Source organism: Homarus americanus, unplaced genomic scaffold (assembly GCF_018991925.1).
Source record: "Homarus americanus isolate GMGI-L3 unplaced genomic scaffold, GMGI_Hamer_2.0 scaffold45562, whole genome shotgun sequence".
NCBI classification, from domain to species: domain Eukaryota; kingdom Metazoa; phylum Arthropoda; class Malacostraca; order Decapoda; family Nephropidae; genus Homarus; species Homarus americanus.
This window is the reverse complement of record NW_024744839.1, coordinates 4,410,778-4,462,934: the sequence shown is the minus strand read 5'-3', so window position 1 is coordinate 4,462,934 and position 52,157 is coordinate 4,410,778. Positions and strand designations below refer to the sequence as shown.

At 38.7% G+C, this 52,157-nt stretch overlaps 1 protein-coding gene and 1 non-coding gene across 2 annotated transcripts; one reads left to right on the top strand and one right to left on the bottom strand.

Moving 5' to 3' along the window:
- Positions 1-2,998: 2,998 nt before the first annotated feature.
- Positions 2,999-16,698, bottom strand: LOC121878168 (abasic site processing protein HMCES-like; the record flags this gene model as incomplete). The annotated part of the gene is given in 4 exon segments (XM_042384204.1): positions 2,999-3,099; positions 5,957-6,062; positions 10,341-10,505; positions 16,546-16,698. Coding segments are annotated over 4 exon segments (392 nt in total), but the record flags the coding sequence as incomplete, so codon positions are not given.
- Positions 16,699-24,768: 8,070 nt separating this feature from the next.
- Positions 24,769-24,841, top strand: Trnak-cuu. Its single transcript has one exon. It is a non-coding gene; the product is annotated as a tRNA-Lys (tRNA).
- Positions 24,842-52,157: the final 27,316 nt, after the last annotated feature.

Sequence of the window (52,157 nt, the reverse complement as noted above, 5' to 3'; positions counted from 1 at the left end):
GTAGAATTGAGGTTGTCTTCGACTCCACAGCCCTGCTTAACACCAGGGTGAAGGTCGTCCAGGTGTGGTGGGTGTCCTGGAGCATTATCTAAAATTAATAAAATCTTGAAGGCAACCCCTTGTTGCAGACAATACTCCTTGGCTATTGGAATGAAACTCAGGAACCAATCCTCAAACAGTGCTAGGGTCATCCATGCTTTCTTTTTACTGCGATAAAACACTGGCAGTGTGTGCTTGCTGACATTTTTAAAAGCCCTTGGGTTCTCTGAATGATATATCATGAAGGGTTTTACCTTGAAACCAGCTACGATCCCCCCCAACACTAGTGTGATTCGGTCCTTGAATCCCGGCATGGTTTTCGCCTCTTTGTGGATGTATGTCCGTTCTGGCATGAGCTTTCAGAATAAGCTAGTTTCAGCCACATTAAATATTTGCTCAGGCAAATAATTTCCCTCCATGATGACACGATCTAGCTCCTCCTTAAAAGCTTCGGCAGCAGCCACATCAGCACTTGCTGTCTCTCCACTCAACTTTACACTGTGCAAATTGTAACGTTTCTTAAACCTTTCGAACCACCCAAGACTTGCTGTGAAGTTTTGGTCGCACTCATCTCCTGCCTGCTCTTTCAGGCTTTTGAAAAGGCTTCATGCCTTAGTGTGTATGGTTAGAAGGCTTAAGGGTACAAGCTTTTGCAGCTGATCTTCCATCCACATCACAAGTAATTTTTCCATCTCATGAAAAGGACCTTGTTTTTTTCGTTATCATTGTTCCCTTCATAGGTGCTGATCCTTTCACTACCTCACGAATTCGTTCCTTTTCCTTCAAAATTTTTGATATCGTCGAGTGAGAGAAGCCAAGGTCGCGTGAAATGGTTGCTCCCGGTTTTCCATTTTCATATTGCATTATTATTTTCATTTTCATCTCAAAAGTAATTGACTGTCTCTTTTTCTTCTCAGCACCACGAGAACTCTCACTTTTACGCTTGCCAGCCATTTCAAAGGGAATTACAAACGAAAATTTTGTCAGTAAACAGCGCGATCACTAACCACAACGACAGCCAAACAACAGCTGAGCAGGCTACAGTGTGGATGCTGTACACCACGAGGCAGCCCATGCTGTCGTATAGGGTCACATTACGACCAAATGTTTCAGGACTCGAAAATATGTAATGAGAAAAATATTTTATACGACCATGGCGGTCGTATGTCCAGGTTGTCGTAAGTCGAGGAGAGACTGTATATGATGACAGACAAAAAATAGATTGCACATCAAACAGTGACAGTGTATCCACTTCCTATTCAGTAGCTAGGAGATTCATACAAATACAAAACTTTGTAAGCTTTTCCTGCTAGGCCTTCATACCACATAGAGGTGTTGCTCTAATAAAGTAGATCGTCGATGTAACGTGAGATACATTCCAAGAGAGGTAGCTTTAAACCCAATTTGCACTAAATCGAAGTGTTATTTCAATGGAATAATTTAGTTTGGTACTTGAGAGAAATAAAAAATACTAAAAAGACTGACAGTCTACCCAGATGCACCTCAGCCCATCTCCTAGAACAAGCAAAACATTGTTTTTTGTAGTGTTATGTTAAAAGAAACACTCATAAATCAACAACGCTAAAATTAAGGGATGCGAAATGATTTGTTTACTGGTTGGGAAGATGGGGGGAGGGAAGGAGGTGAGGTGATATGTTTGACAGTTGATGCCAAGGTCTATTGCTTATTTATTTATCTGTCCTTAAGAGTGACTTTAAATTTTTCTCTTATAAATTGTCACTGAACTGATCTGGGAGAATATAATTAACATTGCTGGAATTCTTATAAGATAGTGATTAGTTTGAATATACATTATACATGCTATAGTTTGCATTAGACATACAAATTCTAGTTTTAATGAATTCTATTACAAAGGGCAAAATTTTTTATCTTTTGCATTGCAAGAATTCTAGGAATGCAAATTATATTCTCCTAACTTTCGTCTGTGGTATTATATAAGATAAAAACTGTAAGCCTATAACTACCCTACCCTGGCTGGGAAGTTGGGGGGGGGGGGTTGACAGTGACACGTTTGACAGTTGGAGGCCGAAGGTCTAGCAAAGTATTTATTTGTTTATTTATGTCCTTTAGATTGAGTTTTTGTTTTTTGTTTATAAAATGTCACAGAAGTGACCGGGGAGAATATATTTACATTGCTGGAATTCTTATAAGATAGTGATTAATTTGAATATAATCATGCTATAGTTTGCACTTGACAACAATTTTAGTAATCATTTAGTACATTATTTTGAGTACATGTACAGTACAACTTCGCCCTTAGGACAGAATAGCGTGCCCAGAGAATCATTAGGCGTGAATTTTAAAATATGATGCGCCAGATTGACTCACGCAAAATAGGAAAGTTTCACTTTAAATTAAAACATTGTTCTTAATTGTGGGTGTCGCTTTAAATCAATAATCATAAATTGAATCGCTTTAAATGGACATTCTACTGTACCATATTGATGACTCAACTTGAGGGCACTCCCATGGTAAGACACTTCATAATTTCCATTTCCTGCTGCATTTAACACTACTGTACTCACATCCTCTTTAGTTGACAGTGAACTTCAGAGAATAATGAAGAGAGGCAATTATCAGAAGACATGATAATTAAGTAACATGATGCACTTTGATAAAATTATCAAAATGCATGCAGACAACTGCCTGTTTATTTTGCCTGTTGAGTCACAGATTTGATTCCCAGCTTAAAAGGAGGAATGGTTTACCACCTTCCATACTAACACTTGCACACTCAGTACTAAACTGAATACAGTACACTAATGGTTGCAATTTCTGAAGCAGGAGCAATCCTACAGGGGACTAGCATCATGGTAAGGGGAAGGGGTAAACTGATTGCTTCTGAATGCTAAGAATCAGGGGACTTCAAAGAAGAAAAGTATCAAAAATGTTTATACATCCACAAATGACACACTTAATCATGTAGTTAAGACGTTACCTTTGTCCCTTAGTAAGAGAAGGTTTATATGTTTTCTTCTCCTCAATGCCTTCATATCTACAGTTGGTGGTGCTGTAGCCATGACCAGTGCGAGATGATCCCTAAAAATATGAATAAAGAATTGAAGACATATATGAATAAAAAGTATTTCATACACAAAGTTATTATTTTAAACATCAATACATACAAAACACAGTAGCAGACCGTCTTCTCAGTTAAGTCATCCAAGGTAAGGCAACTGTGAGTGAAGTGGCATAACAAGAGTGTAAATTGATACTAGTTCACTCACACAAGGCTAGTAAAGTTGTTTGAGTTATTAGTCCAGTAGCATAGTATGATTTAATCCATTATTTTCATGTAAAAATAACATTATACCTTAAAAATTACAATTTTCAGGGTTTCAAAAACTTATCAATGTCTTTCCTAGGGTTTTGTTCCCCCACATGGATCTGATTTGTTTCAGTGTAATTTAGCTGATAGTGCATGTTATATATGAACATTCTAATTAAATTCCAGTGCAAAGGCTGGTTTACGCGTAGGAAGTGGCTACTTGGCCGGGAATTCCCGGCTGGAGGCTATTTGCCAGGTAACCACTTGTGACAAGCTGGTGTGCTCAGCAATCGTATTCTCGGCTAATTCACGTGCCATTCTAATATTACACTTAATAAGAATTTTCTTTATTAAAAGTACAGTACAGGTACTCCTCGACTTATGACCGCCGCAGTCGTACAATTTTTTTTCAAATTACATATTTTCGAGTCTCAACGTTAGTGATAACGCTGTGTATTTAGAAATTTTTTGTTTGTAATCCCCTTTAAAATGGCTGGCAAGCGTAAGAGTGAGAGTTTTGTGGTGTTGAGAAGAAAAAGAGACACCCACTTTAGATTTTCTATGTATTATTTTCGCATTTTCGACTTACGACAAATTCGACTTACGAACTGGTTGTCGGTCCCTAACTCCGCCGTAAGTCGGGGACTGACTGTACAGGCACCCCCCGGGTTACGGAAACTCTGGCTACGGAAATTGGTGTCTACGGAATTGGGAAATTATAGCCAATAAATTTGGCATACACCCAAAAAATTCACCCTTACAGAATTGTGGTAAATTTTTTAGTTTTTCAAACATAAAAATCATGATAGATAACCAAAAAATTCACCAAAATTATTAAATTTATTTTGTGTGGATTCTTGGCGGTTACTAGAATATGGTGGAGGCTGGCGTGCATACACATGCCAATGGTGCTGTTCAGTTTGATTTTAAACCCCAGCTTGTTCAGTTTTGCATCTGTGTTTCTGTTATTGTGTATCCTTATTCAAGACGAATGAAAAAAAGCCATCAAATTCAAGTGAAAGCAGTGGTGCTAAAAGATCCTGTAAAGGAATTACATTGGACATTAAACTTGATGTTTTTAGGAAGTTTGATGAGGGAGAAAAACTTAGCTACAACACCCAAAAAATTAGGCTTTGTTACGTCTACAGTGGGTACAATACGTGATAATATAGATAAAATTGTGTCAAGTGCTCAAGCAGCTACTTTCATAGAAGTACTGTAATGTGATGCATAATATGGAACAACTCCAAAGTGTGTGGCTCGCAGACCAAAGCAAACGAAATGTGCTGATAAACACGATGATCATCCAGGAGAAAGCAGAAAGTTTGTATAATGATTTGCCAAAAGAACAAGGTGTAAGTTTGATGCAAAATCTTTTCTGTCTAGTAAAGATTGGTTTGAAAGGATTAAAAAGCACCTGCAGCTGCATAACTTTAAGATGGTCAGTGAAGTTGCCAGTGCTGATACAGAAGCTGCCTGTAAATATCCAAAAGTACTGAAGGCAATTATTGCTGCAGAAGGCTACACACTAAAACTATTGTATAATGTGGATGAACTGGACTTTTTGGGAAAAGCATGCCTGCTAGGACATTCATTTTCAAAGAAGAAAAGTCAGCACCAAGTTTTAAGGCTTCAAAAGATTGTCTAATACTTCTTTTTGGGAGGAAATGCTGCCGGTGATACGAAATTAAAGCACCTACTTGTGTACCACTCTGAAAATCCAAGGGCTTTCAAGGGCTACACCAAGTCTAAACTACCAGTGATTTGGAGATCAAACAAGAAAGCTTGGATGACTATGAGCCTTTTTCAAGATTGGTTCACAAATTATTTTTGCCCTGCTGTTGAAAAGTACAGTAACAGGCAAAATACATCCAACAAGACTCTGCTCATCTTAGATAATGCACCCAGCCACCCAATTAACCTGCATTATCTTTCTGAATATGTGTGAGTGGAATATATGCCCAAGTTCACAAACTTTAAGGCCCATTATCTTAAAAGAACATTTACACAACTCATAGCTTCAATTGATGAGGAGGACAAACCAATAGTCAGGTTCTTCTGGAAGAATTTCATCATGAACGCCATGGAAAAGGAGTCGTGGGATGAACTGAAAACAGCAACCATGAATGGAGTGTGGAAAAACATATGGCCAGAGTGTATAAACATTTTTCAAGGTTTTCCCTCAGTAGAAACAATAAATGAAGTTCACCAAGAAATTGTAACACTGGCAAATGGTGTACGGGTAGGCTTTAAAGAAGTTATACCGTGGCCTCAGGGAAAAATAAAGCAAAAAAGAACACAACCTAAGTCCACGATGTAACAAAGCTCACTTTATTACTGTACTTGTGCAACATTATTCTAGTATTTTCACTTATTGCTTCCAGTGCTTACCCTGTTAAACTGTAAATTTTAACATTTATAAGGGGTACTGCACAGGAAGGCACATAAAACACTTGGAATCTTTAGAAAATCACATATTCTGACCTTACCATGATTAGTCCAAAGCATTGATATTCTATTGCGCACACATTACAAAATATGAAAGACAAAATTTACAGACAATTATCCAAAAAACTGGGGTTAAACATAAAAAAAATTTCTATTACATAAACACAGATACTTTGTTACCTTATAGTATGGAGGAATAAGCCCCCACATCATGGGATGTATGACATATTGCGGTGACAGTCCTTCACCTTCTATTGCTCTCTTTGTTCCACGCACATGATGCTCACTGAGGATAAAGAAAATGTGTTACCTAACTGTTAGAGAAGGATTGTTAAAAGATGGAAGTGAATGAGAAAAACTGACAAAAGCAACGAGGGACTTCTTTCATGAACCCAACACACTTGTAATAATGGACTGAACTGTAGTTCATGATTGAAGTTTTATTTACTGTTTCTTTATGCCCTTTGCCCCTGTCTACCCAGCACTAATTGAAACATGGATGTTAATAAATTTGTGGATTGTGTTCTGGGGTAGTGGTTAGCCAGTGCATTTGGCAAATTGTCTGGTCTTCTTGGATTATACCTCGAAACTGTGTCACACAGCTCATTAACTTTAGGTGTGGTTGTTGCATTGGCGACAGCTTCTACACCTTAAACAAATTCACGACTATGTGGCCCTAGGGCCAACCATCTTCGAACACATGGGGCAACCATTATTATAATACTGTACATGTTACTGGTCATCAACTACAGGGAGTTTCAACATAATGTCAGCATTTATGTGCAGTACTGTACTGTATATTTACAAAGAATATCCTGTAGATAGGTATGCCATATTATGACAATACTCTGCCAATGCGAAGAATTCCAGCAAGGTGAAAATTAAAGTTATCGCAGCGTATCACTGAAAACAAACTTCAGAGGTTATAAATAAGATATGTGTGATAATTCCCCAATTTAAAGCATAAATTCAGATGATAGCTTTGCCAGGCAGTATTGATCAATATAAAAAAACCCTGATCAAATACTGTATTAATAAAGATCTTGTGTTGTCCAAAATACTTCATAACATACTGAGTAACACCTGCAATTTTGGTTTGGTGCCTTTAAACTTTACAGCCAACTAATTTATCTATAAATCATGTGCGCTTGCCACGCACACCAATTGTGTTTGCATAACTCCTTCACTTTTATTTGACTAACACCAGACAATTTTATTTAGCACAGAGGGACCCAATGCACAAGGGGTTAATGGCCTTGGCAATCATCAGGGAAATGAAGTACAGTCTCTCCTCGACTTATGATATATTCGACTTATGACAACCCGGACATATGACGGCCATGGTCGTAAAAATATTTTTCACATTACGTATTTTCAAGTCCCGACGTTAGTGATCGCGCTGTGTACTGACAAAATTTTTGTTTGTAATTCCCTTTAAAATGACTGGCAAGCGTAAAAGTGAGAGTTCTCATGGTGCTGAGAAGAAAAAGAGACACCCATTTTAAAATTTCTATGTATTATTTTCGCCTTTTTAACTTACGACCTGGTCGTCGGGACGGAACCCCATCGTCAGTCGAGGAGAGACTGTATTTCATATTGATTTCAGCATTTTGTAATCTTCACCGGCTGTGTCCTGCTTACATTTACTTTCTTCTTACAGTGTCAACTTGTACCCATGGTCTAACTAAACCATGCTCGTACCAAGACCATCTCGGCCCCTACCCAGTTGTACATAATATTCCTAGCTAGTGGTATAAAAGTGTACCAGAATTAGTGACCTAAGCCAGGTGTGCACCTGCCTCTGGTTAGTCGGTGTCAAGTTGTCAACATTTCAAAGGAAATTATGTTATGTGATCACAGGTGCTGGCTCTGATGCAGATTCGCTGCACCCACAAAGGAATTCAATCAATCAATCAGAGTACCTTCCTCAAATCTGAGGGTTGGCAACCACAGACCTCCACTCTAAATGTTCTTGGGCTGTTTTACCAATCCTCTAAGGTCTTGTATCTCTATGGAGACCCAGTTTTTAATTTCATTCATCCATCCCAGTCTCTGCCTTTACCTAGCCCTCCTAACCTCAACTTTGCCCATTAATATTTCTGTTATTATCCCCTCATCCCAAATTATATAATTATACGACCAAAGTATCTACATTTTCTTTTTCTGTACATTTCAAGTACAGGGGGTATTTCTCTTCATGTTTTGGCTAATCTTAGAACTGTACCTCTTCATTTGTTTTCCTGTCGAGTAGCTTATTATTAGCATTTGCCTATAACACCACATTTCAAAGGCCTCCAACCTCTTTCTGGTGTCGACTGAAAGTGTCCACACTTCTGACCCATACAATAGCCCTTACCATATAAAGTCTTTCATGAGCCTTTTTCCCAAATTGAAGTTAATGTCCCCTTTCATTAAGTATTTTAGAATATTAAATGCCATTTTTGCTTGCCCTATTTTTGTTTTGATTTCTTCCGTACATGTACCATCACAGCTAAAGTTACTTCTCAAATACAGGTACATAAAATTTTCCAATTGTTTAAGTTCCCTGTTGCCTACCATAATTTCTATTTTAAGATTTATTTATAATTTAGAAATGACTATTACATTAGTCTTTACAGTATTAACTTTTAAACCATATTTTTTCTCCTTTTTCCAATAATTTGTTAACAAGTTTTAGTAGTGATTCTTCTCTATCTGTGATAAGAGCAGTATCATCTGCATAGAGTATACACTATACAGGTGTATTTGATACAATATTACAAAGGAATTCGATATCAGCAAAATCATGGAAAAGGGTCATATAAGGTCTTAAAAAGTCCATCCTCATAACGCTCTTCAAAAGTGAAGTGCTTCTCCAATTAGAGTACTGTCACCCCATCCGGTAACTGAGATATGCTAGAGACTGTCAGTTGATTGAAAATGTCCAAGGAGGGCCACCACACTGGTGACTGCAATACAGCACCTTAGTTACCAATTAACCAATCCAACACACTAACTTGGACTGTAGGAAGGTTAGTAACCAATGTGAAGAAAACTCTACAAAATGATATAAGCAACAAAATTTGTATCTTCAGTCATTCCCCCACCATTTTTGTTATTTTCTCTATATTCAAGCATAAAGTTTTCACAGCTACCATTGAAATTTGATGATAAAATTCTAGATTGGTAAATAGTTTTTAGCTAGCTAATTAAAATGGAGACACCAGTAATTAAGAAGGTTAAAATACAGAATTTTCTGATTATGTATAAACTGCCATCCATATTTTAGGTGGAAATTTACAAATAAACTTACTTGTTAGGCAATGGAAAAAAGTCGATTACAGCCATCTAGGCAAAATAAAATGGCAGAAAAAAGTAAATTATGACGACTGAAGGATTAATGATACAATCCAATTTACAGTATCCCCTGATAAAGATCCTCTAAGCATCACAAAGTAGCTAAATAAATATTTCACTAAAAGTTGTGGTCGTAAATTCAAGATGGCAGAGAGTAGCTTTGGCATTATGTGCAAGTCTCCTATCTTCAGAAGGCAACTTTACACCTGATCTCCTTCATTTGAGAGCAATGTTTGTGATGATGGTGCCAACTGAAGATAAGATCAGATGGCTTAGAAACCCCAGCAGAGTATGTGGAGTAACAGGAGCCACCTCGTTCAGGAGCACGCGAGAAAACTGTTGAAATTTGAGAAACATAGTTAACCAATCTTCCTGATACACTGAACTGCCAAGGGGATTGAACAGTTCTGCCTACTGAGCAAAACATATACTGTACTATATATACATTTTTTTTATCCTTTAAATGAGGGAAATGCAGTCTTAATTTCTTTTTTTTTAGATTGTCTAGAATTCATTAGGTTTTCAAACTCACACCCTCTTTACCAAGATTCAAAGTAAAGTACATTTAATGCTCTAGCCATTAGGTGTGATTTATAAAGTACAGTATTATATCCGTTAGTCAGAATCCCTCTTAACTGCAACTCAACGATAGCTGGAATTTAAATTTTCCGAAGGGCATATTTTCTGAAAAATTCTGAGAAAATTTTCTCGGCACCTGGAAAATTCCAGGAATGGGATATTTTTCTGGGTTTGAGAGATGAAAACCAGGCGCATTTGCCAGAAATTCTGAGAAAATTTTTCTGGAAAATTCAAAGGATGAGGATTTTTTTTCAAGCTTTGAGAAATGAAATAATGCATCATTCTGGAAATTCCCAAGAAAATTCCGGTACCGGTACCCAAAAAATTCTGGGGATGGGGAATTTCTTTCTCGGGTTCAAGAGGTGTTGCACAGGTAATGCGCAATTTCTTGAACTTCCGAGAAAATTTTCCCTAGTACAGTGCCCAGAATATTCCGGGGATGAGGGATTTTTCCCCTTCGTTGAGAGTCATCTAGTTACCCAAAAACCTCTCATTCGCGGAAGTGCTTTGCATCACTGTTCTGGCTAACAGAGATAACACTGTGCTAAGGGTAAATTAAAAAAAAAAAAAAAGTAAAATAAAATAATAATAATTATAACTGAATAATGCATTTGAAACAAGTGTAAAAATTACAAACGAACTTTGCTACCTTATCATAACAGGTGTGAAGCGTGATGGAGCCATATTGCATGATGGTGTATAAGAATAATTTCCAGGGTGGTCCTGCCATTGAGGAGCTTGATACTGCTTCTTGCCATCACTGGTCACTATTTGTGTGCTACAAGCTTTGCAAAGCTCATCTGGTCCTAGAGTGCTGAAAAATTCCAAGTTATGAAAACTTTGATTAGGTTAAGATGAAAACTTAATTTTCCGATAATAGTGTGACAATCAACTACATTACCTGTCAAAAGAATTTATTTTTATAACCTAAGTATTATTACTACAGGTTGTACCTCTCTAGTCCGGCATTCTGTGGTCCGGAAACTCCCGTGGTCCGGAACGATTTTAGTTTGTCCAATAGGTAGATAAGCAGCTTTTTTTTTTCTTTTGTTTTTCTGAATTATTATTATTATTATTACTGGAGTATTGCATTTTCGCCCTTCAGGCTCCAATGTGGGTCAGTGACCTGTGCCCGGGTGGGCTAATCCCCGTAAAAAAAATAACAACAAAGCCGCGAGAAATTATGGTTTGTTTACATCTGGCAGTTCGGCTCTCTCTCTCTCTGTTTGTCTATACAGTACAGAGTACAACATTTAACCCTTCAATATATATGAACAGTAAATAAGTGTTGCTTTCATATTCTTATGTAGAGTAATGACGATATGTTTTTCACATGTGCGCACTTACATACTCGCAGTCTCACTATTTTTTCTTTAACATTAATGGTTTGCTACTTTTATTGTTCTATTTATTAACATTATATAACATTACTTAAAACAACCATATTAATTTTTTACGTTAATTTTACTACAGCTACAACCAGGGTCTTATTTTCTTGTTTTATATGTAGAACCACTCAGTCACTGGTTTTGTTATTATCAACGAAAACAATGCTGTCTCATTTCCTCGTGTGTGTTAATATTCTACGTATTATTAATGAATTGTATTGCTCATTTTGCACATATAAACATTAATTCAATAAAAAAGACATTCAGTAATAAACAATAATGAATCTTTTGTACATAAGAGAAATGATGCTGTTTAGATGATTGTGCACGTCGTCTGAACGTTGGCGAGCCGTTCAAACCCGTCGAAATTCGAGTTTCCGCCGTAAAAATTTTAAATTATGTAGTGTTTTTTTTGTGTGTGTGTGTGTGTGTCCAAATAAAAAACGGTGAATTAAAAACTTGTGAAATTTGAGAAGCTACTGTACGACATTTAACCCTTCAATATGTCTTCAAAGAGACCGCGAAGCAGTGAAAGTGGTGCTAACTTAAGCACAAGTCACTATCTGTCCAGGAAAAGGGTGAATTTCCGTGGTCCGGCACCGGTCAGGTCCCGAGGTTGCCGGACTAGAGAGGTACAACCTGTACCATAAAAATCTTTCAGCAAAGTATCTTTTTTTTCTTTCTTTTTTTACGGGGATTAGCCCACCCAGGCACAGGTCAACGATCCACAATGGGGTCTAGGGGGAGAATAATAAGAATAGAAAGAAATTATAAATAGAAAAGGAAAAGGTTATACAGTAGTAATCTACACAGCAAAGATGCCAGAAAACCAGCTTTTTAAAGTGAGACAGATTATATGAGTATGGAAACACAGGAGGCAGAGCATTCCACAGTTTTGCTGTGTGAGGAAAGAAGGATGCACTATAATGGGTTATTCTAGTGTGAACAAACATCCACAGAGAAACGATGGGCACCGCGGGCAAGACTTGTGTCACGAGCCCACGGCCTTGCCAACGGTACACAGGATGCCAAATCCACCGAACATTGCCTGTTAAAGTACCTGTAAAAGAGAGAGAGTGAAGTAACATTGTAGCGAAGAGAAAGGGAAGAAAGATTGTCAACTAAAGGAGGGGATTTAATAAGACGAAATGCCTTTGATTCCACCCTATCTAACAGTTGGACACAAGAAGAACCACCCCAGATATGAGAGCAGTACTCCAAGTTAGGACAAATAAATCCGTCATATACTTGAAGCAACTGCTCAGGAGTGAAGTAACTATGATACTTTTGAATACTACTGGTTGATTAGCAAAGGCCTAAAGTAGAGAATACAGTACAGAGAATAAAGTTAAGTGTAGTGAATTTAAATTAATTAAATTTTATTTTTATCATAATTTTTGTCTTTAGATAATGTAGAGAACTGATCATTGGCGTGTTGATTGTAAATGGGGTAGATACAAAATCTGTTAACTTGCTTAAGTTCTTGTGCAGGGGGCCTCCAATATTGGAATACAATACAGTATTTATCTTTGGAATGACCTTCCCCCTATAAGTCTGCCATGTAAGAATATACTGTACCAGTACTGACTATATTTTACCCACGTTAACTTGAGTACTGTACTGTATGTTAAAGTTTCAGATAAAGTTTGTGTTTATTTTTCCCCTATAATCATGAAAATTTTGTGCACATTATTGCCTTCACAGATAAAAGACATTTTGTGACAAATTCTTCAGTATTTGATACTGCAAATTGAGTGATAATAAAACAGTACCTATGTTAATGCAATTTTGAAACCCTAACATGGTTTTTGAAATACTTTATAAAGATTGCAAAATCAGACCCATATCATAAATCATGAATGTAAAGTATTCCTATTGGTGCTACTATAAGTCTGCGGTCTAGTGACCTGGAGTTGGTCTACTGGGATATTTACACCTAACCTAGGTTAAGTTAATGGATGTTACAGTATAAATATCCGGGTAGACACAATTCCAGCTTGGTAGACCGCACAATAGAATACAGTAGCTTCAGCTAGGTAGATCCCATACTATATACGTACAGTCGTAGCTTCAGCTTGGTAGACTGTATACGATAGTAGCTTCAGCTCGGTAGACCGCATACTACTGTACAGTATAGTAGCACCCCAAGTTTTAATTAATACTGTATTCTTACATTATATTATCTTTATTTCTAACTCACTGGATTATAATGAATTTTCCACAACTTTCATTGCATTACTGTTGACTTTTAGTGGTTGTAGAACATATCCCAATTTTACCCATAAGATTAAGATTAACTATATGCGGATTCCCATTGTGCCGTGTTGTCACAGAATGCAACCATAGCATAAAGCGAGGGTCAGGTGTATTTACAGAATCACAACATATATCAGTACAGTATAAAGTGCAATCTTAACTGTTTAACAGAAAACTAAATTATTTCACATAGGGACTTGTTATCCCTATATGCTCAGGTCAAGATATTAAAGACAATAGCTTTATTAAAACCATATCTGAAACCACAACTGGGTAGATATTTTGTGGTGTGACTTATGGTAAAGGTGAAGGAGACGGTTAGCACCAGGACTTTATGGAATTGCACCAAATTTTTGGATGGTGTTTGGATGATACGGAGCAATAAAATTGAAACAACAACATTGTAGTATTTTTTCCTTCTTTTTAGCCCATCCTCTGATAAAAAATTACTTGTTAGTGGGGAGGGCAAGAAAGATGGAAATAACAAACAGCGTAAGAACACTGCAAACACTGATCATATGGCACCAATTTCATGTTGTTTGAATGATCGTAAGAAAATCTGGTAAATTTTTACTTTAGGACATGAGTCCTTAGGGGTTGACCAATATGTTTTTAAAGTGTATTTTGGTGTGTTTTAAACGAATCTGAAATTCATTTTTGGCAGAAATCGATCGTTTTTGCCCCAATAATGGGGGAGAACCTGGAAAATCGGGGTTTTTGGGAGGGGAAGAAAATGAAAACGAGTCATCTAACTTAACAAAACCTAACCTAACCCCGGGAATCCCCCCCTGAATTCCTGGTAGGCCTAGCTTAAACTTACCTAAATGTTTCAGTAGTTAGAAACTTTGGGGCGCGCCATGTCCGAAAGTACAATAACTTACTTAGAAGTGGAAGGACCAGAGATACATAAGAATTGGATAGAATGATCGTCATTCTCGTAAAACTCAGCAATAAACTTAAAATAATCGTAGGAGCACAAATGACAACCAACCTCCACCACAGCCATTGTGAAACTGATCAATGAAATTAAAATCATACCCAGGCTGCTTCCTTTGAAAAAAATAGATAAAAATCAAAAATCAAATGTAGTTGGTCGAAAAAATTCACGTGATATCGATACCTCATTGGTCACGACTGGATGATGTCAGTAAACATTGCGCATGCGTGATGTGCCGATAGCATCATCTCAGAGAAGACTGAAAACTACTTAAAATCAATTAAATTCAATTGTGTCGCTATTATCCATTTCGGCCCGTATATATGGGGTTCAAAATGCTCAGAATAGCGAGATCTAAATGTTTCAGTAGTTTATAACTTTCAGGGGTGCTATGTTCTAAAGTAAAATAATACCGAAAATCTAAACGTCACGGCACAGGTTAGAAAGTTAAGGCAAAATTATGGTAAATTTTTACTTATGTACCGGTCTTTGTTTGGATATTAAAAATATGTTTTTCCGATGAAATTTTAAGAGTTTTGAGTGAATTTGATATTCATATCTGCTGGAAATCGCTAGTTTTTGCTTCTCCCCCCTTCAACAATTATTGGAAGGAGGAGAGGGGGAGTGGAGCCTGGGAAATTGAGGTTTTTGGGTGGGGAAGAAAATGAAAATGAATCATCTAACCCAACAAAACCTAACCTAACCTAACCCCTAGCCGGGGGCTCTGCCCCCGGACCCCCGGTAGGCCTAGCTTAAACTCACCTAAATGTCTCGGTAGTTTAAAACTTTGGGGCGCGCCATGTCCGAAAGTACAATACCTTAGTTAGACGTGGAAGGACCAGGGATACATAAGAATTGGATAGAATGGTCGTCTTTCTCGTAAAACTCAGCAATAAACTTAAAATAATCGTAGGAGCACAAACGACAACCAACCTCCACCATGGCTATTGTGAGACTGGTCAATGAAACTACCCAGGGTGCTTCCTTTGAAAAAATCAAATGTAATTGGCCGAAAAAAAATTCACGTGATATTTATACATCATTGGTCATGACTGGATGACGTCAGTCAATATTGTGCATGAGTGATACGCAGATAATATCTCCTGAAGTTCTTGAGCCATTGTGAGAAGAAGGTAAAGAAGGCAAATAAATTATTGGGTCTTATAAGAAGGTCGTTCAGATATCTAGACGGTCAGTCCCTTATAACGATATTCAAGAGTGAAGTGCTTCCCCATTTGGAGTACTGTCACCCCGTCTGGTCCCCGAGATATGCTAGGGGCTGTCAGTTGGTTGAAAATGTTCAAAGGAGGGCCACCAGACTGGTGCCTGCACTTCGGCACCACAACTACCCTGAGAGATTGGAGCGCCTGAACTTGCCTAGCTTATACTACAGATGGGCAAGGGGCGACCTAAATGAGGTGCACAAGCATCTCAAGGGGCACTACTCAGTAGAGTATCCTTACTTGGAGCTGGCGGACGCTCGCCCCACAAGGGGTCCCAGCTCAAGATAGAAGAAGCCGCAGGTCCAGAAAACTGTGAGGGCAAACTTTTTCGGAGTGACAGTTGTGAGCTTTTGGAACAATCTATCAGAAAGTGTTGTGACGGCACCGAGTGTAAGCTCTTTCAAAAACAGACTTGACCAACACTGGAGCAGGTTCAGGTACATTCAAGAACCGGAGATTAACTCAGATTAAATTAAGTTAACCAATTTTTTGTGACTTCGTGACACCAAATACCAGTCGAGAAGTGATTGGCAGTCCGATTTATTCATGTAGGACCATTATTCGACTTCATTGCAGCTACATTTGGGTAATTACTCGCTCCCTCGGTACATGCACACGATCTATTAACTCAAATTAAATTACGTTTTCCAATTTTTTTTTACTTTGTGACACCAAATACTAGTCGAGAAGTGATTGGCAATACGATTTATTCATGTAGGACCATTACTTGACTTCATTGCGGCTACATTTTGGTAATTAGTCGGACCCGTCTCATCCACTTTTACACAACGGCACCAAGTGTGAGCTTACAGTACTCCAGACTTGACCAACACAGGCGCAGAGACATTCTGGAGCCAGTACATACTCAGTACTTGCCAATAGTGCCTAAGTGATGTGACCGACCGCCAAGTAGGTAATAAGCCGATCAGTGGCGAATAGGATAAAGTAATGTCAAGTAAAACGAACATGAACTTACAGCTCGAACCCTAGCTAATTGACATATCCCTTTACAAAACCAAAATTTCCCTTAACAACACTGGCAGCACTTACCAAGCTGTTCTACCACACATTGTTTAGACAAGGGTAAGGTATGGGATCCTTCAGCGCACAAAAAATATCTCCCAATTGAAGTATACGAGTTACAGAAAGCATATACAAGTGTCAACTTGAACTGTGTACGCTCCTCAGTGTTGCCATCTACAAATCTACATTCCCGCTATATGAGACTCCAAAACCCGCTAGATTTGACCCCTAACCCGGAAGATTGTAACTGTTCAGATAATAGCAAGTATTACCCTCTTTATATCTACCGTATATAGATATATAGACAATTAAACTGATTAATATATATAAATAAATAGAATGATATAGAAAGTATGGTACATAGAAGTATAGCTAATTAACACACCGATGGGCATAATGTCACAAAAGTAATATGGATGTATAATCAACATCAAAGGATATGCATGGCCTACCTTTAAAGCAGGAAGAGAGGAATTATCAAATTCCTCTACCTCTGTTTCCTCTCAAGATGTACTTGCTCTTGGTGTTGATTTCAGCATTGGTTCACTGACGTATGCATTGCTAGTTCCAATCAATTTCAAGATATAAGCCGATATTTCATATTCAAAACAAGACTTTTCATTTCTTTTCAAACCTGCTCGCATTGCAAGAAGAGCATTAGCCATTTTTCCCCATTCTGTTTCGAAGTTATTTTTCACTATATCTAACTGGCCGAATATCCTTTCTACTTCAGCCTTAGAGTGGGGTAAGACGAGAACTGATAAAGCAAACTATGCCAACTTTTTTTTTTTACGGGGATTAGCCCACCCGGACACAGGTCACTGACCCACATCGGGGCCTGGGGGGCGAAAATGTAATAATAATAATAATAATAATAATAATAATAATAATAATAATAATAATAATAATATATAATAGTCATAATAATTCATAATGAATAAATTTTATGATAAAACAAACAAAAATAAAATAATAAAATAATGATAATAATACAGTAAATGTAATAATAATAATAATTTTATTAATAAAGAACTATAAATACAAAAATGAAAAAAAGATCAAAAGTGAGAAACGATATATGCATGTTGTATTGTCAATGATAAGAGAAACAATTGAGACCCTGCAATTGTGTGTACATGAGGCAGAAAGTCAGATGAGCAACCTGGTACTTGGTCACAATTTTCGTGATGCTATATGGCAGCAGGGTCTACCATTAGACAATATATTATGCTTCCAATATCTTCCCAGGCGGTAGTACCTCCCTGTTTGGTAGCTGCCTACTACCTTGAATGGATTACAATGTAGATGCGTCCATGTAGTTATGTACTTCATTCAAAAAACAGGACAGTTTGTGAAACTTCATTCCACTTCACTGATTGTCTATACTTATGCAAGTATAATTATATAACTAAAGCCGCTAGAAATCCGCTAAGAAACCCGCTAGCAGCTAGACAGCAAATTTATCCGCTAGATGGTGGGTCAAAACGTCAAGATTTAGCGGGAAAACCGCTAAAATGACAAGCGTTTGTGTGACTGTATGTGTGTGTGTGTTTTTTTTTTATTATTTATTGGGCACCCCCCTACATCCTTGTGTAAGGTGAAGCGCAGAAGCGTTTACAGCTTGCCTTTATGTCTCATGAGTTAAGGGCGTAGAAGCCTGAAGAGTCAGTGGTTTATGTCATCAAGTTATTGGAAGCTCCAACAACTCCCTGAATACGACTTCGCAACTTTCGACTTACAACAGGTACCTACTTTACTGCTAGGTGAACAGGGACTAATGGGGGCTAGGAAGTAAGTCCAAACAACTTCCACCGGCCCGGGAATCGAACCCGTTGGAACAGGGCCGGATTCAGGAGAGGGCAAAGTAGGCAGCTGCCCAGGGGCCTCCACATGTGCGGTAGTAGCCATATCAGGGTTGTTTGTTTAAAAATAAATGAGGTTTAATGGTACTGTTCGTAAAAACCTCAAACATTCACCATATTGAAATTATTTATTTAGCCCTGAAGCGGCTGGGAAATTGTTGCGGTAAATAAATTATGAGCTGTGCTTCAGTTATTCATTATAGCTTCAAATACTATTTCATTCATTATTATCTAAGATATGTTAATATGACTGTTGGCAAAATTTAGGTGGAGAAAATTTCAATGGTTATAAAGTAGTGGTACAGCGGTAACGCGCATAACTCTCACTTACAAGGGTTCGAGCCTCGGCCGGAAACACGTGAAAAGGGTGTTATCCAGTGTGACCCTACCAAGGTCAATATAGGTACACCTTTCAATGACAGAGAGCTGGTAGTAGAACTCTATATAACTAATCAATGTTTCAAAGACTTGGATATTGGCAATGAAGTAGAAAAAAAGTTAAGTGGTGAGTTTAATGAAAACCTAGGAGAGTGTATAAACCCTGACAAAAATGACGGTAAAGCAATGGATTTAGTCATAGAAGAGGAAGCTCTTAGGTACGTTGGTGGCTATATTGTAAGAAGGTTTAGCGTGAAATACCCTCACTTAGGCCAGAAAGTCACTCAGTGCACATCCATGACCAAAACATGGACAGAAGAAATAAACAGAGGTGAACTGTATGTTCCTTCTGACACTATTTTCTCAATTAACCATTATGAGAGACGTATTTAAGGCTGTACATGGGGATAGTCTTATGGAGGGGAAAGACTGTTTCAAAACAACTGTGTCTAAGATAGAGAGTTGAAGTTTATGTACCCCAGGATGTTTTATCCTTCTTTGCCAAAATATCTGTGTTCTTTAGAATTCGGAAACGGAACAGTGGTATTAAGATAAGTAAAAAAAAAAGTAAGAATTGCAGAAGAGAAAATATAAAATTTATGAAAACATCATAATGATAGTAAGAAAAACAGATTGTCTTGGGTTACATATGATGTAAATCATATATGTTATTTATTTATAACTTACGTGTGTAAATAAAATATAAGTTATCATGATATATTTATTCCCCCTTTCGATGCATACACACTAATACGGAAACGTTTCAGAGGAGGCAGTTATGAACTCAAGTGCACAGATAAATTGCACTGAAATAAGCGTATGAATTTCAGGAAATTAGTATGAATATTCAAATAATGCCAGCTCACCTTCCTTCCACAATGAAGGGACGAAAGTGGCCAGACCCTTTACGACACCCTTTTAAATAGCCTCTCTTACTATAGCTACATCTTTCTCCTTCTTTCCGAGCTAAACCCCCTATACCAGGATATAGGAAACGGGGTTATGATGAAGATACTGTAAAGATAGACAGACTAGTGGAGGGAACGGGCCAGCCAGCTATAGTTCACGTGACACTGCGCAGAGCGAGCGAAAACGTGACCGCTGTCCAGCTGACCTCTCTATATTGACCTTGGACCCTACCAAACACCACAGGTTTCCCGGTACCCAGGTTTCCTCCTGTACTAACACTGGATAAACCGCCCAAACGGCTGGTAAGCTGATGGGTGACGAATATGATAAAAAATAGAGATATACAGCTCAAGGTTGAAGAAGCCGCAAGCCCAGAAAACTGTGAGGGGTAACTTTTTCGGAGTGGGAGATGTGAACTCTTGGAACAATCTGCCAGAGAGTGTTGTGACGGCACCGAATGTGAGCTCTTTCAAGACCAGACTTGACAAGCACTGGAGCAGGTTCAGATACATTCAGGAGCCGGTGCATGCCCAGTACTTGCCAACAGTGTGTAACAGAGACGTGACCGATCGCCCAAGCGGCTAACGAGCCGATCAGTGGTGAAGAGGATAAAAGTAAAAAGTAAAAGTTGATAATTTCGGAGGTTGACGAGGACTGAAAAGTTCAAAACTACTTTTACTGGCGATAATTCTTGATGACATAGCACAGTTAAAGGAGATAAGAACAAAAGCTAGGACTGAACCTTGGATGACTAGTGAGATATTAGAATGTATCAGGCAGAGATCAATTAGCTTCTAAGTTTAAAAAAGGCAGACATGACGAATCACGTAATGAAGTTTGTAGGCTAAGAAACAAAATACTGTACTGTTAGATATAAAGCGAACGAAATCAGAATGTTTAAACAATAATATTAAGGAAAATAAGATATCCCATAAAATCTCTCGAAGCAACTAAGAACCCTTGGACACAGCCACAAACTATTCTAGAGACCTTACAGTAATGAGCTGAGCTCTTCCACGACACATCAGAAGATGCAAACTACTTTAATTCCTTTTATACGACAGTTTTCTCGTATTTAGTTAATAAACTGCTGATGTCCTCAAGCAATTAGGGTGTGGGGGTAGCTTGTAGCGACTGAAGAATAATATTATGTAATATAATGTAATTATGTAATATAATGTAATGTAATATAGTTAACAGATGCCTATAATTGTTGTAACTAGCCATTTTGCTCATGTAACTGTTGTTGAATCGGCTGGCTGACGTGGCTGAACTTGGTTCGAAACTTGAGCCGAGACAGCTTCGTTCAGTCAGCTGGCATATACTGTATAGTACTCCTGGGCGGCCTCGGAACGGCAACCTCACTCTCGCTCCATGCTGGAGCACAATTCTCCAAGCCACACCAATAAACTGGTAACCGTAGCCTGAGTTTTCCTGGACCAAATCCTACAAGCTTTTAAACCCCACAAGAGAAAGGAATCACTTCAGTCTTGAACACATACAGTACAGTGACAGGGGACTTTATTCTAAAGGAAGTTAAAAAATACTGAGCCCCTACAAGAGCTCAGGTAGTGCGAGCATCTAAGCCAGTTTTTTTTAAGAATGGTGCCACTTTATTAAAAACACCAATAACATATTTAATTAATCTCTCCATCAGTACCAATACCATACCAGATGAATATAAATTTGACAGAGTAATAAGTCTGGTGTAAGTAATTACAATTCAGTTAGTATCCTGTGTATTGTATCAATAGTTCTAGAGAACAGTGTATGTTCAGATGGATATCTCCGTAATTATAATATTCTGTACAGCTACTAATCAGGCTTTAAGGGCTCTTACTCGAAATTACAAATTACGCGGATATGGTCGCGTTAGACTTACAAAAAGCCTTCAACAAAGTCGATCATGATATACTATGTATAAGACTGTATGTTCTTGGCATTGGGTCTGCTAGCTGGTTTAAATCATATCTCAGTAACAGGAAACAAATTGTCGTTGCAAATAATTCCGAATCAAGATACACGCCATTAGCCTGTGGAGTCCCACAAGGGAGTATTCTAGGACTATTACTCTTTTTTGTATTAAGTAAATGAAATACCCATTAATTTTCTCAAGCGGTACCAAATCGTCACCGTCGTCGTTATAGGGTTAACCCTATAACTTGCTATATGCTGACGACAGTCCTTTAGTATCAAGTAAAGATCCAAATGATATAGCTAACGAACTATCATCTGAACTGGAGTCACAACAAAAGACCTCATAGACAAAAAATTTAACCTACATCTTGGAAAGTCTGATGGTGAAGAGGCTGTGTACTGGCAGGGGAAGACTTATGCAAGTTGCTTCCCTGTTCGCCACGAGGGCTAGCCAGCGGCGGTAGCTGAAAGCGAGAGGGAGCAAGCAATGCCTGCACCTTAACACTGACATAATGCTGCCACACTAGACGCATTACACCACCCTGTGCACACACACACACACACACACACACACACTTTCCCCATCGTCTTTGTCCCCATCAGTCGTAATATTTAACAGAAATCGAGAAATCCGAGTCAGACCAATTTTCCTCCGTTAACTGAAAGATGGGAAAGCTAGCGGAAAGAGGGGGAAAGTCAGTATAAACAGTGTTGGACAACAGAATCAAAAAGATTCGTACGCTAAATTTTTCCTCGTGTTGGTAATGTAAATTACACCTAAATGGCTAGCTTTCGGCCTCATTGACAAGGAAATTAGAAAGATATTTTACCGTCAGTGGATTTGTTTGTTTTCTTAATCTCCAGTTAGAGGGAGACATTATCGAACGACTTATGAGAACTTCGAGTGGTTGGTTTAAACTGACATAAATTGAGCTTCGTAAATGACGTTGAAATTGCACTAAAAGCTTGTTGTAACTACGAGATCTCCTAACTTCCAATTACAGGGAAGAAATTATCGAATGAATCTTTCAGAATCCGGGGCAGGGTGATATATAGTGCAGCTGTCATGACCTACACTTTTTCACTTACATCTCCGTTGTTTTGGAGCTTACCAGATTTATAGCCGCTGAGCCTCAGAGTCCCAAGGGTTCGTACGATGTGATTTCAGCTCGCAACTCAGTATATCGGAAAATGTACCCGAGTCTCAAGAGAGATTTGGAAGTCATTTAAGACTGTCGTGAATCAGTATGATAATGAAGGTCATAACAACTCAAGAACAATCAACCGCTTGTACGGCAAGTAAGCTGATAAATGATGGAAATGAATTAATTTAATGACATAATTATTAAATTAACTAATGATGTAATTATTAAATTAACTAATCACAAAATCTGCAGTTTTTAATTAGTTCTTCTTTACTGCAGCCAAATATGCATAAAATCCTGTCATGTTTGGTGAACAGATGTAAAGGGCACTACTGTACTGCACGTGAAAATAATTTTATGACAAGGAATAATAAGTAATATTTTTGTTTTTGTAAGGGTGAGTGTGGCACAGACCTGACGAACCTTTAGAGGAAAATTGGAAACGTCACTCTTCTGTCTTTCACTTCACTCCCCCAACTGTAAAGTTTCGGGAGGTTTCCATCCTATACCTGGGTCGACTGAAAGAGCCCCAATCAACTGCCGGCTACGGAACTCGTACAGACGACCTCTGGTTCAGGAGACGAGTGCTATATCCACTCGGCCACGGCGTCCACATTTTTATAAGGTTTATTACAAGGAATAAGACTTGGGTGCAGCGGCCCAGGCATCCAGCTGTAAATGGCTACTTAACTTTACAATTGGGAAAGCGTGATTGATAACAGTGCAGGTCACTCTGTCTCCTATACCGAAGGCTGAGTATACCGCGCATTGTGTCCACCTTGTCTCAAATAGGAAGTCCTGCCTATGGGACCAACTTTCACAATTGAAATAATGAGAAAATAACACAAATCTGTCGCTACAAATGGATAGTATTAGACTCTTTACTGTATAGTGATGGAAGATACAGTTTGACTTTATGAGATAAAATTATCAGGAATTACAGTAAATGTGCAGTAAATATTGAGTTGATTTACAGTCTGTCAAGATGCGAGGAGGGAGGTGGGTGATGTGTCATTGATCAGCTGGACTATAAATCTGTGAGAAATTAGGGAACAACTGGGGAAATGGGCAGATGGTGTAACATTAATCATTAGAGTTAAAGCTTTGTCCTTCCCCCTTTTTATTAGCATTTCTTTCATCAGTTTTTAAGGGTAGGGGCGATGCTGTCATGTTGGTAAGGAGGGTTATCATTCGCACTCTTTGAATTCATTGATTACACTTATACATGACCGTTTTATGCTCTGGAATAGTACAACAAATAATAAGCACTAGCTGTGGCAACAAGCGACAAACCCACAACAAAGACTAAGATCAAACACTGTCACTGCAGGTTAAAGACTGGCCAACCACCGGTCACCGTCATAGTTGTCGACACACGTAAATAATATAGCGAAAGTGGCTAGATTATGGTTGAAAATTGCTAAAATGCCTTAAGTGCAGGACAAGAAAAGCAAATGCTACAGTGTAAAAAAAGCCATAAGAAAAAATGGTATACTTTCAACATTTCATTTATGGCTGTAATGGCACCAAATACAAAAAAAAATATAATAATGCGCGTGGCTGAAGAACAAGGAAAAGCAGTACATGGCACTACAGGCTAGACCAAAAACTGCTAGCAGCTAAGTTGACAACACCGTACAGGCGTACGGTACACGTGACCTATCAGCTGACGAAAACTGAACGAGATCTTCACTGTTTCCACCTCCCCTCTCTCACAGTCTCTCTCTCTCTCGTCATTACAGTTTCATGTTTCTTTCCGTGGAGAAAATGATGGAAACTGAAATTCCGGACTTTTGAAGAATTTTAAAAATTACTTCCGGATGAAGATTTCGAGACCTAAATGGAGGACATGTCCGGGAAAATACGGACGTATGGCAACCCTAACATGGACCATTGGACCAACTCATACAAACACACTTATTTACTCATACATACTCATTTCCACACTTACATGCAATGTATACGCACACTCAACAATATTTACATATACTCATTATCATACAAAACAGAACAATACAAGCTTTTAAAAGGTTCAGGAAGCCCGGCTAGCTCAGTCGGTAGAGCACGAGACTCTTAATCTCGGGGTCGTGGGTTCGAGCCCCACGTTGGGCTGGTCATTTTGGTGTTGCTGGTGGTTCTGCCGTTGCACACTTGTTTCACAATTGGGTCCACCGAATTCGAATCCCGCCGAGATCAAATGTGAGAAATGTTATTCAAACATTGCTGGTTTTCTCCAGGTACTCTCCTGCACTAACATGGGACAACGGAGGACAAGAACGACAGGAGGAAAAGGGGAGATCAAACATGCCACATGCTTCCTTTCTCATTAAGTACGAGCTTACACACGTACACTCACCAAATCCACAAGAAGGAAAAAAATAAATAACAGTATCAGAGAGGCAACACACAACATTATCTCATCCCCACCATTTTTGTAAACACCAAACATGACCTCAATGGACACCACCATCACCAACACAAAATTATAAACTGCACTCCCATTAAGGCGGTTTAAAGAGCCTATAAAAGCGATTAAATGCTACAGTTAGAGAAATTATCTGATCGGGTTGATTATGCTGTAAATTTGAGGATATGGGAGGGGGTGATGGAGTGTTTTGGTAGAGAGTCGTGGTTGAGTGGTAGTTGTGGTTGTGTGGTTACTCTAGTCTAAGTTGTTGTAGTTGGTTGGGTGAGGGAGTCGTGGTTGTTTTGTTGATAAGGTATTGCGGTTGGTTAAAAAAGAAAGTCGTGATTGTGGTGGCTGATTGGTTACTCAGGTGTAGTGGTTGGTTAGAGGGGGGGAGGGAGTCATAGTTTTTTGTTTGTTTTTTGTTCAGGTGTTGTGGTTGGTTGGAGGGGGGAGCAGTGCTGGCAGGGGGGTGGTTGTGGTTGTTTGATTTCTAATGTGCTTTGCCTGAGTGAAGGAGGTGGTGGTTTCGATGACTGTTTCGTCTCACTCACACACATACAAACAAGCACAGAGTTCTTCCACCCTCCACACACTCATACAAACACAAAATTCTTACTATCTCTCTCTCTCTCTCTACACACACACACACACACACACAATGGTTGCCCCTCGTGTTCGAGGCTGGCCGGACATAAAGTCACTTAGGCGTGAATTCGTTTAAGGTGTAGAAGCTGTCACCAACACAATTTCTACACTCTGGGTTAACGAACTGTATAGAGTTGCTGTACATCTCTTACAATTTTCAATTATTGGTGGACTCGTGAAATTATCAACCTTGTTACACGCTTTAAGACATAAGGTGTTAAACCTCAGTGATAATATTACGTCAACAAATTGCATGATCTAGTCTGAAGGAAAATTTCAAGAAGACAGGACAACTCTGTAACTTCACTGACTAACCATAACCAAAGAACACGACCCGCTCATAGATTAACATCCAGGTTCCAGATCATTGATGGGTGGGGAGTAGGGGTAAATGGCGTAAAAAAAAGTGGGCCATATTTTCACCCTTGCGAGGCGAGCATGCTGACCACACACACACACACCAAGAGAGGCAGCCCGAGAAAACGAGCTAATCCCACCCCTGATCCTAATAACACAAGCGCAAAAGTTTGACAAAGTTCAGTGCAAACACTCTTCTGATTTTTACCGCCGGTGGGAAGTGCCGCCTAAGAGCTTTGGCGGGGAAACTGATCAATCTGCCCGTGAGGTGAGGAGGTTCCTTTACCTTGAAATCTTGTGTTTTATGTGGCTGTCCTAAATGTTGACCGGGTAGGCTTACTGGATGGCCAAAATGTTACACTCCATGAAAGGTCCTGAATCTATGTTTGCTGAGTGGCCTAGTATTTCTAATTCTATGAGTGGCCCAACTAGTCATGTTTTCTGAATGGTCCATTAGGTAATACTTGTGCTGGTTAATATGCTATGTTCTGTTTGTGACCAGAATGCCAAGCTCTCTGTGTGATCAGTAAAAATAGATGGTAAGCTTTGTTTATTTTGCCACCCACCAAATTACACCAACTTTGTGTGCGTGTGTGTGTGTGTGAGAGAGAGAGAGAGAGAGAGAGAGAGAGAGAGAGAGAGAGACTTATAAATTCGTCCAACACACTCATCCTTGTAGACCAGTTGTCAAACATTTCCAGTATTTCTCATTCTGTGTTGCCCACCAAGGGCTCTTACTTAGAGGCTTGTAGGTGGAATTTTCTTCGTATCTGGAATTACAAGAACCCACCTGACTGGGTTGACTCAAAATGGCATCGATTAACATTATAGTGAAACTTTACTTTAACCGCCAGGAGATAAAACTAAGGACAAAAAAAAAGTCTGTATTCGAAATATTTTCTACATTTACTTTTTCTCCTAACTAGTTACTTTTTGGACGTTATTTTGGTGCTGAGATTAAATCAACTAATATGGTCCTTCACACAGCTGCACTTACGAGAAACAGTCATTGTAAGGACCTCTGAGAATACGAACCCTGTTCCTCCACCTCACCACACGCCAAACATTTTTCTATCTGCTTTTTCTTCTTTCCTGACCGACAGTTTCCAGTAGATTACCTTTTAAGCTTTCCTTCCTTCCTGTGTGTGGGTCATAAAAAGGTGTCTCAGCCGGGCCGTGTTGTCTGTTCGGCTTTGTTTCGGCTTCACTAACATCCTATACTGTATAGAGTTCTCGGCCTCCAGATTTGTGGGGGTGGTGGGGGTGGTGGGGGTGGGAGGTGGGGGAGGAGGTAAATTTCTTATGTTATATTAGTTGATGTTCTTTATGAAGGAGTGAGAGAGATGGCAGATATATACTTTTTCTTTATTTTATTCATATTGAGAAGTGTTTATCTTTTTATGACCACGACAGGTGAACCGAAACACACACACACACACACACACACACACACACACACACACACACACACACACACACGCACATACGTACTTATCTCTCTATCAATTTATCTACCTACAGTATCTATATTTTTGTCACCGTGCGAAGTAAGGGTCATTAGAGACTGTTTCGCCCGGATATAATTATGTTCTATTTCATTTCATTAAGTTTAGTGTTGAGGAATTATTTATTAGTCTGCCCAGTGCTGTCCAGTCTCTTATGAGGGTGTAGAACGGCGTCCCTTCCTTGTTTTAGCTTTATTTTAGTTAATTTAGTTGTTTTTAAAGGGACTGTAAGTGATGGGAAAATTTTATTCTTTCGCATGCGTATTGATGATTGTGTGTGTTAAGTATAGTAGTCACAGCAACACTCACGTGCAAGACGATATCATAACCTCGACTTCCTTTAGTTTTTCATGTGTACCGGGAAAAACTATAAAGTAGGAGACTCACAGCTGCCGTGGTGTTCCTGGTCTTTACCACCAGTCAGACTTAAAAAATACCAAATGAAAAGAGAAAAAGTTTGTAGACATTACAGAATTCTCTTTAAATCTGGACCAGAATTATCAAAAGATCGTGCGTTAAATTTCCTCTTGAAATAGAGACGTAAAAGTACTTTTAAATGACGCACTTCTGCTAAGACAAATATAGAGCTCTTGTAGATTTGAAATTGCTGAATCACTTAGATTACGACACAAGGATGGATTCTCTATGAATAATAAATAATATTTCCTTCATAAAAGGAGATATAAAAATGATTCTATCGGATTTATTGAAGTTACAACACAAATACGATTCTCAACGGATCGTCCAATAAATTTTTTCCTCGACAGAAATAGAGAAATGATTCAAACTGGTGTACTATTTATAAATCTTAGTATCTACTCGTGCACAACAAGTTTTAAACATTAACAAAGATAGCGTCCCCTCATATGTCATTGTTTATAATTACCGTGAATATAGTGACGTAACAGCAACATCTGGGTAGGGATTCTCAGCAGTTCGTACGTTAGTTTTTCTCTCAAACTAGGCGGTACGCGAGGACCCTTCTGACTGGCTGCGTCATAAGGTTAGCACTCAAGATGTATTCCAAAATACCATCGAGTCTCCGCTGTAGACTAGACATGGTTTCTTATCTCCAACTGAAGGAATAACTTGAATGTTCAGATCCATGAGTGTTCCAAACCTACATTTTACCATCACATGACTTACAGCGCAAATTCAAATTGAGTAGAGCGAACAAAGCTGTCAGCCTTGTATACCGCATTGTACCATAATCTCAACACAACACAGGATAATAATGCTACATTATACCAACAGATAGATAATAACAACAAAATATTACCTAAAAAGAGAGTATCGGTTTAAAAGAAAGATATACAAAGGGCGTGATAAATAAACCAAGTGCCTGGGGTAGGTTCAGGCTAGTCGCCATGTTTACCTAAATATATGTCAACATTTATTACTTTATTTTTGTGTTTTCAGTCACTTTGTATGAAGGATAATATTTATTTTAGACGTGTGTATCTGTTGTCTGTGTTTTTTTTTCATACACGTTGAGTTGTAGCTTTTGGATGATTGTTGGGGTTTTATTTGGCTTGTAATATTATGCGTGAAGCAAGTCTTGTTTAGTTTATCTTCGCATTATTATTATTTTTATTATTATTATTATTATTATTATTATTATTATTATTATTATTATTATTATTATTATTATTATTATTATTATTATTGTTATTTTCATTCATATTATTATTATTGTTATTTTCATTCATATTATTATTATTGTTATTTTTATTATAGTGAACATTACTCGACAGGTGGTTATGAGGTTTATTGTCGTAACACTAACTAGCATAGCATATTAACCTTTTAGAGGGGAGGGATTTCTCTCAGCTACATAAAATCATCTGGTGTTAACCAGAATAAAATACCTAGTACGATACTGTCCTCAGAAGGGTTAGCTACGATGGTTACAGTGATAATGCTAAGAATAGTTCCGGTGAACAGATACTGGTGGTTAGATGGTAGTGGGTAATTATGGGGTGAAGGTACTGTAATGGTAGTTAGAGGTACAGGTGGTTATGGAAATCAAGATAATGATAGTTAGATGATAGTGGTTGTTATGGAGGTCAAGATAATGGTAGTTAGAGGGTAGTGGTAGTTGTGGTAGTGAAAATAATGGTAGTTAGAAAAGAAGGTAGTAATAGTTATGGAGGTCAAGATAATGGTCATTAGAAGGTAGTGATAGTTAGAAGGTAGTAGTAGTTATGGAGGTCAAGATAATGGTCGTTAGAAGGTAGTTATGGAAGCCAAGATAATGGTAGTTAGAACGTAGTGAAAGCAGAACTCATACAGGCTCCCTCGCCCCCTCTCTTCCGAGTCTGATGATACGTTTCAGTATTTTATTGACACTGCCACGGCCCCGGGTGCTGAGCCGCTACTCTAACTGCCACAAGCCTCGCACGTTTACTTAGAGGGTTTCACTGCTTTTTTTTTTTACAACAACTTTTAGTAAAATAATATTTGCTCATTGATAGTTAGGGGAAAATATTCTTGTTTACTCCAAATTAGGGGAAAACCTCATACTTACTGATAACCAAGGGTATAAGTATGTTTTTACTGGTAATTAGGGAAAACTAAACATCTAAAAAAAAAAAAAACCCTTCTTATTATTCATAGATCTATTTTTATTATGGAAATATATTTTAATTTTTTTTGAAAACCATCATCAATATTTAGAGAAAATACTCGATAGCTAGGAGAAAAAAATCTTTTTTGATAAACATCTAATATTTTTTCTAGTATTATAGAGATATATCAAGTTTTAATTGAGAGATTATTTTAAGTGTATCCCGGTAAAACTTATTTTTCAACTGCATATAGTGAAAGATTATGTACCAAGCTTGTTTCACTTTAAGATTAACCTCCCTAACGCTAACCTAAGACCCTATACTATAGACGGGCAAGGGGAGACTTAATATAAGTCTATAGACACCTTACAAACACATCATAAGATATTCTTCAGTCAAATGTTCATACCTAAAACCAGTGGATGTCCGCTCCACTAGAGGTTCAGATTGCAAAAGCCAAAAGTTCAGAAAATTGTCAGGGCAAACTTTTTTGGAGTGAGATTTGTGAATACTTGGAACAATCTGCCAGAAAGTGTTGTGGTGGCACCGAGTGTGAGTTCATTCAAGACCAGGCTTGACCAACACTGGCGCAGGTACTGACTCTTTCTGGGAGTACAGTACAGTAGGTACATGTCTAGTACTTGCAACAAGGCGTGACTGACCGTCCAAGTGGCTAACGGGATGAATAGTGGTGAAGAGGATAAAGTACAGTAACCTAACCTAACCTAACCTAACCTCCTAGGTAGAAATAGGGTGTTTAATCACCAGGCGAAGGTTGTAAGATTGTTTTTTCCTGAATGATTTATTCTTCACAATATTTCTTAAGTGTGTTTTCTGGATGACTCCAGTAAGGTTAGATAGGCTATGTTATATTGGTTTAGGTTAGATTAAGATAGGTTGGGTGAGGCTAGGTAGGGTTAGGCTAGATTCGGTTATGTGTCAGGTGAGGTGAGGTAACTCTTTAATTCTCTCACTTATTTGTTATGTTTTTTTTGGCACTGGTCACCTCACTTTTTAGCTTTAGAATTTGTTAAGTAAAAGTGAGTTTCATACTAGTGTTTCTGTGTCCTCCCTGGCTGTCGTAAGCTTTATGTTGGCTCTAATACTTCCGAGAGAACACCTTGAGGGGCTTCCGTAAAGAATTAGTCTTCCCAGTGAGGAATTAGGATGTCAAGCGGAAACTCGTGTGAAGTTTTAATCGTGAATCTTCAAAGTACTCTACACACACACACACACACACACACACAAGCTGTAAAAGTTTTAGTAGATTGGACACGGGGCCTCCTGTGTGCTACTACTACCAAGGGCTGGAAAAGTTAAATATTTTTTTCATCTTTGTTTTGGTTGGAAATTACTTACCCGAGTCTCCAAGTAACTAGAAAGTATTTTTTTTCTGCAATTGTCGATATAATTACTAACAGCGACCAAAAATTTATTAGTATAGTAAGTAATTTTGGTCATTTGTCTATAAAATGTTATTGCTGGATACTGCAGAAGATTGTAATACTTTCTGTTAGAGTTCCCGAGTGGTCATACTACTGTACTGTACCTCCAACGACCACCACTGACAGTGTACCTCCGGGCTCCACATTCTCAAACATTCCTACTATGAATAGTCTTGTAGCTGGAGATGTAAGAATGTACCTCAAGTACGCTAACTAAAGGTAAACACAGACATAACATAAACATTGCATTAACTTTGTAACTAAATTATAGAGAACGGTAATTTTGTTCACTACCCGGTAATACAAATACATTCTATCCTTGTGCTGGTTTTCTGTATTAGTGTTTTATTCTAACACACAACTGAGGACGCGTTAGGTTAAATTACTGTACAACGACACCCCAATAAATTTATTCAACTAGTCCTGCTAATAAACCTCCACTCCGGAAATTCCTCATCCCATCAATCAGTAACTAAAGAGAGCTTCCCTCGTAACTCCAGCAACCTAACCTAACCTAACCTAAAGAAATCTAACCTAACCTAAAATAATCTAGTCTAACATACAGTAAAATAAATCAACCTAAGCTAACGTAACCTAACTTAACGTAACCAAACTTAACCTTACTTAATTGAATCAAATTTAACTTAACCTAACCCAACTTAAATTCCAAGGACAAAAAAATATCATAGCGATGCATTCCGTATCCCCTCTCACCCAAGAACGACTGTTGCAGATGCTGGGCTTGCAATCTTATCATGAAGGCGAGAAGAGATGCAGCTGACAGTGGATAGTCTCGCTTCTCTCCGTCAGATAGCCATTATATGCGGGGGACTAGAGCAGGAAATAACCATTGGGACATTAGCTGAGTGTAACTACGAGGAAATCTAATGAAAACAACCTTAGGAAAGTTAGCTAAGTCATTTCTCGAGGAAGTTAGCTCAGGTAATCCTCAAAGGTATAAGCTGGATCTAACTTTGAAATAGTTAGTTCAGTCTGTTGATTAATTATTATTGATGACGTTAACTCAGTCTATCATTACACATAACTCTCCTCCCCGTGTAGGCCTCAGCTGTTCTAAGACGCCTAGTGTCAGTTAAAGTCTCAGTGCCTTTTAGACGTTATTCAGGTCACCACCTTCATGTCGTTACTTATGAGAGCCAGTTTGATACGTGCCCACATCCTCAGTTCGGAGAAAGTTGCGCGTATAAATTTTTGGGAATGTGAGGGCAGCGGGTGGACTCTCAAAGCTACTTACGCTACCGTAACTGAGGTGTACTGTTGTAACTATAGTTAGGCGAGAAAAATGATCGTCGTACAGTATTTGGTTGCGTATGGATTCTCAAAGCTTCGTGAGGTTGGATGTGAAAACTGATCTAATTTTTCCACGGACGTTACGGCAGCTACACTGCGGCCTGAATAGTGTTGAAAATGCATTGAGACTACCGTAACTTTGAGCGTTGTCATATCTAGTTAGAAGGAGAATGTTTAACTTTCAAATCTCTGAGAATATGGAGCAGAGTGTGGATTCTCAAAGATACACTATTATATATAACCTAAAGGGTATTGAAATTGCACCGAGACTCTACCGTAACTAGATGCGACAACGCATCTAGTTAAGTGAGAAAATTGAACGTATAAATCTTCGGAATGTGAACCAACTTGAGTTCAATGAGCGCGGGCTGTGGGTCCCGCAACATGTCGTGACACGTTTGTTGCAAGTTAAGACGAGTTTTCCTGCCATCCTCAGACAGTAATTCTTTTTATCACTTTCCTCCAGAGGTTCGTTTTTGCCAGTGAGTCGAGCTCTGCCCACCACATTAACTCCCGCCAGGGCAAGAAGTGTCTGGAGCCCAGAGTTTGTGGCCACGGATGGAGGAATCGGACGCAGCGTTCTTGATTTTACGGGGCCACATTTTAAAAGAGGATCTAAATTATTTCAAATCACCAATAACAGTGTGTCTAGATCTTGCCCTTGTCTGTCTATCTGTTTGTGAGTGAGTTTGTTATGAAACGCTGTTCTTGTTGATAACTGTGGTTATTTGGAATTTGTTTACCTGTATTATTTGTTCCTGTACCTTTATCTGTACTTGTAGGTGTACATGTACCTGTATTTGTTGGTGCACCTGTACCTGTATTTGTAGATGTTCCTGAACTTGCATTTGAAGGTGTACTTGTATCTGCATTTGTAGGTGTACCTGTACGAGTATTTACACCTGTACCTATAATTGTACCTGTACCTGTATTTGTACATGTACCTATAATTGCACCTGTACCTGTATTTGTACCTGTACCTATAATGTACCTGTACCTGTATTTGTACCTGTACCTATAATTGCACCTGTACCTGTATTTGTACCTGTACCTATAATTGTATCTGTGCACCTGTATTTGTACCTGCACCTATAATTGCACCTGTACCTGTACCTATAATTGCACCTGTACCTGTATTTGTACCTGCACCTACCTGTACCTGTATTTGCCTGCACCTATAATTGCACCTGTACCTGTATTTGTACCTGTACCTATAATTGCACCTGTACCTGTATTTGTACCTGTACCTATAATTGCACCTATACCTGTATTTGTACCTGCACCTATATTTGCACCTGTACCTGTATTTGTAACCTGTACCTATAATTGCACCTGTACCTGTATTTGTACCTGTACCTATAATGTATCTGTACCTGTATTTGTACCTGTACCTATAATTGCACCTATACCTGTATTTGTACCTGTACCTATAATTGTACCTGTACCTGTATTTGTACCTGTACCTATAATTGCACCTGTACCTGTATTTGTTCCTGTACCTATAATTGTATCTACTTCCACCTGTATGTGTACCTATATCTGCACTGTTATTTTTTTATTAATAAATATAACTGAGATGAAATAACTACTACATGCTAATAACACCGTGAATTCACCTCAGATTTCAAAAGAACTTATAAAGACTTATTCTGCAAGTCAAACACGGAGGGAAAGAACCTTTTCCTTCCTCCTCTCCCTCTCTCTTTGTCTTTCCCTCTATCTCTCTTCCTTTCTCTCTTTACTCCTCCCTCCTCTCTCTCTTTCTCTGCTCTTCCTCCATCTTTTTCACTCTCTCACACACAATCCATGCAACACAACAAACCTCTTTCATATTAGCACCACAACACAGAAGCCTCTAAGACGGGGTTATATTGGTGTCAGTTGCTGGCTTCTGTTTGCGTTCTGGTCAAGTGTTGTCGTGTTGTTTATCTACGTGACACAAAGCTCAACAGACGTGGGTAAAGTGATGTTATTGTCCGGAGTAGGCCACCTGTACCCACGAAGCCCATTTATCAAGAAAACCAAATATGTCAAACAATCCGATCCTGTTGCTAAATATTACATGCCCTTGTAAATTATTCGTCAGTACAAGAGATGGAATTGATTTGCATTGACCACATGTCCCTGGTAGCTCGAGAGGAAAGAGACCGGTTTCACTATTACATTTCATACGAATTTCACTTCCTACTCTACGCCCTTCTATGCTTCTTCTTCTACCGGCCCCAAAAGATGTTTAGTTGTAATGGTTATAACTACAACTAGGGCTCTCTGGTGGGGTAGTTTATGTTGTTGTTTTAAGGTTATTGTGACGGGGATGTGGGGATGTGTGTCTCATTCAATAAATGCTGTCACTAGCTCTGTTAATTATTACCGGAGGCTTAGTATCCGAATAACTTAGATTAAAATAAATTACCGTATGTTTTTCCTCTGAATTAAGAGTAAGAGAATATATTTAATAATGCTAGAAACATTAAAGCAATTTCAATAACTTTGTTACTCTATTTATTCTGCAGTTTAAATGAGTTGATTAAATACATTTCGACTCTTCCAATTAGGAAACAAATTAATTTACGAATATTTGATAATCCTCGGCCAGGTGTCATACAGCCAAATTCCTTACAAATCTTTGAGAAGACCTGAAAGTACTGTATGTACCCAAAAAACAGTGAGAGATTTTCTAGAAGTCTTTATAAATACAAAAATGTCACTGAAAAAGTCTCCACCCAGAACACTTGGAATCGTTGAGCCTTAAACCCTCCTGACGAAATGCTGGGAAATATTGTAAACGTTCTGGAATCATGCAAATGACGTTCAAATAAGATGGTCCTTCTCTGGGCGAAGTAAAACACTGTACACTGCCTGGAAATTTTAAATAACCTGTCAATTTGCTGGGGTGTACAAGGGACTGCAAATACCTGTGAACATTTTCAGATAACTGGCGGACATCCTGGAGCTTTACAAAGAAGGAAAAAAAAAAGGAAAAAAGAAAATACATAAAATGAAGGGAGAAGAAAGCGGAAGACAAGGAGGATTAGGAAGAGGAGGAGAGAGAAGGAGGAAGAAGAGTTAGTTGACCGGAGATCTCAAGGAAATTGTAGATAATACGTGAGTGCACTGAGCTTATGACGGATTAAAAATGAAGCAATACCTTTAAATTAATCAGATTATCAGAGGTACAAAATGGCCTGCACTTATACCTAGTACAGTGACTGGGGCGTTATCTGAGATGTGGCAGCTTTGTGTATGTTTACGTTGTGATATATCTAACTGAATGGTGAGAAGCAACATCTTATATCCTGTTCAGTTATATTGTACATTAAGATTGCCAAATATAACGCCGTTACCTCCTGTCTGCTCTCTTTTGGACGGTGGTGGTGGCGAGGTGGTGCGATGTCAGGAAACGGGGGACGGATGCAGAGCCGTGGGACACATTTACGGCAATTCATGATACATTAATACTGCCAACATGGTACCGCAATGTCTGTGTTTTATTTATCGGGTCATCTACGTATGCTGACCTTTACATAATTACTTTATAAAATGGTACCGTCGGTGGTCACATAACTCTGCTAGGGTAGAGCCCAAAGCTATTTTGAAAGGTAAATATTTATTTCAGATTTAGAAGATAATCATTGAGAAGACATTTAATAATTTTATCTAATGTTTGAAGTTACCAATGTGTCCAGTCACCCTCCTTCTCAGTCACTGTCCGTAGCCTGTCCGACAGTCAGCTGTATTCGAGATCTTGGAGAGTAAGGTATCCCTAAAGGGAAATCACGACCGTAAAGAATGCCTACACCGTCGGTATAGAGCTTATTCTAGATTACTCAGACCGTACGCCTTGTTCCAGAGATACCAACATGTGAAAAGGGGCGGTCCTTTATTGCTTATATCGATTGAACAAATAGTCATCCAAACCTAAGTTACCCATTAATGCTTTAGAAGGGGTGCGCGGGTTAACAAACAACATTAGGAGTCTTTCCAATAGAACAAAACTTCTTCCTTTTCTCAAGACCATCTCTAAAAAGTGTAAAGGAATCAATTCTTACCAAACCTTAAGAAATGAAAAAAAATCAAGAGAGCCTAACGAACCAAACCCAACGACTCTTGTATATCAGGATACATAACTTTCAACTTAACATCTTGGCTACGTACAGTAGTTTCAGTCTTCTCAGCCAGGAATTCCCGCAAAGTAGCCACTTCCAATTCAGTTTAACTTGTGTAGACCATCATCCTGGTGACTAAGATCAATTTTGGTTCATCATTTTTTAATTCTGGAAGCTGACAGCCTCAGCACATTTTCTGCTGTACGAAAGTAATGCTGATTCGTTTGGAATCGTTCAGGCCCTGAGGTGGAAGTGTGGCGATTGAGTGGATAAAGCACTCGTCTCCTGTTCCATGGGTCGGTGGTTGATCCCCGGCACTCCCAATTCATCCAGCTGGAAATGGGTATGTTAGCTTACCACTTGAGAAAGTGAATGTGGTCAAGTGTAGTACTGGCCATGCTGCCTCCTTATGTATCCACTCTCACTATCGCGCAGTCATGCCTATGGGAACCACTTTCAGTTTTTCTCCCAGGAGTACACATACTGTACACTTGCCCGCCACATCAGTAACTAAGTTATTACTAGTTAATAAATAAATATATATATTTTTTTGTTTTCTTGATGTAACTCCGAGTTGTACTTTTAGTCACCTGATCATAAGAAATACCCAAATTTGCACCAAAATACACAGTGGTTCACTGTTTTAAACCTGAATATTTTTGCACCAATATCATCGTGTTTACATATGGAGGGGTCACACATAGCGTCATGAACGTTACTAGAATATTGAAGTATAACATAAAAACCAACCGGAATATTGGTAATAATCTAAAACCTAACTGGAGCATTGGGGACAATCTGCAAACTTCCCGGACCGTTGAAGATAGCCTTTGAACTCCTGAACCACACGGATAACCCATTAACTACCTTAGAACAAAGCAAGGCAGTTCCCGAACCTCTGGAAACTATCTGCCTGGAGCCATACAAACAGCCTGGAAGCATCCTAGGCACGGCATTTCAAGTCTCATCTCAGCTAACTCCGGTCCTCCTCTTCAAGAATCTGTCATGAACCAATGAATTCACGCTCTTAGATTTTTTTTCTTCTCTTCCACAATGGGAGTTTCAAGGTGTTCACTGACCTAAATTCGACGGTATAGTGTCTGTACTTTAGAGCGAGAGTCCAGGCATATATCTTTGGTTTGTCCTCTGGAATCACACGAAGGAATACTGGAAAGCGAGTCCTTCCCACACGTTGGAACTTCAAAGGTCATGCAGCATCAATCTAGGTCTGGACAAGATCTTGAGGGAGTCTCGAGTGTGTGGGTAAATGCATAAGATATGGCTGCTTCTCAGAATTTAGATATCGACGGAGACGAGAGGAGATTGTGTGAGTGTGTATGTGTACTAACGATGGTTATACACCAGCACCACACCATTACACCATCCACCATCATTTAAATATCTCACCATATCACCACACTAGACAACACCTCCACACCACATCACTACACTACACAAAACTTCCACACCATATCATCACACTACACCACATCACCACACTACATCGCACCTCAACACTATATCACCACATTATACTACACCTCCACACCACATCACCACACTACATCGCACGTCAACACCATATCACACTTCTACACATCACCACACTACACCACACCATATCACTTCACCATATTACACCTCACATCACTACCATCTCCACACCACACTACCACCAATTCCACGCCACATCACACTTCCACATCACCATAATCTCTACACTACACCATAAGTTCCATATAACCACCATCTCCACACCACATCACCATACCCCAATTCATCAGCATTATCTACACATCACACTATTACACACCACACCACACTTTCTCATCACTACCACACCACCACACCACACTACACTTTTCCATCACTACCACATCACACCACACTACACCACACCACACCACCTTACTCCTCAACTCCATCACTATCTTTATACCACAATACTACACCATACATTCACAACACAATCACCACACCATACCACGTCTTCACATTAACACCATCCCAAACCACTGTAAGCCACTGCACCACACTACCCCATCACCACATAACTCCAGGAACCGTAATTACTGTCGTCAGCCATGCATGTGTGGGGGCATCAAGGAAGTAAACACGACCTCACACCACACCTTATCCTGTTTCATCGCCTCATTGTCCACATTTCTGTTCCTTTATTTTCTTTCTCAATACTTTGTCCTTTCCTTAAATTCGTTATTATCCTCCTGACAGTTTTCTTGACTTGTATTATTTAATTTTCCTCTCTGATAATTTGTCTTTACTATTCTCTTATTTTTCTCTCTATCAGTTTTTCTTATCTTCTACAGTATATCATTATTGTCCTCCTGACACGCCTTTCTATCCTCTTTCTTTCATTTTCTTCCCGATTCTTTCTTTCTTATCTATGCCTTTTTTCCCCCCTCCTCGTAACATTGGATACCTCTTTGTTTCTCTGCTTTACCCCGTCTATTTGCCCCGTCTACCCTGTACCCTGTCTATCCCCTGTCCAACTCTTGTCTTCATTACTTCATCTTGTGTCCGTTTTCATTATTATGGTGTCCCGTACCCCTTTTTGTTTTGTTTTGTCCTGCTTCGGCGAATACTGAACCTTCACACACACACACACACACACACACACACACAACGTCTATCTAACAGGCAAGGATACGTCATTTCTCTCTCTCACTCTCTTTCCCTCACACGAACACACGCACACTCAGTCTGTCTTTGTGTGTGTGTGTGTGTGTGTGTGTGTGTGTGTGTGTGTGTGTGTGTGTGTGTGTGAGAGCGTCTTAATTTTTCGTCTTTTTTCTCATTTTCTCTATCGAAAGCACCAGTGTGATCTTAATGCCAGGGAACTACTTGTATAGAGAACATATAACGTGTTCTCTACCCACAGTATCAGTGAGGTAGAAAGAAACCATACGTGTAGGTTGTTGTCTTTACCCACAGCGGCCAAGAGTCACAGCCGTACAAGTCACACCAACTTAAAATGAGCAAAGTTTTTCAAGAACATGGAAATTGACGTCAACGAAGTGATCCGTTTGTTGTGTGTGTGTGTGTGTGTGTGTGTTCGGGTTTTATTTCTCTCTGTTGCTGTGATTCTCTTTACCACCACCACCACCATTACAACCACCACCACTACCACCACCACCATTACAACCACCACCAACACCACCACCACTACCACCAATATCACCACCAACACCACTAGCATAATTTGGAATTTTATGGAATCACGTGAAGATTAGGCACCCCATTTATTTCACCTGACGATTAAAGACCCTAATGTTACCTGAAATATTAGGGTTAAGTTAGGCTAGACTAGGTTAGGTTAGGTTAGGTTAGGTGTTCAGATATGCCAAATGAACCGATGTACCAGGCGTCAACCACTCTAGGTGAATGGTGCCTAGGTGCAAATTACTCTAGAGCGTGTTTCACCATCAGGCACCGTGCACTCTAGAGCTTAGCCCACCTAGAGTGGTTGACGCCCGCTACACCGGCGGGGTAATGATGCACTCCACTCCCTGATTAGTGCAGTAAATCTCCACTATAATGTAACAGGACTGCCAGTACGTACTATCTGTAAATTAAGTCAGGCTGAACGTAATTACCCAGAGGCGAAATTTGACCAATAAACTAACCAAATGAACAGCGGGGAATAATAAGGACAGTGAGATAACAGAAGATACGGAGTCAGTAAAAAAAAAATATATATATTATTATTATTATTATTATTATTATTATTATTATTATTAGTAGTAGTAGTAGTAGCAATAGTAGCATGATACTACAACTACTACTACTATTAGTACTACTACTGCTGCTGCTGCTGCTGCTGCTGCTACTACTACTACTACTACAAATAATATTAATAATAGCCATCACCAAAATCATCAACTGGTCCCGTATAAAACAAGACAAACACACAAAAAAAGAAGCAAACACACACGCACAAAATAAAAATAAACTCCCAGCTGCCAAGTAAAAACTTTAAATCCATATTATATTCCCGTTTTTTGTGGAAAGTTTCAAAGAAAATGGGGGTATTGTAGAGCGTTTATTGAGGTCGAAATATAGTGAAGATGGCCTTAAGGGAGACCGAGCAGCCATTAGCTGTCTCGAGTATAATACTGGGTAATGGAGAGCGGGCAAGCAGCGGCCTGTGACCCAGCTAAACTGCAGCTAAGTAGGAGACGTTCCCAGTTTATAGCTGCTGCTGTTGTTGCTGTCCACTGTCTCTCTGTCGCTTTGTTCACAACTTTCTGTCTCTCTGTAGCTTTATTCATGTCTCTGTCTTTCTCTAGCTTTATGGGTGTCCCTCTGTCTCCTCAGCTAAAGTCTTTATCTATACTCCTCTATCTCTTAAACCTCACGTAAATAAATGATGTTCCTAAATTATAGTTCCCCCTTACGCTGTCTCTATCCCTCTCTAGCTTTGAGTGTCTCTCGATCTCTTCAGCTAAAACTGCATGCAGCTAAGTTGGAAGCGTCCAATGGTATTACTATCTGTAGGTGTTCTCTCCGTCTCTGGTTTAAGTCTATCTCCTTGTATCTATCCATATCTCTATCCAGTTAAATTTATGTCAAATTTACAGCTTCTATTGGAGATTTGTTGTACCTCCTGACTCTCTAACGTTTGGAGAAGAGAAGAGAAGAGAGAAAAGAGAAGAGACACGGAGACTTGATGATGGAGAAGATATTACTGTAATCCTGACGTTTAAAATGTGTGTGTGTGTGTGTGTGATGCCAAGTTCAAGCGGATGATACCACGTTTTAACCTGTAATATTCACTGAGGGGATAACGACTCAGGATGTGGAGGCCAGTCATCATGCTTCCCGCTTTCGTCTTCCATATTAGTGTAAGACTGACACACACACACACACGTTTCTCTTTCTATTTGGAAGACACTGGACCGGTGCGGTGTCACGTTCATCGGTGTGTTGACTCTCAGATTTCTTCAGTTCGGAACCACAACTTTAGTTTTAGCAACGATGACCACAAAACAGCAAAACTCAATCGGGATTTTTCTCGTCTCTAGGGACAAAACACCTGTGCATTTTAGAAATCATGTTGACAGGCCGCCCCATGCTCCTGAGGCTGGTCGATCAACAGTTGAGATTGATCGAACAACTGCTGAGGCTGATCGATCGCTGGTCGTCAGACACATCAACTTGGACCAGTCGACTAACACGTACTGTACAACCCGCAAGACTGGTTGACTGACAAAAAGCAGCCAAGACTGGTCGATCCTCAATTGAAACTGGTCGAGGGACACAAAAACAGCTGAAACAGAGATTGTGGTGGTAAAAACGCACCAATTTAAATTTTTATTGGGTCGTAACCTTTTAAAGTGGCGGGTAGATGTGATGGTGGGACATTGCTTGTCAGAGAGAGAGAGAGAGAGAGAGAGAGAGAGAGAGAGAGAGAGAGAGAGAGAGAGAGAGAGAGAGAGATTATAATCACAAAAGTTGTTTGTATGTATATGTACTTTTGTTTATGTTTACACGAGCGTGTGGTGGGTTACAATGGGTATGTGTGTGTGTATGTGTTAGTCAACATGTGAATATTAGTGTGTCTGTGTGTATTTGTGGGAAGTAGATGTGAGCATGAATATGCATGCATGTATATGTAAATGTTTACGTGGTTTAAACACTGACAATTCACCGATTTTAGTTTTGTTGACGAGCGCCTCAATCAGGCAAGGTCGCTGTACAAGCTGAGTAACCAACCCAGTCCGTGCAGATAGCTAGTGCGAGTTTGTTGACATTTTGCATACTGTAAAATATAGGGAGAATGAACGAATGTAATACACACTATTCCTAATGCCTCATATATATACACACACACCTAAGTTTGAGGCAGTAAATTGGTATTGGGTTTAGCTCTAGTATCAGTGTTTAATTTACTTTACGATTTGGAATTCATATTTGTTTTTTATTACCAGAAAGATATTCACTCATCCGCTACTTTCCTCTCACCCACGTTCATGTTCATCCACCTCCACACCCATCTAACACCGCTTCCACCCACTGTACGAATGATGACTGCCACGCCCACACTCACGAGCAGTCTTTCATTATCACGCTTTCTGGGTCATTTACTGCTGGTGTTGTCTTGGTGTTTATGGCAGTGCTGTACCCAGTCACTCACTCACTCACTCACTCACTCACACACACACACACACACACACACACACACACACACACACACACACACACATGTATAGATACGGGTATTATTTAGTTATCAGTATGTACATAATAATGCCACACTACTGTACATTTCCCAGCTAAATAATGGACACTAAAGAGGCTTATTGTGGGCGCTTTCTATACTTCCCTCTCTACGCCTTCATAACCCACAGGGCAAGAACGTTGATATTCTCCTTTAACCACTACCTAGAATCACCCTTGTGGAGGTAAGGAGTTGATTGTGTACAGTATGTGGTGAATTTTTGTCAGGTGGCATCGTTCTCAACGTGATATTGTGCTGCGAGAGGCGACATGTAAGTGTAATTTGTGCAGTATTGTTGTGCTCACTCGCTAGCAACACTGCGGTGAGACACTAAGTAGTAAATACACAGTCGAGTTTTCTGACAAGGCAAGGCAAGAAAATAAGGTAAAAAACACTATATTATATATATATTGATAGTGAGAGGGACCCCAATCAGAGGAGTTTTAAGGAACATACATCTGGTACCCAGTTCATACAAGTGAGCGTCAGGGAGTGAGGAAGTGCAGAGAGAGTGTGTGAGAGTGGTGGAGTGAGAGAATGGGGAATGCAGGAGATAGAGTGAGGGAATGAGGGAGTAAGAGGGTGGTGAAGTGACAGAGAGAGAGAGAGATGAAGGAGTAAAATAAGATAAGAGATGATGAAACTGAAAGAGTAAGATAATGAGAGAGTGAGAAATTGTGAAAGAGTAATGGATGACACATTTATAAGTTGACATTGTACTTATTAGCTAACACACTTATTAGCTGACACACTCATTAGCTGACACATTTATAAAGTTGACATACTGTAGCTGACACATTTATAAAGTTGACATACTGTAGCTGACACACTTATTAAATGACACACTCCTTAGCTGACATACTCCGCCAATGACGCGTTGTGCTTATTTGTTGGTGTCGTGTTCGCTGACGCAAGTAATCGCTAACATTCGTACACGCCAGCAGTCTCATGACCTTATGAACGAGGAACTACAAGGGTAAAGACTTCGAAACAGTGGGAGGATTTTTGGAGGAGGAGGAGTAGGAGGAGGATAGGTTTTCAACACACACACACACACACACACGCAGTAGAAGAGGTAACACCATTAATACCTCCAGGACCACCTTCTCCTACAGATAGCCAGTTTATCATAAGCTTAGACGAAATTATAGACAAAACATATCTGCCGCATGGTGTACCGATAGTCAAGAAAATAATATATAAAGTTTGACTAATTAAGTTGGTGTTCCTCTTATAAGAACCTCTGATGTTTACAGTAATCAGCCTCATGCAGGTCTTTTCCCAGAATAATTCAAACAAACTATCGCATCTCATTGTCAGGATTATCCACGGTAACTACAGTAAAGTGTGTTACATCTGTCCAGTGCCCCTTATTCCTGACTTTAGTACAGTACTAGAGGGTATTATAGGCAGGTAAGACATCAAGCTAAATCCTACATCTTAAAACTATTATTACGGAGATGTTGGCTCAAGTAGTCATGTTGCGATCATGTTCTAGATTGATTTTAGAAACTATTTGACTCATTACGTGCACCAGACTATTACTTTCCGTTAACATTATTTACTGCGACGTCGCCCACTATCATTCCCCGTCATTCCAAACTTCTTCTCACGTCGCTGTCATAAACTAGTACCAAAGTGTTTCATTAGACTGAGACCTGATTACCTGTGGGGTGTCACAAGCTACCCGACAGGATGCAGTGAATGCAGTTAATTCTTTATGAAAATTAACAAGTTTAAAGAAAAATGCAGCAATAAACAGACATTAGTTATATTATTTGTGTGGAGTATATCAGGTCACAGCTGGAAAATGCAAATCAGGCATATACATCTACCCACAATAAACACAGATTAGAAGGAAAAAACTGTAGATCCGTGAAGGTAGAATTATAATCCAAGATGCTCTACATAAGCAACATAAGAATTTGCCACTTAACCAACGACATAAAGAATGCATCTATACTAACACACAATGTTTATTTACTAAAGTGAAACCATATACCTGCCTCATGTTTCTATAAAATAACAAACATCGCATATCCCGTAGACCACAACAAATATTGCTCTCAGGTCTCTATAATATAACAACCATCGTATATATGGACCACCACCAACAGTTCATAAAACACGCTAAATGGAACATATAACCGTAATTATGAAGTACGTGGCGCTCACTCACAACCCAACAATCTAAAATTTTTGGTGTCGTAGCTGTGGTAATGGCGGCCGTAAACTAGCCATACAAATCTAGGTAAGTTTATACCGGCGTCGTTAATAAGGGGATGGGAGGTTCCAACTCTCTTATGTTTGGCGGTTCTAACCCTCCCTCTTCTCTCTCCTCTTACCAACCACCTAAGGTCATCGTCACCATCATCTCTTTCTTCTCTCTTCACCTCCTTAAACTCTTCTTCTCTTTCATTGTCTATATGTGTTCTCTCTCTCTCTCTCTCTCTTTCCCTTTCAGTCTTAACCTCTTCTTTATCCTCTTTCACTACCATGACTAACCCGTGTTCTTCTCTTCTCCTTTCATTCTCCTCCTCTTCTTCTTTCACTATCGCTCTTATAACCCATGGTCTTTTTCCCTTCACTTCCTCTTGCCTCCTTCTTCACACTCAACTATACCACACGCTAAGATCTGCCTCTTCCTTTGAATTCCTCTTTTCTTCCATTGTTCTCCTCTTCCTCTTCCGTGTCCACCTCCTCCTGCCCCCCACACCACCTAATTCTTTCTTATAATGTTCTCTATTCATTCTTTTCGTCTTATCAATATTTCTGTCTAGTATTAAACATGAACGTGCCCCAAACTATATATTTTGATGTTTAATAATTATAAAATTCAAATGATCAATTATTATTATTATTATTATTATTATTATTATTATTATTATTATTATTATTATTATTATCTATTCACTTATTCATTCAGTATTCGTAAAAACATTTAAATCAACAGCTTCAATCGTTATAAAATTAAAATTCAAAATACGAAAAGAAAAATCAGATACGCAAGAATAAATTTGAGTACTGTATAATCACAAGTATTTCCTATTGGCAGTATGACAAATGTAATCTCCATCAACCTACCCATGATAACAGTGTACGTTCAGATCTAGCATACAGTACATCCTCGCCTTAGTGTGTAGGATTAAGGGAGTTAAGTATACTACAGTATACAAGTAAAATAATATAGTTGACAGTTACCTGCCCCGCCACGACAAGGTTCAGAGATCGTAAAGGAGAATAGGCGCGTATAACAGAGAATAGACCGACTACCCGACCGGCTAGTAAGCTGACAATTGGTGAAAAAAATAAATACATAAAAATAAACAAGGAATGTTTTCAAAAGAACCAGAAAGCTAAATTTTGCGTCGTGGGTTTTCCCAACAGCCACAACGCGTTTTGTACGGTCTTGAAAATCGTCTAACCTAACCAAGCCAAATGTAACCAAACTTACTCTAACCAAACCTAATCTAACATAATATAATTTATCTAAACCAAATTGAAGCAAACCTAATCTAATTTATCGAAACCTAATTGAACCTAACCCAATCTAACCAAACCTAATCTAACCAAACCTAATCTAACCTAACCTAAGCTAATCTAACCAAACCTAATCTAACGCAACTCCAAATAACTTAAATAAACCTAATCTAACCTAACCAGTAACGAAATTTCGCTTTCTGGATACTTTGAAAACGTCCACAAAATATTGTGATCATTTCTCGGTCTTTAAGCAAAACACATATGTACAGTACATATTACACTTGCGGTTAGCATACATTATTATTAGTTTGAGGAAACGTTTCACAAATACCACACTCCCCACAGACGAACTCCCTGTGAACTCCGTGCAGACGAATACACAGACGGAGAGCATACTTGTGTCACCCCTCCCAAGGGATAATCCGTAGGTGTTCTAATTAATCTCGTTTAATTTTCGTACCTACAATAGCTTAAGCTTTAACGGTGAAGGTGAATGTAACAACGTAGGCGGAGGTACAGTTAAACATTGTACCTAAAAAAATATATATAGTGCCCATGAATTATTTTACTCCATCATATCATTTCTGCCTCACGTGTTTCGTTAATACTTTAAAAGTCTAATGGCAACATTAAAAACAACCGAATGGGTTAAAAAGGAAAACAAAAGAGTTAAATAACTGAAGAATCAGAGATAACTTAGCCAGCTGTTTCGTGTATTGCACCTTATATATCGTTGACATTTAAGGCTTCATATTCCCTTATGTGATTGCCATGAGAAAAAATAAAAATAAAAATATAAAAACAACGAAATTAAGAAGAGAAAAATGAGGAGAAACTAAGCCGGTACCCAAGACTTGCTGCAGTACATCGTTTAGTATAAAAAGCTTGTCGCGAACTTGTTCTCGATAAGGCCTCAAAAATGCTCGATTTAACTTTAAAATATTGCCCCATTGTGTATAGAGATACAAGCCGGGGTCCAACCTCTCCCAGCAGGTTCCTACCATGAATATTCCTCGTAACCGAAAATATAAGAATGCACCTAACTTGTTGTCTTGAGCTAAACCATAAAACTGCGGTTCAAAATATTACACTGTAGCTCTTCCTTGACTAAATTCGTTAACATTAATTTCATCTCCTAAGTGGTGTTAAGGGAGTGTATTAAAGCCTCAGTGAAATATGTATGCTGTCTCTAGGCCTTTGATTTGTGTTTTACCTGAGGTAAAACAAATTATTACGGCTTCAGTTATAAGGAATATTCATCGTAAGAACCTTTGAAAATCTGGACCGAACGCACCAGTAAGCTTACAGTATCTACTAACTGAGGTACTTCAGCACCTTGCCTCCCCAAGCATTTCCCTGGTAACTCAGTAAAATTACTACGTCATTAGTTGACTTCGTAGATATGCATTGTTCGGGGAATCTGTTGTTGTATTTCCTAATGCCTGAATACTTGAATAGTGATAAGGATAGTGATAAATAATGGAAACAAGTGCTGGACAGTGGGAATATCATCAGTAAGGTCCCATACTACATGCCTGGCTAGCTAGCGTCCATGGTACCATACTGACAAACCTACCGACACAACAGTAGTCGAGATGTTCATTTTGAAATTCGTAGGACCCCCCGTAAAGATATCTTTTGAAGTGAGTGTACACAGGAGGGCATATAGGAAAGATTATACAGGACTGCCTTAACGCAATAATAAACCTGTGTTGTAACATTTCCGAAAGGAAAAATTAAGGAAACATACAGGGAATTACTCCATTACCAGATGGAAAAGCTTCATGATTTCCGAATCGTGAACGATGACGAATAGGCTGATATTATAGTTCAAGATCTCTAGTGGAGTTCAGAGTTATACCTCGTATATGCCTACTTGATAGAAATCCCAAGTGCTTATTCAGAGGGTACTACATAGGCGTATAAAAAAGTCTTATGTAAACTACCATATACTTTACACTGACCATACCATCGGTTACGTTCAGATCTTAAGTTATGATTTCTGGAATCAAAAGTACTTTCAAGACAGTCAAGGAGAGAAGAAAGGTTTTAGATTACCAACGCTGTTGATATATCGTATATCAACTAAGTTTTTCGTATGACTGTTTTTTATTATATGTGGTTTTGATTAATGTGTTATGTCGACCGTACAACATCTGAATATGATGGGTCGTCAGGTTATCTTCCTGCGACTCGGTTATGAATTTACTGTATTATCACCCTTGAACTAGCCCTGTAGACACACTGTATTCGTCAACTTCGCGTGAAGAACCTCATGAGCAATATCTCGAGTTAAATTTTCTTTTTCAAAATTCTTTGAAAATGTTTCGAATCCTACTGTTAGGTTGATGCCTGGAGTCGTATTGATACCAAAAACTATTTTTTCGCAGTACACAATGTTCATAGTTAACACTCAAGTTGGCACCGTAAAAACAAATATTTTCTTAAAACTGTTTCTCTTGGAGTATAAATAAATTATTTTGTAAACTTTTAGAATAAATTTTATGTATAAATTAAAGAAACATTAATGGAATGAGCTCGCTACATATTCTAGAACGTTTTTACATATTTGTTTCCAGTTCTCTCGCAGTTTTACCAACAGCCTCTCCCTCAGTGTCGAGCATGAAAGAATTTGATGCCACGCAAGTTCAGGAAACGGGATTTTTTTTTTCAATTTATACAACTAATAGCGCAAAAAGGATGCAATTATCATGTCTTCAGACTTTAATTATTATCTGATAGAAACTGCGCAAGCAAAGAAAATATGAAATTCTATTTCCAAGTATGTAGACATAAACAGAATGTCATGCCTTGATTATACTGTTTAAAGCCTAATTTGGTGCGGCTGTATTATTTATATTTCTTGCCAACAATGCTAAGTGCCCGTGTAAAAAGTTACTTTCGCAGAATTTGAATAGCATCATGGTAAAAGAGGTGCACCCAGAAATTTAATAAGGGTGACATAACCTGCCCACTTTTTTCTTTTTACCCTTTGACACTGGACATGAGCCGACCTTCCACAAACAGGACGAGTTTTATGTACAAATAAAAACGTTTGGTGAACAAAAGCGAGGGAGAATGATGGACGGTGCTTCCCTGCATGGCAATAATAATAAAACAGCTTTTTATGGCATATCTGAATATTTTTCTTTTGTCTTTATAGATTAAGTGAGTACCATAAACACCGAAAGACAAAGTTCTACCAAAATTGAAATATTTTACTTCACTTCTAACGTTAACTAAATAAGCCTCCTGCAGCATCGCCCAGAAGCAACAAAGTAAACACTGTAAGAATAACCTTTCAACAGGTGGTTCTTATTCCCGAGAGACCCATAAATTGCAATAAACTTCTCCACTACCCGAAAAAATGGTGCAAGGGGCAGTATGAATACGATTTGTAGCCCTTCGAAATTTGTAGAATTTGGTTTTAATTCAGGAAATAATTTAATGCACTGTACTGTTTTCATACTACTTTTTCTATCCATCTGTTTAATTCTCATTTTGTCTATTCCTGTCTCTTTATGTATTATTCAATCTACTTATCAATTTACCTGCCTACTTATTCCTTTTTAGTCTATTGTGTATCTCTTTATCTATTTACCATTCATTAATCTAAATCGCACTTCAATCAGAATTGGAATGGGCAGAAGTTATTAAATATCTGAATCGCTGCGGTTGTTTTTCTTTACACGGGCAAACTTTATTAAATGTTGGCAATTAAGGTAACTTTGTATTTGCTCTAAGCTCGGGAACGAATCATTACTCTACCTTGATATAGAAACGAAGTCTAGTTTCACTTCAGCTCAGAAACAAAGCTTAACTACACCCTCACTAAAAATAAATAAGTTTAACCACAGCGTATTCAGAAGAGAAGCCTAGCTACATCCTAACAAAAAACAAAATCTATTTACTATTTTATCTTTTTATTTTTTTTATTTTTTTTTTTACGGGGACTAGCCCACCGGGCACAGGTCACTGACCCACATTGGGGCCTGGGGGGCGAAAATGTTGTACTACTACTACTACTACTACTACTACTACTACTACTACTACTACTAATAATAATAATAATAATAATAATAATAATAATAATAATAATAATTATAATAATAATAATTCAGATGAGTAATTTTTTTATAAAAAATACAAATAAAAGTAATAAAATAACATTGCAGAATTAAGAAACTACAAGAAAATATCTTCCTTTGCATCTTGAAACAAGCGCGGTGTTGACACCTGAAACCCACGTACCGATGTATTTAAATTTCATTTTTCAATATTATTAAATAAGTTCAGAGTTCTTTATGGCCATATATAGCAAGATGGATATCTCATCTTCCGGTAGATATCTGGATAGCGACAGACATCCCAGAATTAAGGAGATACAAAAGAAATGTGATCTCTCTTCCAACAAGTTCTCGGCTAGCCTAATGTAACCTGTATATAACACTATCGTCAGGACTAGAATGCTTGAACTTTAATAATACAATACTGTACATACCTGCATCTTATTGTGCCGTTGGAAGTTGAAGGGTTGGTACAGCCCATAGAAACAGTGGTCTACTTTTTCTTGGTGACACTTAACTGCACTTTCTTTACTCTGTACTCAGGTCTGTAATCACTTTGAAGTGGAGAGAACACACACGGGCAAATCTGGTGTTATTCTATGAGAGCATTTGCAAGTAGTTATCCATTTATCACAAGTCTTCTTATCTATAATAATTTATGTGCTCTCTGCTTTGGATCTGAACGTTGCTGGTGCACCCGTAAGCTGCACAGATAACCATAATTGTTTATACACTGGTCTCAGGAGCAGACGAGGGCACACACGGAGCTTACCAGATGACGAGTGTTCACAATAGTGATATCACAGCTGTGCGTTGTGGGTAAAACCAAAGACTATAATGTTATTATAGTCTTTGGGTAAAACAAGTGCTCGGTGAACTATCCTTACTTGTATAAATGATCTTGCCAAAAGTTGCCACCAAAGACGATAATAAAATTGTTTGCCATCATTGAGAACAACTAAAATATATACCAAATGTCGCCAACTGCGCCCCACTAAACGCTTCGAGTATAACAACTACAACTTCCTTATTAGATATCTCCTTGGTTTCCCGTGTGTAGCTTCGAGGAAGAAGGTGCAAAGGTTATCACTGTCCATGTTTGTTTACATTTTAACTCCCCTGTCTGAACCAACGAGATTTAATAAACTGGAAGCGGCATGACGTCATATCCTGAAACCAAAGACTATATTGTATAAGAAAGACGGGAAAGCATCTGCGCTATCAGATTTGCCCCGAGGGAAAACTGGTTGTCAGGCAGGTTCTACCTTTATCGATAAAGAAAAACGTGAGCCAC